This window comes from Arachis hypogaea, chromosome 4 (genome assembly GCF_003086295.3).
Source record: "Arachis hypogaea cultivar Tifrunner chromosome 4, arahy.Tifrunner.gnm2.J5K5, whole genome shotgun sequence".
Lineage (NCBI taxonomy): Eukaryota > Viridiplantae > Streptophyta > Magnoliopsida > Fabales > Fabaceae > Arachis > Arachis hypogaea.
The window spans coordinates 104108223-104180311 of NC_092039.1; the positions used below are offsets into that span (position 1 = coordinate 104108223).

The 72089-nt window shown below is 33.6% G+C and overlaps 2 protein-coding genes across 4 annotated transcripts; one reads left to right on the plus strand and one right to left on the minus strand.

The window, feature by feature from the left end:
• The first annotated feature begins 19554 nt into the window (after positions 1 to 19554).
• Positions 19555 to 20910, plus strand: LOC112795111 (putative F-box protein At4g29970). Its single transcript, XM_025837068.1, has 4 exons — positions 19555 to 19837; positions 20154 to 20427; positions 20536 to 20690; positions 20888 to 20910. Exons 1-4 carry the CDS (start codon positions 19555 to 19557, stop codon positions 20908 to 20910), a joined length of 735 nt encoding a protein of 244 aa, XP_025692853.1.
• A 3258-nt stretch (positions 20911 to 24168) lies between these two features.
• On the minus strand, positions 24169 to 31558 carry LOC112797117 (protein SCAR2). 3 transcript variants are annotated; one of them, XM_025839891.3, is made up of 9 exons: positions 31024 to 31558; positions 29602 to 29765; positions 29371 to 29494; positions 29138 to 29258; positions 28964 to 29025; positions 25172 to 28844; positions 25002 to 25088; positions 24800 to 24904; positions 24169 to 24656 (listed from the first exon to the last, which is right to left on the minus strand). In XM_025839891.3, the coding sequence occupies exons 1-9, from the start codon at positions 31176 to 31178 to the stop codon at positions 24603 to 24605; spliced, it is 4545 nt and encodes a 1514-aa protein (XP_025695676.1). In that variant the 5' UTR covers positions 31179 to 31558; the 3' UTR covers positions 24169 to 24602. The 3 variants fall into 3 exon arrangements, with proteins under 3 accessions (XP_025695676.1, XP_025695677.1, XP_029153755.1); XM_025839892.3 differs by having other exon boundaries at positions 28964 to 29022; positions 31024 to 31444; XM_029297922.2 differs by having other exon boundaries at positions 28964 to 29022; positions 29144 to 29258; positions 31024 to 31434.
• Between the last annotated feature and the right edge of the window lie 40531 nt (positions 31559 to 72089).

The following is a 72089-nucleotide window of genomic DNA, read 5'->3' on the forward strand; positions in this document are numbered from 1 at the left end:
GGTTTGAGGAGTTGAAGTGTGGAATTTGGTAATTTTGGGTGAATTTGTATAGATGAGGTATGTTTAGTTTTGGTTGAGGTATGTTATGTGGTCATATATGTGATCATTATTATTGATGCCTTGATGGTATGATGATGCATGAGAGATATGTATGTTGTGATATATGCTTGAGAAATGATTAAGGTTGATTTGTGGGTGAAACCATGTGATAGTGAGTATGATATTGATTATGTATAATGATGATTGATTGGAAATAGTATTGTTGGAAATTGGGATGAGGAAGGATGTATGATATGTTAATGTGTTTGTAATTTAGCCATTTGTTTGAAATGGGTAAAAATGGTTATATTGCGGTTTTGTGAATTGTGGTAATGTGTTAGTGTATGAGTTGGAGAGGTTTAATGTCGATTTTGATATACTTTGATTTATTTCAAAGAAAAGGGATGAAATTGGCATGTTTTGGTTGATTTTGAAAAGAGTTGGAAATGGCTTGTTTTGAAAATAGCACTTTGCGGTTTTGAGTGAAAACATAGTTTTTGGGCATACTTTGATGGGACATAACTTCGATTGCGGATTTCTGTTTTGTGCCAAACTTATTTAAAAGTGAAATTGGATCCAGGATGTCCATGCCGTTCGAAGAACGGGCGAAAAATGATTTAAAATGAGAAAGTTATGTCCGTCGGAAGATTGGGGGTTGAATTTGTGAATTCTGCAGCTTTTAACTTAGAAAATTTTTAGCAGAATAACCCTCTACGCGTAGGCGCACTTGGCGCGTACACGTCATTCTTCAAGAAGGCACCATCCACGCGTGCGCGTGGTGTGCGCGTGCGCGTCGATGCGCTGCACACAATGTCCATCTATTTTCCCGAGAGTTGTGCCAGAGTTGTGCTAGTTTTGTGCCTGGGGCGCAAATGCACCCACGCGTACGCGTGGCTGACGCGTACGCGTCGTCTGGCTGTGTTTCAATCCGCACGTCGACGTGTATGACGCATACGCATCGATGAGCTTTGTGGCCATCCACGCGTGCACGTGAAGTACGCGTGCGCATGGCCCTGTTTTCATGCCAAAGTTGATTTTTGAGTTTTAAAAGCCAAATCTCATACTTCTAAGCCTCCGATCTCACCCCTTATGTATTAAGTCTTTATGATATGCCTAGTAATGAGGAAGGAGTTAGGGGATGTGGTAACTTGCGAATGAAGCACGGGGAAAAATTGTGATCAATGATGATCAAAGATGATTATATGAGATATGGAGGATGACGGTGAAAGTACCGTGTGTGCCATGAGCCGAAGGGCTATATTTATTGATAAATGGCTGATTCTTGATTGAACCATGAGCCGGATGGCTGAGTTATTGCCGGGTTACGGCAAAGCCATTATTGATTATGGCTGAGTATAAATGTATATATGATTAATGAATGAATGTGTTAAATGGATAAAAATAGAAAATGTTGAAATGTGATGTGTGAACCCGGGTAGTAGGCAGTGGCGTTGTCCACTTGCTCCGGATATGAGAATGTTTATGATAAATGAGTTTAATTATGGAGTTTTGAATGAACGTATTTGTGATACATGGGTAGTAGTAAGGGGTAGTGGTTCCTCCCGTTTACTCCAGGTTAATGTTTGAGATTTGATATGAGGATTGCTTTTAAACTAAACGAATGTATATTCTGAGATCCTGGGCAGTAGCAAGGGTTGTGGTTCGTCCCACTTGCTCCAGGACAGAGATTGTGACGCCTGGGTAGTAGCGGCAGTAGTGGTGAATCCACTCGCTTCAGGTTGAGCTTTTGAACACCCGCCTGGGTAGTAGCCGCAGTAGTGGTTATTCCACTGGCTCTGGGTTGAGCGGGTAGTAGCAAGGGGGTTGTAGCTCAAGCCTACTTGCTCCGCAAGGGGTGTTTCTGTCCAATGGTTAGCTACCAGGACATGTCGGGTTGGCTATATAACCGACTGATGATATCATCAGCCATAGGGCAGGCATACATCATTTGCATATGTTTGAATTGTTTGGGTTTGCCTATTTGTTTTGGATTTCTACATCATATATGCTATGTTAACTGATTATGTGCTACTTGTTCTACTTGTACCTTATTTGTGTATTACTTGCCTGTATTGCTTGTGCTTGTACAACTGAGAGGCCCCTCATGCTGGTGTCGGTGGATGTTGAGGGCTGTTCTTGATGAGATAATTTGAGCTCCCCGTGTAGACGCAGTGATGTGGTTTCACTAGCTCCAGGCGAGGGTATGATATATTGATACAGAATTGCTGAGGTAGAATAACTGGTGATGGTTTTGTTTATGATTCTGAGTCTGATTCGTGGAAGAGTCAGCGAGTTGAGAAACATGTGAAACATGAATTAGTTTTAGCACTTCTTTATGACAGTTGCCTATTCATGGATTAGCGAGAATCTAGGATGGATAATTGTTGAAGAAGTTTAGGATGCTTGGTGAGTTTTTATTGCAGTGCATTGTATTTATTTGGCACTTTTACCGTACTGGGAACCCATGGGCCCGGGGTTCTCATTCCGTATATATCTCTTATTTTTTAGATACAGGTCCAGGTGCTCAGAAGTGAGCTGTGGTTCGTCTGAGAGACGGCGAAGATCTTTATTTTCTCTACTTTGTGTTTTGCTTAGAATCTCTCCACCTTTGTTTTGAAAAGATTATATTATGTATTGAACTCTTTTGAACTTGCCTATAGAGGCTCTCATGTTTCCTTTGGGAGAGATTTGGATATACTATTGTCAACTACTTTCATACTGTACCCTAGCCGGCCTAAACTTCGCGGGTCGCGACTAGTGGCTATTTACTTATGTTATATATATCTATCTGTTATCTATCTCTTAATCTCCTTTATGCCTTGTCCATATATCGCTTTTGGCTTCACGTTTTATCTTTTTGTTGTCGAAACGTGAGTGATACGTCTTCGCGATTTTATTTCTACTCTTTTCAGGCTTCTCGATTAATACTCCTTTCGAATTTACCTATATTTATATATTAAAAATTCACCTGAGAGTCGTACCACCGTAATATCATTGACTTATAACTCGAGCATAAGGATTTGAATATTAGGATGTTACATCTATTTTGAGTTTTTTTAGATTTCTTGAATCAATATAATTTAGTTTGTTTGTTCATGATTAATAATTTAATTGTAGATTGACTTTTATTATTGATGATAAATAATGAACATTATTAAATATTATCGAGTTGTTCTTATTATGAGTAATGATTTTTTTAGGTTTCTCTGTTATAAATAATTTAAATTATTTTTTTTGTTTACCCAAACAGTATTTCCCAACTCGACAGGTTAAAAACTAATCCGTCGCGGATCTGAGCTCCATTTAAGGGTCTGCCGTTGGCCAATGGGTTGCTGCATGCACAAGGCGGGGTTTGAACTCCCGACACTTGTTTAAGCGGACGAGTGAGTTGACCACTCCAATAATTATGAAAATAACATAATATTATATTTCAAAGTTCACTTTTTTTTATAGGAGTTATGAAAATTGGGTTGGACCACTCCAATTTGGATCCAAAATCAGGTAGGCTCATTCTGATTGTTTTTTTTTAATTATTATTTCTTTTAAATTTATTATATATAAATTTTAGTAATAAAATTTTAATAGTTAGTAGAATTAAATTTTTATTGTTTAATTTAATTTGATTATTTTTATAATTTAATTATTTTTTTGTGTCTTTTATAATTTAATTATATTAATAATTAATTATTTAATATTATTTAATTTAGTCTAATAAATACGAATTAACAAATTCAAATAATATTTTAAATTTTAAATAAATTTTAAATAAATTTTAAATTAAATACGGTTATGATTTGAATTTAATATGATTTTAAATGTTACGATACTAAACATTGACAAATAACTAAGTACTATGATTTCATTTGATTCAATTAGGATTATATTTAGATTTTGAGTAAATTTTTCTAATGATTCTTGAGATTTATACAATTATCTTAAATGTTTTCGAAATCCAAATTTTTTTTATAGCGGTTTCCTATAAAGTACGGACACTTCGTTGAGTTGTCGTGTCCGCGTATCAGACATATTTTGGACACGATACTTATCGACACTCGTCCGACACATGTGTCTGTCGTGTCCAACCGTGTCTTAATAAAAAATAAAAAAATTTTCTTCGGACACTGGACACACCTAAATACTATTACGTGTCGGCGTGTCCAGCCTTATTCTTAACATATATCGTTGAAATGAGTTTAGAAATAATATATATTATTATTTATTAAAACAAAAAATATTTTAAATACGTTTATATAGTTAAAAAAGAACATTAAAAATAGTTAAAAAATTATTTTATATTTTAACAGCAACAAAATTTTAAAAATTCATTGTAATTTATCTAAAAAATACTTTATATTCTATATATATGCCGTGTCCCCGTGTTTTATAAGATTTTAAAATTCGTATATCTGCGTGTCCCGTATCGTATCGTATCCCGTATCTGTGTCAATATCCGTACATCATAGATGGTTCCTCAAATAAAACTCCAGACACCATAGTGGCTTTTGTATTAATTTCAGTACTAAGTCAGTTGTTAAAGTACTGATGTTGCTATCTTTTATCATATTGGACAGTTTTAATAACCAGGTAATGTAGATTTATTTCAATTTGAATCTAATTTAATCTCTCCCTCAATTTATAACCCTAATCCCATTATACAGAGCGTCTCTCCCGTGTATTTTTTTATTTCCTTTTTACTTCTTCGTCGTATCAACTTGTTTTAGGAATTTATAAATCTAATAGAATAGGAATATTTATACATACATATATATAAGATAAATATCTTTTGAAATACCCACCTTGCTTAAAATTGTTTATCTATTGAAAATAGAGAAACTTTTCTTATAACATATAAAAAAAAGAAAAATATTTATAATCTAAAAAAAATAATAGTATTTAGGTTAAGTTTAAGTTTGTGACCTGTAAAGAGTAAGAAAATAAATTTATAGAATTCAGTCCCTTGTTAGAGACGTTGCAACTAAGAAAGTATCAATTCTTAAACATTTTTGTCGACCATACTAAGTATAATTGTTTCTGCCATATATTACTACATATTGGAAATGGCAAAAAATAACGAGTTAGATTTGTACAGAATATAATGGTTTATGTAACAGCCCAGACCACCTATTAGTACGATATTGTTCGTTTTGGCATACATGGCCTCACGGTTTTATCTTTGACGATAGGGATGATAGCCGGAGTCCCCCACACTCACTCATCAAAACGCGTCATGCTAGGGAGAGGTATCCACACCCTTATAAGGCATGCTTCGTCCCCTCTCCAACCGATGTGGGCCTTACAATCCACCCCCCTAAGGGAGCCCAGCGCCCTCCCTGGCACATCGATCCGGACTCCGACTCTGATACCATCTGTAACAGCCCAGACCACCCGCTAGCACGATATTGTCCGCTTTGGCACACATGGCCTCATGGTTTTGCCTTTGACGATAGGGATGATAGCCGAAGCCCCCCACACTCACTCATCAAAATGCGTCATGTTAGGGAGAGGTATCCACACCCTTATAAGGCATGCTTCGTTTCCCTCTCCAACCGATGTGGGCCTTACAATATAAAAATTTGGGCAGCATCTCCTCTAAAATTCGGACTATGCCACCCTTGCGGGTCCCATCAAAACCACATTTTTCAACCATTCTCAAGTAGTTTTCAATATCAAATCCTTTCTAAATCAAACCAAATTCCAACATTATACATCTTCCAGTAATTCAAGAAAAATCAATTCAATAACAACCAACTTAACAAACCAAAATAGCAAATCAAAATAACTAGCTTCCTCAATAATTCAGTAAACCAGTCACATATATAATCACAGCCATCCAAATAGTTCAATTCAATTCATAAAACTCAGGGCAAAAACAGAATTAAGCCAAGGGAGCAAACAAATTACCTGAATCAACCAAATTGAAAATTGCTTCACGAATCAGCCAAAGCACATTACTATGTAATTCGAACTAGCTGGGTTCGAACTACAATAACATATAATTCAAACCTACATGGTTCGAACTACCAATAGCATAATTCGAACTAGTTTAGTTTGAATTACACACATGAACCATTCCCCAACTAATTCGAACCGAGTTGGTTCGAATTACTCACAATTTGCCTCAAATAGTAATTCGAACGGGACTGGTTTGAATTACTGTGCATGGGATTATAACTAATGAATATGTTTTGTTTCCGGATTTTCAAACGAAATGTCTGTTGAATGCACACGGCAATAAATAAATCTACAAATTAAATTAATACATGATGCAGAAATTAAATAAGATCAAAATGCAAAGTACAGATATTTTCATAGTAACTGATAGACGATAAAGCAATAAGTAACACACACATACATCAACTGATAAAGTAAAGGTGGCTACGAAGCGACATTGATAACAAAATACATAGACGAAGATAGGTAACATACAATATGGCACACAAATCATCTAAATAGGTGCGACCCCGTGAAGCAACGACGTGAAACTCGTGTCCTCTGACCTCTCCGGATAAGGGGCTCCACATCATCGATCTCATCCTCCTCGTCCTGCGGGGCTGCCTGTGCAGGCGTCCTAGGCTGGACATGTAACGGTCGGGATGAAGATGGCCCGGCAACTAAATGTGACCCAGCAGTATGTGCCGAAGCTGGGGTACCACCCAAAGCGAAATAGTCAGGAGGAGGCACAGAGGGAGGCTCATTCAGATCGACATCTAACGGTCCCTGTGTCCCCGTCGTCTGACTCCACCCACGAGCAGCCTCATCCTCTTGCATGATGGCACTGATCTCATCGAGGAAGTGTAGTCCACCAAAATCCGCATCAAGACCAACACTGGCAAGGAAGTCTGAAAATGTGCTGCCCGGACTCACCCATGGCGTACTCCCCTGAAGTGTCTGGTCGTCACTGGGAACACCAACGAAGTAATCTTGGAGCGGCCCCTCCCCAAGTCCAACCTCACCATGGGCAGAGGGATCTCCGATAACGTACCCCTCTCCACCCTGCCCGCCATGATGGGGACTAACAACCCCGACTGCAGCCCCTCCCCCACTGGCTACGTCACCAAGATCACCATCGTCGTGCCTCGCAACAGGCACCCTCCGTCTGCCTCCACGCCCTCATCCTCGACCACCACCCCTACATGCCTCATCAGCCTCTTGCATAGCCTGGTCTAGCCACCTCCACTCACGCTAGCTCCGTCGTGTCCCGACTCGAGCTCTCCTCTCAATCCGATGCCTATCAGGGACGTCATCAACTCGATCCATGTCAGGAACTAGCCCAGGACCCCTCCGTGATGCCTCCACGGGAATAGGAACGCCCCTCGAATCCCCCAAATACATCTCTGGTGACAAGGACCTCTTTCCATGCTGACTCCACCAATCTAGGTATGTGTGCGACGGTCCAGGGTCCGCAACAACATCGAACCGGAGGACGTGGTCCGCATGGCTCTCCCAATGAAGATGCAAATGCTGCAAAGCAGACGGGAACCAACGATCACCACCTCTCCCGTCCTTCGACATCAGAAAGTCAATGTTCAAGGCGGGACGCGGTCCGGGCTAGACACCGCCGAACTGTAGTAGAACCCTATCTATCTGATGCCACTCTATAACAGCAAAGTATATCAGTGACGTCACAGATCGCCACAGCGCCGTGTGTCGAGGCTCCAACGCCTCCAGATGCACAACCTGTAGTACCTCGGTGGAGCTATACGGCATCCAGATAAACTACACAAAAGTTACAACATTGTCATGCCAACTTCTTCTACAAAATCTTAAAGTCTAGTTATTTAAATAAAAGTAACCGAAAGTATACTCACATACCTGGGCTGTAACATGTCTATCTGCAGTTTCCACATCTGCACTCTAGGACCCTTCTCGCTAATGGAAGGGTTGTAACCTGACCACCTGTATCGGACATGGGTGTTATTTCTAATTAAAAGTATGATAGATTTGTAAAACAGTACAAGCATACATGAACATTAGCTATTTTAACTTGAAATAGAATAGTAGATTACCTCGATGCCAAAGGCCAGCTGCACGTATCATACCCAGCAGGCCTAAACCTAGGAAAGCGCCAGAAGATCCAGGACCAAAGTAGCTAAAGTGGGCCCGCTAACTTCACCACATGTCGGTTCGCCACTCGGCACATGCACCGGTACAGCCATGCCAATACTGCAGACCCCCAACTGTAGGAACCCATCTTCTCAAGTCTAGCTACGTAGGGAAGCCATCTGATGTGAATTCGGTTGCCAGACTTGTCGGAAAATAGCTGAGTGCCCAACAACATCATGATATAGGCATGAGCAAAGCGTCGCACAGTCTCCTCATCGGCTCCCTCGGGGCACTCTCCAAATGTCTCCTAGAACCAGCTACAGTTTACTGTGAACTTCTGAACCTGGCTTAGAGGAGGAATCACTCCAAGCAACTCCTCAAACCACACCCAAGCTGGACGTCCACCCTCGATATATATATATATGGAAATCTGTAAGGCAACCGCTGACATAACGCCCGTCCACTACTAACCCCAACTGGTACGCTACGTCCTGAAGCGTGATCGTGCACTCTCCGAAGGACATATGGAAAGTGTGCGTCTCAGGACGCCACCGCTCCACAAAGGCACTGACAAGGGGCTCATCTATCCGGAACCATCTATCGTTTAGCCTCGCTAGATGGTATAACCCGGCCATCTACAAGTACGGCACATACCGCTCATCGAGTCGCATGCCCTGTTGCCGCCGCATGCTCCTGATGCATCTCTGTGGCTGGGCATTACATGGACCGCATTATTAGAACCACATAGAAAACAGTAACAAAAATAACTAATAACAGAAACCACTTATTGAAACCAATAACACAAAAAACATACGAAACCAATATAACAAACCGCTTACAAAGGCATATAGTAAACCACTAATAAAAACTACTAAACTGAACCGTCAACAAAATCACATGCTTAAACCGCTAACATAAACTGGAAGCTAATCCACTTACGAAAACTACATGCAAATCCACTATTATAAACCGCACATAAAACCACATGATAAACCACTTCCAATACCACCAAAAGTAATCCGCCAACATAAACCATCATCAAAACCACTTAAAAAAACCACTAATATAAACCACTAACTAAAACCACATACAAAACCTCTAAAATAAACCACTTGCAATACCACTACGATAAACCACTAACATAGACCGCCACTAAAACCACATGCAAAACCACTAACTCAGATAAACTGATCGCAAAAATGTGTTCTATCCACTAACCTCGTCTTTGATGACCCCGGCTATATGAGCGACTCCGTCCAACCGATACAGCTTTGTCGAATCGTCCCCCATCGGCAGAGTTTTCTGTTCGAGTCTTTGTCGGATGGAATCTGGGTCGTTTTCTCTGAGATTTGGTGGGTTATGGGAATGGAGCAGTCGTTCGAATGAGGGTGATTCGAACTCCTTATATAGCCAAAAACTTAGTAATTCGAACCAGCCCCGTTCGAATTAGTACTTGCATCAACGTCTGAGTAATTCGAACCAACCAGGTTCGAATTACTTGGGGAACCGTTCACATGTGTAATTCGAACCAATGCAGTTCGAATTATGCTCTTGCTAGTTCGAACCAAGTAGGTTCGAATTATGTGCATGAGGTCTTCTTTAATAATTCGGGTTAGGTTAGTTCGAATTACATGTAAATGTAGTTCGAACCAAGCTAGTTCAAATTACATAGGAACATGCTTTGGCTGATTTGTGAAGCTATTTTCGGTTTGGCTTATTCTTGTAACTACTTCCCTCTCTTGGTTTAATTGTGTTTTTTGCCCTAAAACTCATGTAATTATAAAAATATATTTTTCATACTATTATCGACTTATAACAACTCTTAAAAGTAAAATGAATTTAAGAAAACACCCTTACCTCAAGAAGTCGAATCCCATAACCCAATGCATCACAGAAAAGTCCTTTCTCTCTACCCGTGGTCAGCGAAAGCCACAAATCTTAGCTCAAACAATTCTCGTAGAAACCAAAGCAACATTTATGCAACATACAATATTCAGAACTCGAACCTACGTTACCAAACCTCAGAGTCTATAACCAAACATAAAAGAAAACAAACGCAAGGGTTTCCGAAACTTAATTACTTACTAAAATAGCAAAACGAAGCAATCGAAAACTCCGAGCACGACATGCAAGCAACGATACTCAACCCTATGATAGACAACATCGCAACACCCCAGCATAAGATAACAGAACAGCGAGAAAAAAGGCTTCTCGAATAAAAAATGCTTACCAAGCCAGAGGATTTAGGGGCGCTCTCCGGCGGAAGAGGCAAGGCACGGCGACACCCAACTCCTCCTCCTTTCACGCGACCCTGACAGCGACCGTAGCAATATGCAGTGACTATAGTGTTCCCAGAATTCAAAAAGGACAAAATCTAATAACAATACCCTTACCGGTAGTAGATCCCGGTGACGCAGCGGCATTCTCCGACGGCAGGAGCTTGGCGGCGCACCTCCAGCAGCGGCGACGAGGCTCGCGACCGCGGTTGGGCGCGGTCGCAGAGGCAGCTCCGCGATGGCTCTCCTTCCCCGACGCAGCTCTCTCTTTCTCGTGGCGACGTTGGCGGCATGCAGACTAGCGGCGACTCCCCACGGATGGCAACTGGGCAGCGCGGTTCCTTCCTCCATTGCGGTCCTCTATCTCACCTCAGATCTGACCTGGGATGGCGATGGCTTTATGGACAGTAACGGCGGCCTTCCTCCTCCCTTGGATGGCGATGCAGCATGGTGGCGAGGAGCTGGCGCAGTGGCAGGGAGCGGCTGGCCGGCGAGCTCCTCCTTCCCTCTTCCCTTCTCTGCGATCCCTTTCCCCCTATTTCCCTTCTTTCTTTTCTTTCTTTCTTACTTCAGTGAGTGTGGGTGCATTGGTCTGTGACGGTGGGTAGGGGTGAGTGAGTGAGTGTATAGTTTAGTTAGGGTTAAGGTAGAGTAAAGTTAGGGTTTGGGTTAGATTAGGAGATTTTATTAAAAATAGAGGGTAATGATGTAATTTTATAAAATAAATAAAAGATAGAATAATAATTAAATACCCCAATTAAATATAAAATATCCATCTTTAAAATATCTTTCAGATACAATTTGTAATTCATTTTCATTCAAATGCTAATTTAATAAAAATTAGAGATAAGTAAATTAATTTTTCTTTATTTATAAAGTACGGTTCAAATCTGAATATTTAAAATTAAGGCATATAAGATATTCACTATTATTTTTTTTCAATTATAAAAGCTCTAAATAATAAATAAGAATTTACCCGACTTTTATATAAAATTTTCTAAAAATATCATCTTAAATAAATGTAATACAGCATAAATAATTTATTAATAATTTTTTAAAATCCGGGGTTTTACAGTTTAATTTAAAATAGATTCTCTCTCGACGTTTTTCTGCAGATTTTATTTTCTACTTTGATTTTTTTTGCGATTCTTTAAATTTTTCTGCGTTCTCTTCCAATTTTGGCTCTTTTTTTCAACAGATTTTTACTTTTAGGATGAATGTTGTTTGATCTGAGCTCGTTTTCAATCAAATAGTGAAATCAAGCAATGAAATCAAATGTATATAGTTTTTTCATGTTCGAAAAATGAATGATGTAAGTTTAGATCAGTTTAATCAGGGCAAATTGAATTATTATTTTAAATTGAATTAAGTGGACGAGATTTGGTTCATTTCTAGTTAATGTAACTTAGTAGTTGATGCTGGTGTAATTGTTTTGTCTAAGAGTTGAATAATTTTATTTTTCTTTATAAGAATCGGTGTTCATGGTTGAAGGTTTGAATTTGAATGGAATGTAGGAGTTTTGAATTATTTTTTTCGATGAATCTATTTATGTTATGTTTAATGGTAGTTTTGATGCATTTTAAAACACAGTTTGATGTAATATAGAATTATTTTCAGTGTGGTGCTTATAAGTTTTCTTATTTTTTGTGTCTGTTTGTCCTAAAAGTTGGGGATTTTTAACACATTTGAAGAAGAAGCTGTTGCTACTTTTTCTTCTGCTTCTCTTTTTTTTTCATTTTTTTCTTTCATTATCGTTATTGTCATCGTCGTTGTCTTTTTTTATATGTATAACAGTTCAAATCTAGAATGCATCGAAATTATTTAATGATGATGATACATAAACAAACTCAATTTAAAATAAGTTCAGACTAAAAATACACCTTATTTAAATCTAGAATGTACTACAATTACTTAATGATGACGAAACAAAAACAAACTCAGTTCAAAACAAATTTAGACCAAAAATGCACCTTATTTAAATCTAGAATGTACCGAAATTCAAAACTAGAATGTACCGAAATTGCTTAATAATGACGACACACAAACAAACTCAATTCAAAACAAACACAAACCAAAAGTTCACCTTATTTAAATCTAGAATGCACCAAAATTACTTAATGATAACTCAAAATTCCTCATCTTCCTTCTTTTTCTTCATCATTATCATCATCTTTTTTTTCTTGTTTATTTTTTTATTTTACCTTCTATTTACTCTTTCAACAAGAATAAAAAAAATCAAATAAAAAAGAAAAAGAAACGTATAGTGATGCAAAATTACTAGGAAGAGGAAGAGGAAAAGAAAAAAATACAGCAATAACAATAAAAGAACGATGATGAGAAGGAAACATGTGAAAAAGAAGAAGAAATCCGAAGAAGAATGAGGAGTAATGCAATGAAGAAGGAGGAGGAGAAATGCGAAGAAAAAGGAGGAGAAGAAGGAGGAGAGGAATGTGAAAACATTCACGTAGTTAGAGAATGTATTCACGCTCCACTAATAAAACTTATTTTTATTGAACTTGGACCAACTTAGCTACCAAAAAAATTTGAATATCAAACATAACTGTTACTAATATATGGTACTAATTGAACTATTATATTTAATATTATTTCATTTTAAATAATATAAAATTCAAATCATAACAATATTTTAGTTAAAAATTATAATTTAAATTCAAACACTATTTAACTTAAAATATAAGATGAAAAATATTTAAAAAATAACTGAATTTCAAACGAAAAATTAAATTCAAAAAATTAAATTTTGATATATCCACAAATTTTATATTTTCCATAATTGTTATTTCATCTCTATTTTTATATTTGTTGTTCTTTTCTTTTCAAATAAGGTGATCTTATTTATATATTAGGGGTGTTCGCGGTGCAGTTTGGATCAATTTTGAGTCAAAAACTCATCCGATCCGAACACTAATTTTATTTACGGTGCGGTTTGGATTGGATGATCTTTTAAAAAAAATCCAATACGATCCGATCCAATTTCAAGCGGTTTGGATTGGATTGGATTTGTGGTTTTGTACATTAAAAAAATTAAATGCATATAACAAGAACAAGTCTCAACATCAAATTTTAAATAATCAACAATGACATAAGAAGTCTCAACAATATTTTAAAAAGTCAACGATAACATAACAATAGAAATAAAATTATAGGTTAGTTAAAATAAATAAATACATAATATTTTGAACATAAAATATTTATTAAATTATAATAATACATAAATAATATAAAAATATATAACAGATTGAACATGTTATAAGTATAATTGTAAATATAATAATAAAATAATAATACTATAGCACATTGTGCGGTTTGAATTGGATTGGATCGGATATGAAAAGTAGATCCGAAATTCGATTCGATCCAACGGTTACAAAAAATAGAATCCAATCAAATCCGAATTAATGTGATTTTAATCGGTTTTCGATTTAGATTAGATTGGATGAGCGATTTAATTTGGATCAATTTGGATTTAAACACCTTATATATTTTTTAAATTTCAAACATATTGAAAACCAAAATACAAATTATAAAATTCTAAAATGTATGCAACTCAAATTACTCTACTACTTAACTAAATAAAATATGAAATGAAAAATTGATGTTATTTATAATTTTACTAAAAATACAACTTAAAGAAGAAAAGTGATTTTTTTTGTGACTAAAGAGGAAAAGTGATTGAATGCATAGTGCTAGTATATATGGAAATAGATTTCCTTAAATTTTTTTCGGTAAGACGTAATTTTGTATCGTTTAATATTATTTTTTTCAATTCTACTTAAAAAATATAACACGAGATCAAATCTTATTTTTAGAAGATTGATTATCGAAAGGAAAAGTACAAGTAGAAAATGAAAATATTAAATAATGTGAATAATAAATATATCGAATATTCAATTCACTAGATATACAAATAGTTATTTTAATATTAAGATTTAGATTAGTAATTTAGAGTGTAGTATATTTTACTTGAATTAAACTAATTTTAGAGCTTGTTGTTTTTAAAAAAGTCATTGTTACCTAGCATCATCTTTACCGAAATATATATGAATGGTCACAAGTCACAAGTCATAACCCTAACCACAAAACAAAAAGAGAAGGAGCATGAAGAGGAAGCAGATGGGCATGAATGACATCTTTCTTCTGGAGCTCATTCACCGAATCTTTCTAAGGGTACCCGCCAAAGACTTGTTTCGCCTCAGATTCGTTTCAAAACTTTGGCACTCTCTCATATTCGATCGACATTTTTGCGGAATTGCATTACAACCTCTACTCTGTCGCATCTTTTCATCCGTACTTCTTCTTGGTACATGACTATACTAAAGCTTGCTTTGTTCAGCTCCAAACGTTATTTGATGTTCCAGCAGCACCAACAACACTCAAAGAGGTATCTCTCCCTCCCAAGAAGAACCCATTTTCTCGTTCTTGTCTCATGGGATCCTGCAGAGGCTTTCTTCTCTTCAACGAGCAACCACATTTTCTTGTTATATGGAACCCACTTACTGGATCCAGCAAAATAATATCCTACTCTCATATCGTTTCTCGTATTAAGACCCCTCGTTCTATTAATCCCGATCATAAAGTTCCATATGGATTTGGTTTCGATGCATCACGTGATGACTATTTAGTAGTTCTATCTTGGCCTGATAACTACAACAAACACCACTTAGATTGCTTTTCATTGAGAACCAATTCATGGATTCATCTCGATGCAGCGGTCCCCAAATCCATGGGCACGTGGAAGCAGCAATTTTATGGGTTGTTCTTACATGGCGCTATTCATTGGTTGTGTTACTCTAGTAAAGATTACATTGATGATGGTATTCTTATCTTTGATTTGAAGGAAAGGAGTTTCTCAAAGATATCTATGCCAAAACAACTCGTAGGGTGTTCTCCTATCAATCTCACCATATTAGGAGGGTGCCTAGCCCTGTATTGGTATCACGACCATATAACTGAGATATGGGTTATGAAAGAATATAAAGTGCCGTCATCTTGGATTTTAATATGTGAGATTGATAAACCATTATTTTATAATTTATATTGTGTTTAATTGAGTGGTTTTATCAAGTCTTTCACCAACTTATTCAAATGATTAGCATGATATCACAAGTCCTTCCTAAAATTATTCTATGATTGAAAACTTACTTCCTAAAGATTTTTTAATTGTATATTTTTATTCTCCTTTATACCATTCGATACCGTGATCTGTGTGTTAAGTGTTTTAGGCTTCATAGGGCAGGAATGGCTTAGAGAATGGAGAGGAAGCTTGCAAAAATGGAAAGAACACAAGAAATTGAGGAGATGACCAGCGAGAAGCGACACGGACGTGACTCACGCGTCCACGCGAAATGTAGAAAATCACAGCGACGCGAATGCGTGCTTGACGCGAGCGCGTGGATTGGAATCTGCACGAGTGACGTGAATGCATGGACGATACGCACGCGTGGCAAGAAAAAAATGCTGGATGACGTGAACGCGTGGACGACACGGTCGCGTGACGTGCACGATCTGTAGAATTTACAGAAATTGCTGGCGTGGATTTTGGGCCGCGTTTTAACCCAGTTTTCGGCCTAGAAATGCATATTAGAGTCAGAGAACATGCAGAGACTAGAGACGACTCTCATTCCGCATAATTTTAGTTTTAGTTTTTGAATCTAGAGAGAGAATTCTACCTCTTCCTCTAGGTTTTTCTTTTACACTCATAGTTTAGAATTTGATTGTTTTGCTTTAGTTATTGAGTAGAGTCTACCTCCGGAACTGATTATTCTAGTTTGTTTTCTTTACCTTATTTACTCCTTTATATTTTTAATCCTTATTCAGGGATTACAATTAGGAAGCTTTTATGACTTGTTGAGATTTATTAATGCAAGAACTATTTTATTTTTAATTGATCTTTTGATTATTATTTATCATGTCTTCTTTTTATTCTCTCTTTAATTTTGTGAAGTCTATATTTATAATAATGGAGTAGTTTCCTAACTTGATTGGGAGCAGATTAAAAGGAGAACCTTGAGTTGGGACATTACTCAAGAGTTCAATTGTAATTGGTTCGTTGTTGGTTGGCTGGTTAGTCACTAACTCTAATCCTTTCCAAGGGATAGGATTAGGACTTGTGAATAGAAGTTGACTCTCAACTACTTGACTTTTTCCCAAATCAGTGAGGGTGAACTAAGTAGAAACAACTACTAATTATTAATTGATCTTGAGAAAATTTCAATAAGGATAGAACTTCCGATTAATCTTCTCCCGATCAAGGTTTTTATTTGAATTACATAAATTCTCTGATTTAATTTTCTGTTTATCAAACTCAAAAATAAGTAAATAAATTGTAGGGTTCACAAGTTGAGCATGAGGAAGATCGAAGAAACTTCAATTTTATTTTGCTTTGGAAATATGATTTTCTTCCAAATTTCGCATTGTTAGCTATTTGTGTACCCTAATAACAATTTTGTGTCGCTGTTTCTTTCCCTGTTTCTCCTTGGCTTCTATCCAAGTATCATTACAAAAAAGACTACTTAACTTACTAGCTCCTATTTTCTTTTTCATTTGGTTGTTTAATAGCTAGAGATGAGATAATAAATGCTTAAATGTTGAAGAACAATCATACGTCAGAATCTGTTGCCTCCGCATTGCTATTGATCCTTGTATTTGAGGCCTTTTCACAGAACCATTTTTTATTATATATATATATCATAAAAACTAGTCATAACTCATACGTTTGTACGAGAAGGTTCTAGGTCAGTTTTATACTATTTGGTGTGAGGTGCTGCAAGGTGCATTGGCTTTTGGGATTTTTAGCACACTGAGCATCAAGTTAATTTTGCTAAGATCTTTAGTTAAAATTTTTTGAAGTTCAAGTTCTTAAAAAACACTAAACTTTCTTTTTTCCTCTCCTTGGGCGTAGGGAGAAAATAAATGTCTTTGGAACACTTTGTTATATATAGTTCTTCAACCTTTGAAACAAATTGTTTATCAACAACACACCTGAACTGTAAAATAAACCAAAAATATTTTCATAACAAGACCATTATATAATAACCAATGAACTGAAATATGTGCATTCTGTAAATTCAATAATCCTGCAAACTATCCAAAGTCTATTCATTATTGTTAGAAACAAGAGATTAAATTGGAGAAAGGATGGTATATTATTGAGTGTGCTCAAAAGTACAATGTACAATAGGTATATATAGGTGCTAGAAGAATCAAAGTAATAAAAGTATAGAGTCCTACAATTAAATATAAATGATACTAACTTATCTAAATTGATTCTAATGATTCTCTAACATCCCCCCTCAAACTCAAGTGGGAGCTAAGGATACTATCTTGAGTTTGGATAACAAAGTCCGGAAACGAGTCGGGTAATGAACTTTTGTGAAGATATCAGCAGTTTGATCTAGTGTTCCAACAGCAATGAGACAAATAACATCAATAAGGATACATTGCCAAATAAAGTGACAATGAATCTCAATGTGTTTGGTGCGTTCATGAAATACATCATTATGGGCAATCTGAATAGCACTGCGGTTGTCACAAAAAACATCAGTAGGGGACAACTGAGGAGCACCCAAATCTTTGAGAAGTCAATGAATCGAGATAATCTCAGCAGTAGTATCAGGGAGGGCATGGTACCCAACTTCTATGCTTGAGTAAGCAGTGAATGTTTGCTTCTTAGCACGCCAAAAAATGAGAGCGTCGCCAAGAAACAAATAGTAACCAGTAGTAGAACGACGATCAGTGGGATCACCAGCCCAATCAACATCGGAGTATGCCTGAAGGGACAAAGAGAAATGAGCAGAAAAATAAAGGCCATGAAATAGAGTGACTTTGATGTAGTGAAGAATGCGAAGAACTGCCGCATAGTGAGTAGTACGAGGAGCTGACAAGAACTGGCTAAGTACATGAACTGGATAGGCAATGTCTGATCGGGTGACAGTCAAGTAGACGAGACCTCCAACTAACTGTCGATAGAGAGTCAGATTATCTAAAACAGTGCCATCCAGAGGGGTAAATCGAACATTAGGCTTAAGAGGAGTAAACTTTGTGCGACTATCTGTAATCCCAGCGCGAGCAAGAAGATCTGAAGCATACTTAGCCTAAGAGAGATAGATGCTATCATCTGTGGAGATGACCTTGAAACCAAGAAAACAGCTGAGAGAACCAAGACATACAAAAGCAGAAGAACAACTCCACGTGCACTTTAACGAATAAAAATCGCATTCTCATGAGGACTGCAAGTGAAACCGAGATTGCAGATAGTGGTGCTGAACTTGTCAAACCATTCACGAGGAGCTTGCTTAAGACCATAAAGTGCCTTACGAAGAAGACAGACTTTGTTAGAAGGACAAGGATAACCTGGAAGTGGTTTCATATAGACATTCTTTTTCAAATCTCCATTAAAAAATGCATTCTTCACGTCCATCTGATTGAGAGACCATTTTTTTACCGCAACAATGGCAAGAAGAGCTCTAACAGATGTGAGACGAGCAATAGGAGCAAAAGTCTCTTCATAGTCAATACCATACTCTTGTGTACAACCTTGAGCAACCAAGCATGTTTTATAACGATCAATAGAGCCATCAGAGCGAGTCTTTATCTTGTATATCTATCTGCTGCCCACAACTTTCTGATTAGAAGGAGGATCAACCAAATCCCAAGTGTGTGCTTTTTCAAGTGCCTGTATTTCTTCCTGCATTGTTTGTTGCCAATTTGGATTTGTGGAGACTTCTCTGAATGACTTAGGTTCATGTTGATGAAGAATAGTAGAAAAACAATGATAATAAAAAAGATGAAGAGGTGGATTTCTTACCCTAGAAGAATGAGTGGGAGGAGGAGGTATGACGATAGGAGTGGGATTGCCGTTCGGTCTGGAATCATCGGGAGATGGAGAAGGAGAAAGAGTAGGAGGCTGTAGATGATGACCCGAGATAGAACCTGTAGAATCATCAGCAGGAAAAATGTCAACATTGGGGTTAATGAAGAAAGATGACTGAGTGGGAGAAATCTTATTTGTATCATTTAATATCAATTATTTTTTAATTCTACTTAAAAAATATAAGACGAGATCAAATCTTATTTTTAGAGTTAGAGGATTGATTACCGAAATATATAACTCAGCATGGGCATATGAATTGTCACAAGTCACAACCCTAACCACAAAAAAAAAAAGAGAACGAGCATGGAAGGGAAGCAGATGGGCATGAATGACATCCTCCCTCCGGAGCTCATTCACCGAATCTTTCTAAGGGTACCTGCCAAAGACTTGTTTCACCTCAGATTCGTTTCAAAACTTTGGCACTCTCTCATTTCCGATCGAGACTTTGTAGAATCGCATTACAACCTCTACTCTGCCGCATCTTCCCATTCGTACTTCTTCTTGGTAAAAGACACTACTAAAAGTGCTTGCTTTGTTGAGTTCGACACGCTATTTGATGTTGCAGCAGCACCAACGACACTCAGAGGTATCTCTCCCTTCCAGGAAGAAGCCAGATTCTCGTTCTCGTCTCATGGGATCCTGCAGAGGCTTTCTTCTTTTAAACGAACAACCACATTTTCTTGTTATATGGAACCCACTAACTGGATCCAGCAAAATAATATCTTACTCTCATATCGTTTCTCGTATTAACATCTTGCCCGATGATGCAATTTGATATGGATTTGGTTTCAATGCATCACGTGATGACTATTTAATAGTTCTATCTTGGCCTTATAACTACAACCAACACCACTTAGATTGCTTTTCATTGAGAACTAATTCATGGATTAATCTCGATGCAGCGCTCCCCAAATCCATGGGCACGTGGAAGCAGCAATTTTATGGGTTATTCTTACATGGCGCTATTCATTGGTTGTGTTACTCTAGTAAAGATTACATTGATGATGGTATTCTTATCTTTGATTTGAAGGAAAAGAGTTTCTCAAAGATATCTATGCCAAAACAACTCGTAGGGTGTTCTCCCATCGATCTCACCATATTAGGAGGGCGCCTTGCCATGTATTCGTATCACAACCATATAACTGAGATATGGGTTATGAAAGAATATAAAGTGCGGTCATCTTAGATTTTAATATATGAGATTCCTTCTTATTGGCCTCTATGTGTATCCATTGGAAGTGACATTATTGCGCTAAATCTTAAATTGGGGTATTCCAATTTAAGGTTTGGCAAATATGTTGTCAGTGAAAGGGTTCTAAATTATTCTCCTTTTTCTCTTTCTCATTATCATTATTACTATGAAAGTTACTGTGTACATGAAGATAGTCTCTTGCCATTGCCCGGTGACATTAAGGATAAGGATAAAAAGAAGAAAACTGGTATGTAAATTATTCTCCTATGCTTTGTACCATGTTATACCTATTTCTTTCTATTGCTTTGTGATTAATTAAAAAGTACCAAGCAAGATGCATCATTTATAAAGTTGCATTCAGACATGAGATTTGACTATTGATTGTATGAAATTAGAATTTATCAATGCTTAGAAAATCATTAATCACTTTCTTGCTTCTTACAGTCCAGTCTTATGGTGAGGATTAAGGTTTAGCTATGTTTTCATGTCTAAAGCTGTGGCCTTTACCCACTGATCTTCTTTGCAGACCATTAAACTCGCCAATAATGTTTCGAACAACTTGATGAAAGAAAGAGTATCAGGAGCGAGCGTATAGGTGAACCGGTTAAGAGTTATAAATAAAGTGTAGGGTTCACAAATTGAGCATGAAGAAGTTTGAAGAAACTTCAATTTTATTTTGCTTTGAATTATGATTTTCTTTCCAAATTTTGCATTGTAAGTTAGTTTTATACTATTTGGTGTAAGTTTGGTGCATTGGCCTTCTGAATTGATAGCAGACTGAGCATCAAGTTAACTTTGTTGAGATTGAAGGATTACCATGTGTTCATAACACGCAGTGGAAGAAAATAAAAGTAATCATAAAGATCTATTTTGTGCTTAAACTTTATTCCAATAATAATATATAGATCAGATCTAAATACCTGTGTACGCTAGTAAAAATCACTTTCTCCTTCGATGGTACGAAGACGCTATGCGTATCCACACCAAGACCAATCTTTGTTGTCAACTCCTTGACCAATGAACATCTGATCTAAATTGAGAAATCTCTTACAACTCTTTACACACCATAAAATTCTTCTCCAAGAATTAGGCTCACATATATTTATGTGCGTAGAGGTAAAGGAATAAAACCCTTGTGTTTTATTCTCGTGTGACTTTCCTGTACTCTTGATGTACATATATATAGTATGAGATTTGTTACTGATTTTAAATTTGATTCTCAATTCAAATTTAAATCATATCTTGAAATTCTAAATCTTGAATCATTCAAATTTTATGAATCATATCATAACAATTTAAAACATAATCGATTTGGATCTCATCCAAATTTATAATTCAAATTCAGAAATAGAATAACTAATTATTCTCAAATCTCATTTAATATTCTCAATTATCATATTATTATTATATTCTTGGTGCTAGCAAAGAATATAATAATATTCCATTTGAATTAATATAATTATTTATTTGATCAAATCAAAATAATAATTAAATAATTCTACAGCAAAGATTAGAACACTCCTTAGTGTGTGACCCCATAGGTTCAATACTAAGCGGGTAGTAAATTAGTCATACTAAATTTACTAATCAAGGTTGGCGTCTAGCAACGCTCCTCAACGACCCGATAGTATGAAGTAATATATTTTTACTAAGAATCTCAAAAGAACAAAGTATGATTCCTTCCATCTTTCCAGCTCTTGGTTAACCCTTAGAGTATGGTTTAATTGTCAAATTCTAACATGTTACCATTATTATAATGAACTGTGAATGACTTAAGAAACTCATTTCTTCATTCATTCAATTTCCTTGGCCAAGGTTTCATTCATCTCAGTCATTATAATCATAGAGCTCAAACTCTTTACTGAGAGTTGACGGATTCCTTATTGACTAATCATTAATTCTACAAGTATTTAAATCATACCCAATGTCCATTCAACTAGCACCCTGGGGTATTAGGTGTCCGGAATCAAAGTATAATAAATACATTGTTAATTACTATGACAGTCGCAGGTCAAAGAAAACTCTATTACTATATTCATCTTGAGAATATCCTATTGACAAATATGCGGTAATTGTAACCATTAGAAATTCTCAAAGTGAGTCAGTTCAATGGTCATATCCCTATATGCACCATCTATATATATAATTTAATAAATGAGATCTATTAATCTTCATCCAATGAAGACCATTATATATATATTGATCTTTCCGGATTATTAATGTCTTTTTTAATAATCCTATGATCAAGAATAATTTAGATTAAATTATAAAAGATTTATCTCTCAATATTGTGATCACTATCACAATGATAAATTTCTAAATTTAATCAAGGGCGTTATTATATTAACATTTTAATATAATAATAATAACAAATTATTTGACACGTGATTGATTGGATTGTGGTCATACTACTTATTCCCAACAGAGATCTGTAGTAGAAATTTTTTGAAGTTAAAGTTCTTTAAAAAACACTAAACTTTACAATAAAGGAATAGAATCTTGAGCAAGCATATTAGTGAAAAACGAACATACAAGCGAACAATTTAGAGTTGTAAATAAATTGTAGGGTTCACAAGTTGAGCATGAAGAAGATTGAATAAACTTCAATTTTATTTTGCTTTGGAAGTATGATTTTCTTCCAAATTTCGCATTGTTAGCTATTTTGTGGACACTAATAACAGTTTTGTGTCGCTGTTTCTTTCCCTGTTTCTCCTTGGCTTCTATCCAAGTATCATTACAAAAAAGACTACTTAACTTACTAGCTCCTTCCATTTTCTTTTTCATTTGGTAGTTTGATAGCTAGGGATGAGATAATGAAAGCTTAAATGTTAAAGAACAATTATATGTCAGAATCTGCTGCTTCCGCATTGCTATTGATCCTTGTATTTAAGGCCTTTTCACAGAACCATTTTTAAATTATATATCATAAAAACTAGTTATAACTCATACGTTTGTATGACAAGGTTCTAAGTTAGTTTTATACTATTTGGTGTGAGGTGGTGCAAGGTGTATTGGCTTTTGGGATTTATAGCACACTGAGCATCAAGTTAACTTTGTTGAGATCTTTAGTTAAAATTTTTTGAAAAGTTCTTAAAAAAACACTAAACTTTCTTTTTTCCTCTCCCTGGGTGTAGGGAGAAAATAAATGTCTTTTTTATATGATCTTGTTTGGGGAAATTTACGTAGATGCTTTTCTTCAATTTTCTTCTTGTCCTACTAAGATATATGAATCAATATCTTGATTAAATGGCTGCATATTTTGATGCCAGAGTCGAGCATTTTATTTGTGGTTTAAGAGCTATAGATGAGGTGGTGAATTCTAAAATGTTACACAAAAACTATTTTAGTGTGTGAACGGTAAAATTGGACCTGCCCTTGACTGAAAAAACTCCAGAGAAAATGCAATGTTCAAGATTCCACCTTATGATTATCATTTGTCAGCTTACTTTCACAACTCTTTAATTTTGTCTGCTGTTGCATGAAGAAACTGGCATTTTGCTCATGACTTCTCAATCAATTTGGAAATTTTCTTTTTCTTTTTATATTTTTTAAGCGAACTCAACTAGATTTTTATTGATTTGTTTGAACTGGCTTAAGCACTTTTTTAATAGATAAAATTCCTCTATTTAGTTGTAAGTTATCTTGTTTCTATATAATTGCAAGGGAGAAGTAAAAAATATATCAATAGACAAAGGCAACGATGGGACCGACTACAAGTAATCAAGTATACATTCAAAGCAATTTTACTCGCGTGTAAAAATATACTATGGTATTGGACACAAGCATATTAGCTACATGATGATACATGTTCATGATGCAATTACGAGAAACCACTATATTACAAAATTGGGTAATCATGAAGCACAACACATCAACACAAATATACACGTACTTTTTTTTTTTCTAAAAAAAAGAAGGAGATGTGGATGATTTGTCTAAGATTGGTCAGCGATAACGGGCTGAGCCTTTGACTGAATCGGTATTCACCACCGAAAAAATGGATGAGTTTTGAAGTGATACTAAACGCACTGCATGCTTGTTCCTAAGTTCATGCACCTATATGTGTGTGATTAAGCGAACTCTGGAAGGGACTTAAGTTGTCCCGAGTGAACTATGAACATGGAGTAAGATAAAGAATTATATGTATTGTGTTTCCCGCTCAAGAATCACTCCAACTATCTGTATCATCATCTTCATCACTTCCAGCCAATGCCTATTTCAATTAAGAAAAGAATTTAATCAGAAAACGGAGAATTATTTGTTCAATTTCAGCACACATGCTGTTGCGATATATATGTGCATATGATATGTGTGTCTGCGCGCGTACGTGCGTGAAAGAGAGAGAGAGAGAGAGACCTGGCGAATTGAATTTGCTTTCTCCAAGATGGCAGCAACCCTCAAATTTGTTTTTGGACCCTGCATGATGGGTCGTGTAGCTGCAGCAGGTCTCAAGTTGAAGGACTGAAAAAAAAAATTGCATTTTAAAGATAAGCAGAATTTGTAATACATAATGGTACAAACATCATGCAGAAGAAAGATAGAAGTTGGTATGGCTAACCTTTGATCTTATCTGCTCTAACAATGAATCTCTTTCATCTAACTTGGGTGGTTTTGGAGGAATAATCCGTTCGGAAACTTTTCTCAGCTGCAGCAATCAAAGGCAGCAGATTATACAAGAATAAATATCACATAAATGCACATCTATTAGAACCTATAAACTGTCATTACCTTGCTTCTGTCAAGAGCAGCAGCAATATCAATTATAGGACTCTCAGGACGAACAATCTTATTCTTCGGCTTTCCATTTGGCATTTTATTATCAAACTCTGGTGTTCGGGAAGATTTATCCAATGGCGATGCCGTTCCCCCCTTTGAAGGCAACAGACTGTCATTGGGCTGCCCAACTTCTATGCCTGGTGGTGCCATTGGTGAGATAGAGGGATCTCCCTGTTTCCTTTCTGAGTAAATCGAAGACTGCTCAAATGTTTTAACTTCTAAGCTACTAGTCTCTTCTGTTAATTGTCTTGGGGTGATATGTTCTCTTGCTGAGGTGAGATCATTTCCAGAAGCAGCAAGTTCAGTAGGTGGCATCAAATGCGATTCTCCAGATTCATCCTTGACCTCCAAACTAGTCCTTTCTGTTAATTCACTTGAAGACGCACTCGGTTTGTCTTGTGGAGAGATTGGATAAGATCCAGAAACACAACGTTCAGCAGGTGGAATTGATGTGCATGGACTTGCACTCTGTACCGTTTCTCCCTCTGAAGCAATGACATATCCATGTGGAGGCCTGCTCGTAGATACCACAGGTAGTGTTAAAAATGAGTTCTGATGTTGGCTTTTATCCATAACCAGGTAACTATATTGACTATTTGATTTATTTATCATGATAGGAAATTGCAAGGGAATAGCAACTGAATGCTCTGGTAAACCAGCTAAAAACCCAGGAGAACGCTGGAGTTTACTGCTTTCCACAGCCATGACAGGCAAAAATGGATTTTGATACAGTATAGTGTCTCTATCAGAGGTTGATAAACCAAACTGAGACTTATCATCAGGTTTAACTGGCTGTATTGGTTGCAATGATGCATGAGTTGCTTCTATTTCTTCCCTCTGTGAAACTAGGGAAGAATGTTGAACCTTGCTCGTTCTCCACTGCATTGGTGGTAAAGGGGGCATAGGAGGTACCTCCTCATGATTATTGGTTAACTCCGGAATCATGGGATGCAATGAATGCATGACATGCTTGGTGGGACTGGTCTCCTGCAAAAATGACTTAGACGAGAAATCAAATGATGACTGTTCCTCTGGATGGATTCTTAGTTGTTCCAACTGACTTGAAGATTGGTGATGAAATTGAAATTTCTCAAGGGAATGGTATCCATCATTTCTGAGCTGAACTTCTGCATCCCGTTGATTAACCGGTGATTCCACAATCAGCTCTGAATGTGTTTCTGGCTTCAGCTGGTTAAAGGAAGGTGATGAGAAACTCTCTTTGTTGTTCTGTACATCATTCTGAGAAAGACATACAGATTCTGACCTCTCAGACTCTAGCTCTGAACTTGAGTCCACCACTTTCATTTCACTGACAGCAGAAAGATTTTGAATTCTCTCCTCTTGGATATTGTTACATATTTCAGAATGACATGGATCACAGGGTACAGATCTGTTCGGATTTGACTGTATGTCAGCAGAACCAATTTCAAGTTGATCCACCACCCTTGGTGCCACTAAGGCTGTCAAATATTTGTGAGGAACTACCTCGTTGACTTCCATCTCTTTCTCATGAGAATCTGCAAATGTAGATTCTTCCAAATCTGTAAGCCTTTTAGCTGGAGAAGATATGATGTCTGAAGACGATTCCAATTTATTTACCCTCTTCTCTGAATTCAATCCTACATAAACTTTTGTCAAATCGGCCTCATTGTATTTTATTTCATTCCGATGGGAACTAAAAGAACTCAAATCTGAAGCATTCCTTGATGGGGAAGAAACAAAACCCGAGGACAGAGAATTAAAAGTACTTGCACCATTTTCAGCACTATCAACCAAATGAAGAGCAGAAAAAGCCTGATCTGAATGAACCTTTTCAGTGGACATGTCATTTACAAAGACAAGATTGTCCTGCTTATTGTTATCAAGAGAAGACAGATATTTAATATGAACATCATCTTCAACTTTGGATCCACCTTTTTCATCAGCAAGCAGCATCCTTTGTATGTCTTCAAAAGTTGATTGCTGCTCAGAACAGAAAACTTCAGATTCTGCGGAATGTGGCTCATCCGGTTGATTTAGAGTAAAATCCGATAGTTCCTCTGTAATGTTACTTATTTGTGGAGTCTCCAAAGCAGGAGACAAATCCTCTGAGATGTGTTGGATTTCATTTACACCATTCTCAGAATTAAAGTCTCGGCCACCAAGTGCCAACTTGGTACCCAAATTCAAGTCTGTTTTCATGGATGGGAAAATTGGATTCTCTCCTTGAAAACCCATATCACCGCAATTCGAAATTGCAGAAGAGTATTTATTAGCAGATTCTTCCTGCAATACTGTTATTGTAGAATGATTACCATATTCATCTTCCTGTGCCAAGTTCAAATCATTAAAATCTTCTAAAGCATTGGAACTAACACATGGATCACAAACATCCAAGCTATCCAGAGATTTGTTATTGGAAGAAACAATAGAGCAAGCATCATCTTTCATCACAGATTCAACAAGTGACTTCCTGTCTTCATCATCTTCTAAGCTTTGATGAGTTTCAACAGGGCCAGATTGTGTTTCACCAGATTGAGTCCTTATAGGGAGGCACATTGAGGAGAGGGGTCCAGGATCTAAAGATAACAATGAATGTCCTGAATCCATTAGACATGAAACAGAAGCAGCTGGTCCAAAACCAGAGATATCTTCTCCATAAACATGTCCTTTGTCATGCATGACAAACCCACCACAATGAGTATTTTGCAACTTAACATTTTGGTCAAGCTGGTTGGATGGCATATATTCAATCTCTGATATGGAGGAGTTTCCAATAGATTGAGAATCTGAAAACGGAGTTTTCAGTTGGGTGCGTTCAGCAATTCTGACTCTTCTGGATGATCTGCTATCATCTGATGCATTGGAGCTTCGTGTTGATTGAGAATCTGACAGCTGAGCTTGCACTTCGGTACATTCATCATTTCGATCTTGATCAACTGAATCAATTTCTTCAGATGTCAAGGAGTCCCCAAATGATTGAGAATCTGAAAATTGAGCTTGCAGTTGATGTTCTTCTTTGCCATTTGAATCACTTGTCTTTTGAATATGGAATAAGCTTTTCTTTGGTCTACACTCAATTTCTGTTTCCAGTTCTTCGATGGAAGCTAAGGCATCCATGTAATCGTCAACCTCGCTAGTCACGTCATCAGAATGGTAACCATCCAAGATGCATTCTCTGTTCTTTTGTTCATCAACTACCAATCGTCTCTCATCAGGTACCTTGGGATGATTTAAAGGCGTCTTATGTGTCACGCCTCCTAAGACATCTTCATGCACTTGCACAAAATCTCCATTCCTCACTTCAGAGTATGGTTTCAGTTCTAATTCCTGCTCATTGAGTGGTGATGATCTTTTGCTTTCATATCCTGGTGACCTTTTCACAGAGCTAAGACTACTGATTTCAAGTACTGTAATCCCATTGTCATCAGCATCAAACATTGATTTCAGTGGGTGTGGAGTGATTGAGGCTTCACAAACCATTTTATGATCTGGTGAGGAATTCTCAAAAATCTTCTCCATGTAACTTTTCCCAGTCTTTAAATCTACTGCCGATCCATTCAACTGTTTTTTCTTCAACTTCACAAGACGTGCAGGATCATTGCAAGCATTCTCAATGCGCTCCTCAAGGAATAACTGGTGCAGTCTGCAATATTTGAAAATTTGGAATGAACTGAGTCATAAATAAACCATTTAAAAACCTACTTGCATTATAGGAACCAGAAGGATAAAATAATTCAACACAGATAAATGATCGGAGCTCACTTGGCATGGGATGAGACAACTTCAGGTTTTGTACCATTCCTTGATTGTGATACTTTCTTCTGCTGGAAAAAAGAAAATTTATATATTCATTTTTCTATTGTAAGTGTCATTTATGCCAAAAAGAAAAAAACCAATAAAAAAACAATGTAATCAGTAAAATTGCCACTAAAGTACCTTGACCTTACGAATCCTTTTTTCCCTGTGAACTTCTACTGTTGTTACAGAGGACTCCACTTTAAAGAATGATGGATCAGTATACCGCTTCAGACATGCCCCAGCCCCAGCCACATCAAACCTTTTAGAGGAAAAAAACCCAAATAAAATAAATTATAGTAAAAATTCTGTTACATAGCAACAAGCTGTTACTAGTGTTGAATTTTTTTTTCCTATGAATCTGGTCACCATACTTGTCTAGAAGGAACAGCCTTGGGGGAGCACGACATTCTTCATACGAATCCATTATAAATCGAGGTAAGTCTCCGCGAGTAACAAGATTCTGTTCAGATTGGAGATTAGGATGCCATTCAATCCCTGCAATGCAAGAAGCATGTTAAATTTGCCAAAAGAATTTTATATTCTTACAGATACATTCTCACAAATGCAAATCATAAAAAATAAGACTCAAATGAGTGAACAACCTCCATTTGTAAAGAATGAATGATGATGAGTTTGTGACAAAAAAGCTTTCTCGAGTGCAGGAACTTCAGCTTCAAGTTGCTGAACACGAGAAATAAGACTGTGGCCTCTCGCGGCAGTGGCCATTACTTCTTCATGCAAGTCATGGAAGATCTCGGCAGCAAACCTAACAAAAATCAAATAGTTAAATGCAGATAACCAGCACCACTTGTTAACTACAAAAACTAAAGACCATAATCCAAAAAGGATTAAATGTTGATGCTCAGCATCAAAACTAAACTATCTATCTAATTATTAATACCAGGGAACAAAATGTCAAAATTATTGCAACTGTTGCAAGATACATAAAAATGACTTTACAGAAGCATTTGGATGAAAATTACGAGACTATCCAATCAAACAAACAAACAACAAAAAATCACGGAACTAAGACCACCCAATGCATAGCTCAGGTGAATAATAAAGTGTTTGTGGATAGCACATCCTAAGATTGGCCCTTAAACTTAATACCTATTTCGTGCAATAAATGAAAAATAACAGTATATGCAATATAATGCAGCTCAGTAATAACAAGGCATAGTTGATTTTGAAAATCAAATAATCCAATGAATACGGAAAAACATTTTAAACAAATTTCATCAAATGTAAACTGATGTTTAAGTTAAATGACCCCGCCTATACAAACAAAAAATATAGGAATCAGCTAGTTCAAGAACTGTCGTGTACGCATCACTCAGTGGAATTGAGGGTTCAGACCAACCAATAAAATATTCGTGTCCATAGTCCATACAAAGAAAAATGAACTATCTCGTAAACCCCAGAATTTAGACCAATCTATCACTAATTGCCCACTTTCATCTTTTTATATTTGTTTTGGTTCAAAATTCCTTTTAACAGATCAACTTAAAAAAGAAAAAAAAAATCTGACCATCGAGAGAAGAATTAATAATACTATTAAAAGAAACTACATTAAGATATTAAGATTTAACGAGTGATCCTCGTAAATTGGTTTTTCAAAATTGAGTTCTAGGTACTACAAAAACTAAAAAAATAGTACTCGTAACAGAGTACAGCTTAATTCAGGCACCTAATCCAACCACCAAATTTAGAAAGCCGTATTTCCTGCAAACTCCGAACTCAACCAAACAACTCCGATATCCACAACAAATTCTACCTGAATCAAAAGCTCACTCCATTCAGTATAGCAGCTAAAAATATAACAAACAACACAACAACACAAAAAGTTTTCAAACACTGCATTAAAAACTATTTTGTCATTCTTAAAGTTTTTCAAACTCAACACTCATTTCGACTAAGCATAATCACGGAAACTGCAAAACCACCAAAACAGCAGCATCGACGGTGAAGTGAGAGAGAGAGAGAGAGGCAGAGTGAGTGAGTGAGAGAGAGAGTGCGAACTGAACTGAGCAAGGTCGCCGAGCTGGCGAAGGACTCCGACGAGTCCAGCCATGGCGACGGCTTCGAGGAGAGCCTCGGGATCATCCTTATCGGCGGCGCGGTGGAGCTCCGGATCGGCCAAGCTGTGCTCGGTCCGAATGTGGAACCTCGAAATTGGCATTCTTCGAGTTTCAGACAGTATCGGAACCCTGATTCTGCTCCGATCACCGTTTTCTGCTGGCTCTGTTCTCTGATCTTTTCTCCGGAGACGCTGTGTGTTCTGGCCGTTGCACCATGGAAATGGAAGAGAGAGAAAGAAGAGAGGGAAACACGGGGGAAGAGAGAGAGAGTGCGCTTTTTCTTTTTCTTTTTCTTCTATCTTAAAAAAAATCCTTTCCTTTTTGTTTTTGGTTTATATTTAAAACTTTCAAGAACGTATTGGAAAATGTGGAAAGGGAGAAGGATGAGTAGCATATAAAGGATGGTGTCACTGTGCGTGTGAATCGGAGAAGATACATTCTACCACTTCGAGTCAAGGAGTGACTGACGTTGCTTTTCCCTAATTTCCAATTTTTCTTTTAACATTTTAGCTTAACACGGTCTTAAAATATTAATTAAAAGAGTTAAAAATAACTTTTACTTTTGTATTGTATTAAATATATAAAAATTTTGAAATTAACATTTATTTTATATTTTTATAAGAATTTTCTTATTATGATATCTTTTATTAATAATTTAAAACACTTAATAGCAAGATTATTTTTTAAGATCTATAACAGTACAATATACAATATAACTAGATGTGAGATTTTTTGGTTTTTAATAACATTTAAAACACATATGAGCCAATTTTTTCCTGTTAATAATTAGTTAAGTTTTTGTTCTTTAAATTTATCTTTCCTCCTCTTAATTTTACTCTTTCACTACGTTATTGCAAAAAAAAAAAATGGTTCTTTAACCAAATGAAAAGATTAAATTATTGTCTCTAGTCTTAAAAAGTTTAAACGTAATATAAATATAAGATTTAGCTTCTAAAATTTTAATACATTGAAAATGTGCCTTAAAAAATATATCTATTATACAAGTAAACATTTTTATTTAAATATTTTACTTATAATATTCTTAAAGTAATGTTTACAGAGCAGTAATTTCTTATTGTGTAAGAAAATACTATACTGTATTTGATTTGCGCGCATTATGGCGCTTGTCATGTGGTGGGGCGGTATTGGATCATGTTACTTTTGAATTCGGCAATACCGCAATAACAATTGAATAATTTATATAAAGTGAAAAATAAAACTATGTTTTAATTTCAAAATTCATGTAAATATTAGAAGAGAGATAATAATAATAATAATAATAATAATAATAATAATAATAATAATAATAATAATAATAATAATAATAAACATGAGAAAGGTGAAACGGACTTTCTTTAACAAATATGAAATAAAATATTCATATTTTTTAAAATAATAAATAATTTTTTAAAAAATTTTATCAAAATAAATCTTATAAATTTATAATATACAGGTCCGACATTAATTCTTTCCTACTAGGGAACCTTTTTTTATGCTAAATGCCCTAATCTTAAGCCTAACCTAATAATAATAATAATAATAATAATAATAATAATAATTCACTGTGTTTATCCTATACTAATAAAATAACCATTAATTTTAACAGTATTTAAATAACTAAATTATTTTTGTTTTAGAATAAAATTATAAATATTTTTTATTGAAAAAAATAGGATAAATATTCCCCATAAGATTATATGCTTTGATGGTTTTCACGTATGCATTGACTATATAATTGAGGTGTGAATAGCAATGGAAAGACAATACTGGGGTGTAGCTGATGCTGACCATACTTCATTATTCTGGACATAACCTTGTCAATGTCTCAACTTCTAAGATACAGTGGTATTTATCAACTAAAAAAATGTCTCGGATTTTTCTTAAAAAAATAATCAAAATGTCGTTTATCTTATTTGTAATTTATCTAATTGCGATTTGTTTTCACATATACGTCTATATCATTGAACATAATTGGTATAATTGCACATACTCGAGTAGAGAGATATAATATTGCCTTGGATTGGGGAAGCTTCGCAACAAATTAGCACTATTTCCCCAGAGAGCATTGATATTGTTGAAATTGATAATTATTGGGTTTATGAAAAATATAATGAAAAGTAAGGAGAGAGGAGAGAATGCAGGTTGAAGCTAAATGGAGGCGCATCACTGATTTACTGGATGCGAGAAAAATGTGCAGTTAGTTTGCAGATAATTTTGACTTCTAATGATAAAAAGTAATATGAAATTAATTTATTATATAATTTTTAAAAAGAAAAAAAATAAATAATTACTATAGATATAAATTTCTTTAATTTTTTAATTGAATTGAATACATTTTAATTTTACTCATTTATATAATTTTTTAACTTCTATAAATAAGAAGAAAGCATATTATAAAATAGTTTCTTATAAATGTTCCTTATAAAATAATTTTCTATAAAAATTTTTTAACTATTCATTATTTTCTCTCTTCCATTTTTTGTCTGCTTCCCTTTATTTTCTCTCTGTCTTTCTTTTATTCTCACAATTCTCCACCTCGTTCACAATTTGAAATCTACTACTCAAATTTTGGACGATCAAAGTGTGGTATTCATATTCGTTTGCATCATTTTACAATGACTGTCTACGTACCCTTATTTAGGATTAAACCAATCATAGTTCCTTTATTTCTTCATGTAATGCCTAATATAAAGGAATATTGAGCAATTCTAAACAGTGTTGGAATTTGTTTCCTAATACTACTTTAGTCAACATATCAGTAGGATTTTCATTTGTGTGTACTTTTATAAGAGAAATGTTACCTTTCTCTATAACATCGCGCACGAAGTGATATCTTACATCAATATGCTTGGTACGAGCATGATGAACCTGATTTTTAACCAAATGAATTGCACTTTGACTATCACAACTCAAATTCATGCAATCTTGCTCCAACCCCAAATCATCTAGAAGACCCCTTAGCCACAATGCTTCTTTCACCCCTTCTGCTACTGTCATGTACTCAGCCTCTATAGTAGATACTACCACTGTAGCTTGTAACATCGATCGCCAACTAACTGGAGTACCTTGTATTTTATATACATAACCAGTCGTCGAACGTCTTCTATCTAGATCACCAGCATAATCAGAATCAACAAAGCCGCTGATTTGACATGATTTTCACTAAAGCATAAAACTTTGTTAATGGTACCCTTCAAGTATCTTAATATCCACTTGACTGCTTCCCAATGTGCCTTACCTGGGTTTGCCATGAACCTGCTAACAACACTGACTACCTGTGAAATATCTGGGCGTGTACACACCATAGCATACATTAGGCTACCGACTGCACTAGCATAAGGTACATTTTCCATATAAGCCTTATCCTCTGCTGTTGTGGGAGGTTGTTTACCAGAGAGGCTAAAATGTGGAGCCAACAGCGTTACCACCGATTTAGCATTTTTCATTTTAAACCTTTCAATGACGCGCTCAATGTATCCTCTTTGGCTCAAGAACAATTTTTGGTTTGATCTCTCTCTTTTAATTTCCATGCCTAATATTTTTCGTGCAGCACCTAAGTCTTTTGTTTCAAATTCTTTACCAAGTTGAACCTTTAACATATCTATCTCTACCTTGCTCTTAGAGGCAATAAGCATGTCATCCATATACAATAGAAGATAGATATAATCACCTCCAAGAAGCTTACGAATGTATACACAACAATGATAATTATTTCTGGAAAAATCTTGTTTTAACATAAAGGAGTCAAATCGCTTATACCATTGCCGAGGAGATTGTTTCAATCCATATAGTGATTTTCTCAAGCGACATACCTAACTTTCTTTACCCTCAACCTTGAAACCCTCGGGTTGATATATGTAGATTTCTTCTTCTAAGTCACCGTGCAAGAATGCAGTCTTCACGTCTAGTTGTTCCAACTCAAGATCACCATGAGCGACAAGACTTAAAAGCACCCGTATGAAAGTGTGTTTCACCACAGGAAAAAATATCTCATTGTAATCAACACCTTATTTCTGTGCAAATCCCTTTGCTACTAACCTAGTTTTGAATCTTGTACCATCTGACTTAGTAGGATCTTCTTTTCCTTTATACACCCACTTACAATCAATTGTAGTCTTTTCCACGGGCAATGGGACCACATCCCATGTCTTATTCTTATGAAGAGATTGCATCTCTTCCTCCATAACGACCAACCAACTCTCTCTATCTTTGTCTTTGATAGTATGTTTGAAGGTGACCGGCTCATCATCCTCCACTGAGAGTGCATAATCTACCAAGTTTACCTGCCCATAATGTCTCAAAGACTTGTTTGACCCAAACTTCTGAACAAATTTATAATTCCTCTTTGGCCTAGTAGATGCCAAAGAATCCTACTGCTGCTGTTGTAATGCATGTGCATTTTCTCGCTGAATTTCCTCATGATAAAGTTCATCCTCTGCGTCATCTCGAGTAACATTAGGATGCTCCACCTGAACATTACTAGAGTCTATTTGTTGGTATTTAGACTCTATCTCCACCACTTGAGTATTTGAAGTTTTTCCAACATCACCATCATCTTGCACCATATCTTTAGACAAAGCTACCATAGATCGTTCATCAAAGGTAATATCCCTGCTAATTACAAACTTAGAATCATTTACACTCCAAAGGCGATAGCCTTGAACCCCTCTTGGATACCCCAAAAAGATTGCCTTCTTAACTCTATCATCAAGCTTATTATCTTTGATATGATAAAAAGTTGTGCATCCAAAGACTCGGAGTTTTTCGTAATCTGCATGTTCTCCTGACCACACCTTATAAGGTGTGTCTCCATCTATAGAAGAATGTGGGGATCGATTCACTATGTAGCAAGTTGTAGCAACCGATTCTGCCCACCATTCTCTGCCTAACCCGGAATTAGAGCGAATACACCTTGCCTTCTCAAGTAGCGTACGATTCAGTCGTTCGACGACTCCATTCTATTGTGGTGTTTCTCTAACTGTCCAGTGTCTTTCAATGCCTTCTCGATCACAAAACTCCTTGAAAGCCCCATCCGTGTACTCTGTGCCATTATCAGATCGTAGAGTTTTCAACTTCCTACCTGTTCGGTTTTCAACCATTGCTCTTCGCCGCTTAAAAGTATTGAATACCTTATTCTTATGTTTGAGGAAGTACATCCAAACATACCTGGAATAATCATCAACAAAAGTAACAAAATACCTGGAACCACCCTTGGAAGTAACTTTAGCCGGGCCCCAAACATTAGTATGCAACCCTCTGCTTTTATGCTTGCTTATAGAAAACTTCACCCTATGTGCCTTTTCATACACACAATTCTCACAAAATTTCATTTGTGGTTTCTTCATATTCTTCAGCAAACCTTGTCCACAAAGCAATAATAGACCCTTCTCTGACATATGTCCAAGCTGCATGTGCCATATTCTTGTACAATTTGTTTGATCTCTACTTTCACCGATTCCAACTGCTAACTCACCTGTTACTGTTGTCCCCAAAAGAGAATAAAGATTACCTCCTCATCATTTGAGATGTAGCTTGCTTCTTGCGTTTCTTTTGGGTTGTCGTTGTTCTGTTTCTTGAAAGTTATCTTCTTATTTGGACAATTTGCTTTCAAATGTCCAGTCTCACCACATTTAAAGCATGTTCTCTCCGTGTGAGGTCTAGATTTTGGCCTAGACTTTCCACGCTTATTACCTTTTCCTCCTTCATTAGTCATTCCTCTAGCTGCGAACAATCCTTGTGCTTGATCATTATACTCTCTTCCATTGGAAGATGACATTACACTTGTAGCAACCTTACGTAGATTATCCGCTAAAAGTGATGCCCTTATCTCATCCATGGTCAGAGTGTCACCCACCAGCATCAATGTCTACACTAGATTTTCAAAGGACTTCGGTAATAAAAATAACAATATGATCTTATTGATATGATCTTCATCATCAACCTTCACATCTATATCCTTTAAGTTTGATATGATCCTATCAAACTTATTGATATATTGTCGGATTGAGATGCCTTCCACCATGTTGCATGTATAAAATTTGGATGTTAAGTAGATCCTGTTAATTAGAGTCTTTGTCATGAAGTTACTCTCTAACTTTGTCCAGACGCCTACTGCAGTTGTTTCTTCGTTCACCAAGAAAGCAACATCCCTCTCAAGGCATAAGATTATTGCAGCCCGTGCCTCAAGATCTAATTCTTCCCAATCCTCATCTTTCATTCCTTCCGGCTTTTTCTCTTTTTCCGCTAGTGCCTTGTGTAACTTTTGTGATATAAGCAGATTTTTCATCTGCATCCTCCAATAGGAAAAATCATTTTTTCATTGAACTTCTCGATTTCATATTTGCCTACTTTGACATTACTACTAGTAGAAGCCATTATATTCAAAATTGAATTTTATCACTCAAATAAGGAATAATCTAACGTTGGCTCTTGATACCAATTGTCGAGTCTGCAATGGAATTTTGACTTCTAATAGATAGAAAATAATATGAAATTAAACATTACTCACAATAATACACTCGCTATATAATTATTAAAGAGAAAAAAGAAAGAAAATGAATAATTGCTATGGATGTGAATTCCTTTAATTTTTTAATTGAATTGAATACATTTTTATTTCACTCATTTATATAGTTTCCTAACTTATATAAATAACAAGAGAGCATACTATAAAATAGTTTCCTATAAAAGCTCCTTATAAAATAGCTTCCTATAAAAGCTCCTTAACTATCCACTATTTTCTCTATTCCATCCTTTGTCTGACTCCCTTTGTTTTCTCTCTACCTTTCTTTTATTCTCACGGTTACAAAGAAAGAAAAAATATAAAAGAAGGGGGGAAAAGTTTCACTTCATTCACGCTACATATCCTACTATATCTCTTCTAACTTTGACTAATTTTCTAACTACTATTTCTGAGTCTGCTATGTAAATAAATGACAGGCTAAGTACGTATTATGTAAAGCATATCCTCTAATATTCCCTTTAGACAATAGGAAACTTATTTCGGTCTTTATTTATGCCCACCTGTCATAAAAAATAACTCTATATCATCATAAACAGTAAATAGGAACTCAAAGCATATCTCTCTTCTTCATTAGGAGGAAGTAACTTTAGTCCCTATTGTAAACCCACTTAATTAATTAATTAAAATATTTAAAATTATTGTAATTATTTTTTAATAATATTATTTAAATTTATAAATTTAAAAATAATTTATTATTAAAAGATATTAATATTAAAAAAATTCATATGTAACAATAATACACAATATATAATTCGGGATTACACTAATTTGTAAAATTACTTAATACAAAGAAAAACATAATTAAGCTCTATAGTTGACGACAAGCATTGTGAAATTACGATATGTGTTTAATCAAGTCCTCTTTCAATTGTCTATGATGCTACCTATTTCGAAGTTGGGCATTTCTTTGGAGAAATTGATGGTACAGTGCAAAATCTTCTTCTCCCAACTGAGGTTGTGATAAGCCATTTTCGACATCGTCATACTCTAAGCCTTGAGCAAAATTTCCTGCATAAGTGTCTCTTTTATCCTCAACAATCATATTATGCAATATAATACAAGCTCTCATTATGTTGGCAAGCTTCTTCTTTTCCCAAAAGCGAGCTGGACCACGTATAATTGCAAAGTGTGCTTGCAACACTCTGAATGCTCGCTCCACATCTTTTCTTTGCTCTTCTTGGTATTGTGCAAATAACTTGCATTTCTCTCCTTGTGGCTTTGAGATTGATTTGACAAATGTGGCCCATTCAGGATAAATACCATCTGCTAAATAGTATTCCATAGTATAATTATTACCATTAATCATATAATTTACCTCCGGAGCACAATCATTTAGAATATCATCGAACACTGGAGAATGATCTAACACGTTGATATCGTTATTTGAACCAGAAACTCCAAAGAACGCATGCTATATCCATAGGTCTAAAGATGCTACAACCTCAAGTATTATGGTTGCAACCCCACGATAACCACTCATGTACATACCTTTCCATGTCTTTGGACAATTTTTCCATTGCCAATGCATGTAGTCACTGCTACCCAACATGCCAGGAAAGCCATGACCCTCCGCCGTTTGTAACAGGCGTTGTACATCATTTGGATTTGGTTTTTGCAAGTATTCATCCTCGAATACTGAAATGACACCTTCAACAAATTATTCCAAGCATTCTATTGTAGTGCTTTCGCCTATGTGCACATAATCATCAACAACATCAGTTGCTACACCAAATGCTAACATCCGTATCGCAGCGGTGCATTTTTGGAGTGGTGACAAGCCTCATTTTTCAGTTGCATCAACCCTTTTGTTGGAAATACGGATAGACATTTGAGAGAGCGTCTACTATCCGAAGGAACACATGTCTTCTCATTCAAAATCTCCGTCTGAAAATATCAGCATTATACATCGGTTCATCTGCAAAGTAATCTTGGAAAAGGCGATCATGTCCTACTTCTTGATCTCTATTGGTCCATGTACGAGGAGTTGGGATAGAGCTTCTAACAATATCTTCTTCTTCTGAATCTTTGAATAAACACTCATCGATCCAATGATCTATGAGTGTGTTATCTTGCCGTCTTCTTTTGCCATACAAAGCCTCATTAAACATAGCCATATCTTGAAATATAATTTTTAGTACTCTTTCGATGTGAGAAACAATAGTTGAAATGGAGTTGCAGAGTCATTGATAGTTGATATTTATAAGTTTGTCTGCAATAAGTACCTACTTCTCAACCGCTAGTTTTACAACGGATACTTAACGGATAGTTTTGCAACGGCTACTTAACGGCTAGTTTTGCAACGGCTACTTAACGAATAGTTTTGTCTTGTCTAAATTTAAAACGGCTAGTTTTGCAACGGTCACTTTCATGAACAATAACGGCACAATAATATTGACTATTTTGAAAAGTTACATCAGAAATGTATAAAACAGACTACATCTACCACTAATACGCAATAAAAATAAGAACATACTATGTAATTCTACGAATATAAGGAACCATTAAGTAAATCACTTAGCAATTATTTTCTCACATGCAATCTCATGATGAGCTCGTCGTTTTTCACTCATTGTAGAGGTGTCAGCATTAAGTATTTACATATCCATTTCCCTTTCCCTTTCCTTAGCCATCCTTTTTATTTCCCTTTCTTTTGCATTTATCTCCATTTCTTTAATATACCTCTGAGTTTATAATTCTTATTTTTTCATTGCCGCTTGAGTTTTTAATTCTTGTTCTTTCATTGCCTCTTGAATTCATAACTCTTTCTCCTTTATTGCCATAATCATTTCTCTATATTCCCTCTCCTCTTCTCTTTCTTTTTTCCTATCCATTAGTTCCTTTTCTCTAACATTCTTAATATCTTCCATGAGAGATAGTTTTTCAACAACCGATGATTTCTTTTCGCTAAGATCTTCAGATATTTGTTCTTTTCTCTTACTTTTTTGCTTGCTTTTCTTTGATCCTTGTGGGTGAACGGGAGAGTTCACACTGGGTTCGTTAGCCAATGGTATTTCTGGGTTTGATGAGGATGAGTATGCTCCAATTGCACTAACCTTGGTTCTCTTTGAGCCTCCACTAAAAGGTCTTCTTTGTTGTTCTTCTAAATAAACCTCCCGATCACTGAGAAGCACTAGGATCTATATCTGACCTTTGCCTCAGTACCGGACCTTGCCACTACACTTTGCTTCTTAGAGCTCCAAGAGGCCAGATTCTTACCAAGCAAAACACAAAAACCCCCAATGGACTTTCTATTGTCTAGGTCCCCTCCCCAGTCAGAATCACAATAGGCTACTATACTGGTAACACTAGTTTTGCACAAGTGCAGGCCAAAAGTGGATGTGCCTTTCACATACCCCAGCTTCCACTTTACCAATTTCTAGTGTTTATCAAGATGATTTTGGAAAAACTTGGATACTTTACCCACATAGTATGATAGTTTAGGTCTACTGATTGTAAGGTACTAAAGACTCCCAATAACAAACCTGCACATCTTGAGATTGTTAAATGAGAAACCACCAAAAGCTGAGAACTTGACTGAAGAAGGTAGTAGTGTGTGACAAGGTTTGCAACTCTCCATATTAGCCTTCTTTAATAGGTCTTTCACATACTTTTCTTGGGATAGAATAAAACCATTAGCACCTGTCTTAGTAACTTGAATTTCAAAAAAGTAGTGTAAGTCACTCATATATTTTAATGCAAACCTGACATTAAGCTGCTGAATTACATAAGAAATTAGTGCATCAGAATCTCTTGTGATGATAATCATCTACATACACCAGTATTATGACATTAGAATCACCTCTAAACCTGCTAGGTACAAGCACATCAGATTTAATGGGATTAAAGCTAAGATGCTGTAATGCTGTAGCGAGCTTACGGTACCAAGTCCTTAGAGCCTACTTTGGAATATAGAGGGCCTTTCTCAACTTACAAACCAAACTCCCATCACCAACTGCATAACCCTATAACTGCTTCAAATACACATTTTCAGCCAAGTCACCATGTAAGAAAGCGTTCTTCATAGCAAGCTGCCGCACACTCTAATCTTTGGAGAGAGCTAGTGTTAGAACAACTCGAATGGATATAGGTTTGACAATTAGATTGTAAGCCTTAGTAAAACCAAACCTTAGTCTTTGTGAGAATTCCTAAGCTACCAGTCTAGCTTTGTACTTTTCTAAGCTTCCATATGAGTTGTACTTCACTCGAAATACCCACCTGCTCCCTATAGATTCTCTGCCTTGTAGTAAAGGGACCAACTTCCAAGTTTAATTCTGAATTAAAGCATGATACTCTACATCCATTATAACTTTCCACTGAGGATGAACCTGTAAGAACTAGAGATTATTAACCGATTATTTAATATAAGAATAATAATTTAATTGTCTGAAATATGTTCAAAAATTTAAAAGTATTAATTAGAAAATTTAAAGGTGACATTTAGATTCAGTGAATTTTTTCGAGTGAAAAATGTAATTTTCTGCAAAAAATTGCGTAAAAATGCGAACTGATAAATTAGCCGACAGTACCAGCTTAAGTCTGTCCGATACTACATGAGAGAAAATAAAACTATAAAAATTCTTAGAAAAATATTTAGAATTAAAAATTGAGCACTAATTCTAAAGGTTTTGGCCCAAAGTTGGGCCAAACAAATAAAAAATGCTAAACGGTAGGATCGAAGCCAAGTTGGACCCAAGCCTAACTTATATAAGTATGTTAATGAAGCCAATTCAACCTCATTGACCACAATTCACTAACACAAACAGAAGCTGAGTTGAGAAGAGAGAAGAAGGGTTACTATTCACTCTTCTCTTTGATCGCTCATAACTTAAGCTACAGAGTTTCGATTTATGTGTCGTTTGCGGCCACGCATGCTCTTGCCAAGCTTGTCATTTGTATCTGAACAAAGTGGTAAGAAACTTTCAAAATCTTGTCCAGTTTTCTGTCCTAACAGTTTTAAAATTTTGGGTTTTATCATTAAGTAGATTTTTTATTTTGATTATTTAGGAGAAATCTAGCATTAGATTATTGTTGAATTTTACCCCTAATACCGTCGAATAAGGTAAGCCACTTCAAAATTCTTGTGGTTTGGTGTATTTGTGAGTCCTAATTATTAATTATGATAAATTGTATGTATATAGCTTGAATTCTTGTGATTGGCGTGAAGTTGGTGATATTGGAATTAAACTTTTGGTGGTTGAGCTTCGTTGAACCTGTTTAGAGGTAAATTTTGGTATTTTGAGTTGTGTAGAAATTGGCCAAGGTATGGTTTCGATTTTCTTTAGTTAATATGTAATATTTCGTGAAACTTAGCCTTGTAGACCTTAAGATAGGATTGAATTGAATAAATGGTTGATTGAATTGTGTTTGTGGTATATGGATTTGATGAAGATTGAATAATTTGTATGAGTTAGAGCATGATTATGATGGTATGTTGGTAAATAATGATTGTAATGGTGTAATCGTGGTATGATTGAGGTTTGGATTGATAATTGTAGAGATTTGTGATTTTAGGGAAGAATTGTTGAAAGAATTGAATGAGAATTGAATGATTTAGATAGTTATATGATTGAGAATAGTTGAAGACTGTTTACTATATATTTTGGGTTGTTTTGGTGTTATTTTGGGCTGTGAGTAAATTGATTTGGCATTACGAGTTTTGAAAGTTAGAAGTTTTACAAATTTTGGTAAAAATTAATTTTCAACCAACTTTAACAAGCCATAACTTGTGCTCTAGACCCTTAATTTTGATGAAACCTGATTTAAATGAAAGTTGGGTCCGAGAGGTTTAAGACGTTTGAAATATGAATGAAAAATATTTTAAAACGAAAAATTTATGCACGTTTGAAATTTGGTAGAAAAATATGAATTCTGCCGCAAATAACACTTTTAAGGATTTTTTAGGCATGCGTACGTGAACAGCGCACGCAATGCGAGGATTGGCCACTGTTAAGTACTCTTGCGTGAGAATGACATTTTTACTGGTATGCGTACGTGACTTGTAACACGCGTATGTGGAATTGTCAATTTTACAAGTGTATGTATGCGGCAAGTTGCACGTGATGCGAGCCACCCATTCAGTTTTAAGGACTGGCGTACGTGAATGGAGCACGCGTACGCGACTTTGTCACATTTTAACCCATGCATACACGAAAAGGGAGGCATGCGTATGCATGACCCCAATTTTGCTGAAAACATATGTTTTTGAAAATTTAACAATTTATCTAACTTTTTAAACTTCTTTAATTACTCTTTGAGACTCTTAGCTAGTAATTATACTTTGAGACTAGTGAGGATGGGTTAAGTAACTTAATTAGATATTTTCTGTTAATGAGTTAGAAGATGGTGACTTAGGCTTGAGAATTTCTATAGATGGAATGACTTGTAATGAATGATTGAGGTTGTTTGAAATTGATGAGATGAGTATTAAAGAAATTGTACTATATGAGCAGTGATTACTAAGACTGACTATATACTATTGATATGTTGAGATTTGGAAAGTCGTTATGCGTTTGGCAACGACGGTGGTTAATCCCGCTTATCGAGGTTGCGACACCGGTTTAATCTCATTTACATTGAGATGTGAGGTCTGAGGCTGCGTATCCTGCTCGCATCCTTTCGAATCGCGAGAGTGGGTCGGGCACTATATCCCTGAAGTATCAATTATTCGTGACCGAAAGGCAATATCCCAAGGGGATGTGTTCGGTTGGAGTAGAACTGACAAGTGATATCACGGCCAATAGGACAGGCATTCATCATGTGCATCTTCTATGTATTTGCTTGCTTTGTCTAATTGCATCCATTGCCTAAATGTATAACATGCTTACTTGCTTCTTGAATTTTCTGCTGTAAATGTATATTACATGTGCTTTACTTGAGTGCATTATCTGTGTTTTTTACTGGGATTGAAGAGGTTCGGTAGGCGGTGGCGATGGGATCGCATGGGGATAGGATGGCGAAGGCTGTGGGACAACGGTATTTCTGTTAGTTTAGAATTCCCTTAAGATAGATAACCCTTTTCTAGTTTAAGTTTTATCTTAAGTTGAATCTTTATATTTTGGTTTAGAGTTCTAGGATTGCCTTTGGCATCCCAAGACCTTATATCTTATCTATTAGGCACTATTACCATATTGAGGACTTCTGGTTCTCATATCACATGTTGTTGTTTTTCAGATGCAGGTCCTAACCCATCTCAGTGAGTTTGCGGATGGTGACAAAGTGGAGGATGGCTCGCTTTTGTATTTTGTTTATTCTGCTTTAGTATTCTCTCACTTTTGTATATTGCACTTGTTACCTAGAGGCTCAAATTTGAGAGACATGATGTATTTATTTTAATATTCAAAAATTCTGTTGTATTTGTTTTAACTGGTTAGTCTAAACTTCGCAGGCTATAACTAGCTCCCCTTTTGTTATTTTTGTGTGTGTGTGTGTGTGTGTGTGTGTGTGTTTGTATACCTTGTTTATCTTGTATCTATGATATCTTTTCCTACCTTTGCACTTTAGTTATCACGTGTGAACGTTTCGTACTTTTGTGTCTCTGTTTTCTGCGTCTTTGGATTCTTATTCCTTCATCGGGCTTCTAGTATATTATATTCTTTGATAAATATTATTGTATGAGTTTTAGAACTGTCGTGGAGCTTTGTCGCCATTTGCTTTATGGCTAGAGGTAAGGCTTAAGGTAATAAGGTGTTATAGAACCAGTGCGTCTTTAATAGTTATGGGCGCAACAACAGCTAAAAAGGCTCTGAGTCTAAAAATTCCATTCTTGCTCCTGGTAATCATGGGATGAGCATTCTGTGTGATTGAAGAAGGATATATATATATATATAGGGAAGGACTATTTTCAAATCTGCAATGGAAACCAAAATTGGTGTATTGGATGGAGCTGTTGGTGAAAAGGTTGGTAGAGTGGTAAAATTGTGAATTGGGAGTGATATTGACTGGAGACATATTGCATTGTGGAATGCTTGCTGGAGATGAAGATAATAAGACTTGTGTATGAGAAGGTGATAATTCTAATGGAATAGGTTGGAGAGAAGGCTGGAAAACAGAAAGAGAATGGCTAGAAGTAAAGGAAGTTAACAGAGGTGGTGAGAAGGGGAAGGATTATTTCTCAAGAGAGGAATAGAAGGAGCTAGCTGGAAAGGGAAGGCTAGAGCTAGAGAGGCTTGTTGAGACTGCAAGTTAAGAAAAATGTCACTCTCGAAAGGAAATTGTAGCTCATCAAAGATTACATTACTTGTTATTACTATTTTTTCTTGCTTAGTAAGGTATTTGTACTCTTTGTGTATTGAACTGTATCCCAAAAAGGACACAAGGAACAAACCTGAAATCTAGTTTGTGCTTGTTATATGACCTTAAATGAGAAAAGCATTGGCATCCAAACATCTTAAGTGTTCCATAATCAAACTTCTTCCCAAGCAACTTCTCAAAAGGTGATTGGCCTTTCAAGACTTCTATTGGCAATCAGTTAATTAGGTGCACTATTGTCATAAAAGGATCTTCCCAAAATTTGACTGCCATTCCTGCTCCTGCAAGCATTGCTAAGCCTTTTTCAACCATATACCTATATTTTTGTTCTGCACTCTTATTCTGCTGATGCTCATGTGGATAAGAGAACCTATGGGGAATACCTTGTACCTGCAAATCCTTTGCCAAACTTACATACTCAACAGTATTGTCAAATTGTACCATTTTTATTTTAGAATTCAATTGCAATTCAACCATTTGTTGGAAATTTTTAAAAATTGATTTGAGTTGTGAGCGAGTTTTGACGAGATATAACCAAGTGAATTTACTATACGTATCAATAAAAGAACAAAATAGAAGTTCCCATTCAAGTCAGGCATAGGGGCTGGTCCCCAGATATCTAAGTAGATTAACTTTAAGGGCAAATTGTACACAGTGTTTGAGACAGAATATGATAGTCTATGTGACTTACCTAGGCAACAAGCCTCCAAAGGACTTTATTGGAAGTAACAACAACATTACAAGACTTCAAAATAGTAGAAACAATATTATTAGTAGCATGACCTAACCTATTATGCCACAAGAGAAATTGATCAGAATTTGACACAGAAGAGATGTAAGCAGCTTTGCAATTTGATCGATTGAAGTTGAGAAACTTGTACATTTATCTTTCAAATTTTTTGTGGATCACAACTCCTTTAGTTTCCTGGGATTTGACACAACACTTATTAGAATGAAACTTAACAAAGATATTACTGTCACAAAAGAATTTGTACACACTGAGTAAATTTTTTGTGATATTAGGGACATGTAATAACTTGTGCAACAAAAATTCTTGATTACTCAAATCAGGTTTAAAATGACTTTTCAACAAGGTTAATATACAAACCTGAACCATTTTTCACTATGACTTGATTTGTACCTTTATAATTTTCCCTTTCAACCAGATTTTGTTGATCTGCTGTTAGTGATAAGTGGTACCAGAATTCGAATACCATGTTTGATATTGAAGTGTTGCTGGTGTGGCTAGCACATTACTCATATTCGCTTAAGCTCCTTGCAATTTCTATGAAGTTGAGCCTTTATACTGAGTCCTTAAACTTTCACCTTTTTCATATTGATACCAACAAGTCTTGGCAGTGTGCCCAATTTTGCTATAGACTTGACATACTAGCATTTCATAACTAGACATTCTTGAACCATTGTAGGCTTGCTGTTTTTCATGATTCATGTATTGCTACTATAAAATCTTGAGCCATCATTATTCTGAGACCTTCCACTATTATAGAACCGTCCTTCAGATCTTAGACTGTTACTATTATGCTACCCATTTTCTGCATAAAAGCTTCTGCCTCTTCTATTGAACATGCCTCCTCATTTACTATGATAGTCTCCTCTGTTGATTCCACCTCGAAAACCTCCTCTTGTATTATAATTATGTGAATAGTTTGATGCACTCTGAGCAATATTTGCTTCAATAAAGGATATCTGGTTTTCTAAATCTCTCTAGCATACTTTCATGAGACAATAGTAACACCTCTAGTTTTTCAACTATGATACCTCCTGGTCTTGCTACAACTGAAATGATTATTATTGCATACTCCTCTATTAAGCCATTTAATATTGCATTCACATGATCATTCTCATGCATAGGTTCTCCTATGGATGCTAATGCATCAATTGTTCCTTTTAATGTCAACACATATTCATTTACAGATGAACCTATCTTAATGCAACTCAATTTATGCTTTAATTACATAGTTTTAGCTTTAATTTGTGAAACAAAATGATCTTCTAATCTATTTCAGACTTCAAACGCAAAGGTACATCTTACCATGCGAGTAGTGAAAGACTTTGTCATTGAAGCTAAAAGCCAAGACTTTAATAATGCATCATGTCTCTTCCAAACTACATAATCTGGATTTAATTGCCCTATTTCATTGAATATTGATGGAAAGTTTGTCCATGTGATGTGATGAAGTAAATCATGCCCTTCGATAGTAGACTCTGCTTGATATTTTCATTGCAAGAAGTTGTCATCGTCCAATTGCATTGATATTAGTGTAGAAGTGAAGTTAGGTGTTGAATTTGTCAAATTGCTTGAGATTTTAGCTTATGGACGTGTAGCCATTGAAGAAGGAGAAGAAAGCTCTGATACCATGAAAGATAACAAGCTTAGACAAGAGAAGTGTAAGGAATTATGATACACGGATACTGACACAGACACTAGACACAACACGATACGGGATACACCGACATGCGAATTTTAAAATCTTATAAGACACAAGGACACACATATATATAAAATATAAAATATTTTTTAGATAAATTGTAATGATATTTTGATATTTTATTGATCTTAAAACATAAATTAATTTTTTAATTATTTTTAATGTCTTATTTTAAATATATAAAGTATTTAAAACATTTTTTATTTTAATAAATAATAATATATACTATTGTTAAATTTATTTTAAGAATACATGTTAAGAATAAGATTGGACACGCTGACACATGATGGTATTTAAGCGTGTCAGCGTGTCCAAGCATATCCGGAGAAGAATTTTTATTTTTTATTAAGACACAGTTGGACATAGCAGATACGTGTGTCGGATAAGTGTCGTGTCTGAAATGTGCCTGACATGCAGACACGACAACTCAGCAAAGTGTCCGTGCTTCATAGGTAAGGAAAGAGAGAAAAGAGAGAGTGAAAGAAAAAGAGCAGAGAGACAATAGTGTGATCTGATTTCATTCAATGATGAAATGACCTACAAGCTGAGCTATACAGTTGAGAAGTGACTATATATAGGAAGAAAGATGGCCAGCTGTCACACTGTAATTGGTTCATCAAAAACTAACTAACTGATTCTAACTAACTGACTCACGTGCATATATCTACTTTTAACAACCTAGCTTATACTCTAACTAATTCACTTTTTCTTATACGCTATCAAGGTGCACACTATTTATTTTTGATAACTTTCACTAATGATAACTTTTATAGTGAAATTAACATGCAGATATGATGTCTAATTCTGAAAACAACAACTTGAAAAAATGTCATACTATATAAAATGATTCATAGAAGTGATGTTATTATCATGAATTACGTAAAACTCGTAAAATTAATAAATAGTTGGACGATAAATTAATTATTATTTAAACAAATTAAAAAAATTAAATTTTATTAATCTAGAGATGTAGAAATATTAGAAATATGAATTTTGACATTAATTTTAAAGATTCTGGCCCAAATTAGGCCGTCGGTCCGAACTGGTTCAACTGGGCTCATAACGGGCCCAAGGCCCAACCCAATAACATTTTAATGAAAGAGCTCAGCTCTTCCTTCCCCAAACTGAAAGAAAGCATGATAAACCATAATTTTATGGTTTATTTTAGATTAAATTGAGTGAATTTTGTCAACTCTTGTCACACTTATTCACATAAATTGCATGTTTTTAAGATTTCTTCCTAATTGTGAGTTATGGCTCAAAACATGCTTCTTAGGCCTTAAAAATGCTAATTTTTAATCCTCTCTTATTATCATTCGATGCCGTGATACGTTTGTTAAGTGATTCAGGGTTTATAGCACAGGAATGACTTAGAGGATGGAAAGGAAGCATGCAAAGGTGGAAGGAACACAAGAAATAGAAGAATTGAGAAGCTAGTATTGACGTATACGCGTGGCTTACGTATACGCGTGACAAGCAGCACGTACCTCACAAAAGGGAACACACTGGAGGCAATTTTAGAGCTCCTGCTGGCCCAGTTTCAAGCCTATTCTGCAGATTAGAGATTGGGAGTGAAGGAGGATGGGAGATACATGCCATTAGTTTAGTTTTTTACATAGTTTTTGAATTCTAGAGAGAGAAACTCTTACTTCCCTCTAGGTTTTAGGATTCTTTGTCTATTTTTACTTGAATCCTTGGATTAGATCCTTGTTAATTTCAGTTCTTGTTGCTTTAATTGTAATTTCTACTCTTTAATTTTACTTAGCACTCTTACAACTTTAGTAATTTTGAGTTTTGAATTTGGATCTTGTTGGAATTAATTTCTATTAATGCATTGAGTTTTCTTTCATGTTCATTGGTGTTATTTGGTGTGTGTTATTATTAATTATTGTTAGTGGGTAGCTTTGATTTAGATCTATTTTTCAATTTTATAATGTCTTCTTTTAGTACACATAAGGTGTTTGTGAAAATGCATCTTATGATTATGGAGTAGATTTTTACTTTTGGCTTTGGGGTTGAGTATTGGAAACTCTTGAATTGTCAAATCCTAATGTGGATTGGTAATTGGAAGGTGCTAGTTAGCTTGAACTTCACTAAAGCTAGTCTTTCACTAGGAGTTGACTAGGACTTATGAATTCAAGTTAATTGTATTCACTTGACTTTTCTTCATTTGTTAGATGATAACTAAGTGAAAGCTATAGACAATTTCTATCACAATTGGTAATGATAATGAGGATAAGAACACCAATTCTCACCCCTAGCCAAGGTCTCTATATTGATTGATTGTCATTCACCTTTACTAGTCTTGGCTTCCTATTTTTCTCATTTTAATTCCATATCTCTTATTCATATATGTTTTTAGTTGTAGTTATCTTGATGCATGCTTGTTAGTTAAGAAATGCTTGATTGATATTTCTAGTTATCTCAATTTAATTGTTAGTTGTTTGTTGTTTCTATATACTTGTCATTTTACTTCTTTCGCAAGCAATCCAAAACCGAAAAAATTCCTAACCAATGATGTGCATCATGTTGCAAGTCCTAGGGAAGACGTCCCGAGATTTTACTCCCTGTTATTGATTTGATTGTTTGTTGTGACATTCTTCTAAACTTTGACTTGAGGATAATTTGTCGGTTGGAACTATACTTTGCGACATTGAATTAGAAAATCCTTTGGTCATTTCTTAACCGACATTTATCCTCTATCAAATCACGCTGAAACACAAAGGGGAGAAGGGGAAGAACATATCAAACACTTGGCTCCAAATTTTATTTCATCATAACTTTCAATCTAGAGCTCTGATTGTCACACTGTCTACGACCACGCGACCACCGCGTCGAGCTCTTTAAATCTAACTAAACAAAGTGTTAAGTAAATCTCATTCCCTGCCCAGTTGCTCACCCCCTTAATTTTGAAAATTTGGAGCAATAGTGTGGAGATTTTATTGAATTTTGGTGTTTAGGATCAAATTAACCTTGTGAGCTTGCTGGATCTTGTCCCTAACTTCTGTTGGTAAGGTGAGAAACCTCTAACTCTTGTGAAATTATTGGTATAGCAAATCCTATATTGATTTAGTAATATTTATATGGTATTAGATTGAATTAAAAGTTTTAGAGACAAATTGGTGGTGTTGAAAGCTTGATTTTGGACATTAGAGGCTGGGTTTTGTATTTGATGTACGTTTGGAATCTTGGACTTTTGTGGAATAGTGATTATTGTGGCATTTTAAGATTAGAGACGAATTGGCTAATGTATGATTTTAGTTTCTCGTAGATAATATATAATGTAATGTGAAAACTTAGGCTAGTTAACTGTAGGATAGGTTTAATGTTGTGAACTTGCTAATGTTAGTAGTTTTGGTGAAATCTTAAGTTTGTTATGAGTTTGTGATAATGATTGATAAGGATGATGATTATGAGTTGTGATGTTCATACATACATATACGAGTTATGTTGTTTGAAATGTGGAATGTTTGGAATGAAATTGATATAATGGAGTATTGGTGTGTTGTGGATGAGATAGATTGGTTATGGAGTTGTTTTGGTCATAAATGATGTTGTTTGAAGTGTGAAACTTTAGGTTGAATGAGGTTTTTGGTAAAAATAGAGGTTTGGTAATTATGGTAACAACTTGATTTTTGACCAAAATTCGGTGGGCCATAACTAGGCTTTCGGACCCTCAATTTTTATCAAACATTTTCAAATGAAAATTTGGTTCGTAAAGTTTATGTCGTTTGAAGAATGGACTAAAAAAGATTTTTAACGAAAAAGTTATGCGCATAAAAAATTTGGTGTACAAAAGTGATTTCTGCAGAATTTAATAGCTTTTTTACACTTCTGATGGGCATGCGTACGCAAACACACACGCGATGTGAACCCTGGGCTTTGCCCAGACGTGCCGCGTATGCGGGAGTGTGCATGCGTACGCGAAAATGATAGATTTACAGTCTCGCATACGCGGGCAGTACCACGCGACGCGGGACGGCCTCCCTCTCCAAGGGACTCGCATACACGGACAAGGGTCACGTACACGAGATGGCAAAAGATACCCCCGTATACACAAAACATGACATGCGTACGCAGAACCCCTATTTTTGGAAAAAGTGTGTTTTCAACCTATTTTCTAACTTCTAAACCTCTATAGTTATCTTCTAAAGTCCCAAATTTAATTCCTAATCATAGGAAAAAGGGTAAATTTAAAGAGAGAGGTAACTTGGGAGTGAAAAAGATTATGAAGTGATTATGTAAGTTTGAGAAGTACAGAAATGCTGATTATGAAATGAATGACGACCGTATGATGATGATTGAATGAATTTGAATAAATATATGGCTTATTGCACTTCTATTATCTGAGATATGAGTTTTTCTGGGTAGACACAGTGGCTAGCCACCACTCGCTCCAGATTGAGACTCGATACTTTGTTGACCCTAAATCGCAAGATGTGGTTGGGCACTTTAACTCCCCGAAAATTCCCCCAATGAGATGGAATTTGATGATTGATATAGATATATATGCATAGAATCTTGAGGATGCGAGCACGAAGGGACTGTATGTCCAGAGTTAGTTATCGGACATGTGGGGTTTAGCTATATAACCAACAGATGAGACTCATCAGCCATAGGATAGCTATACATCATATGCATTTTTCTATTTTGTTTGGGTGTGTATTACTTGGGTTTGCTTATTTGCTTAACCATGCCTATTTGCTATATGTTCTACCTGCTGTAACTGTATTCTATTTGTGTTTTCTTTGTATGTCTATGCAACTAAGAGATATTTTGTCTGGCAGAAGAGTGACGAAGGCAGTTCACTGGAGTTTCAAAGGGTTGGAGGAGAGTGAGATTGAAATGTTAAGTTATATTTGGATTAGAACCTGAGTACCTTAGATAGTTTACTTGATTTCTGGTTTAATTTTATAACTCTAATTTTTAAATCTGGGTGTCGAAATTCTAGGATTGCCTCTAACTTTTCCAGGACCTTATCTATTACCTGTGTTGGCACCATTACCATACTGAGAACCTCCGATTCTCATTCCATACAGATGTTATCATTTTTCAGATGCAGGTCAAGAGGCACCTCGTTGAGCGTCTAGAGTTTCTGAGCAAGCAAAGTTTAGCTTTAGGTTGTTATATTTTGAATGGTTAGTTATATATTTATATTTATAAACTCTCCTATGTATATATAACTTGTGTTTGTCTCTCTTAAAGGTCGACATGGAGAAACAGGTTTGCGTGTGTGTGTCCAGCCTTAGCTTCGTAGGTTGCGTTAGGAACTATTCTATTATTTTAGTACTCTATTCTTTATATATTCATGTTTTATCATTTTCTTTTTACCTGGTTTTATATTTTTTAGTGTGATGCGCTTTTTTTCTACGGGTTTTCCTTCAACTTTTCTTCAAGACTCCTAATTACAAATTCTTTTAATTATATTTATGTATATATTTTATTTTAAAGGTCATAATATCACATCACCTTTGTTTTACAGCTTAAATATAAAATTTATGTGATAGGGTGTTATAAATGAAGTATATGTATGATGAATTTTTTCTCTAATAAATTATTTTATGCAATTTTTTTTTTCACTTAACACGCAGATTATAACAAGGATATATATCAGCGGATTAGAACGGAATACGGAGTGTCTTCCTACTCTCCATCCTATCCTCGAATCTTTTTAGGAGGGGATTTTTATCTCTCTTTTCGCATAATAAAATTGCCAATGTTAGAATTATTATGTCTTAAAAAGTTTTATCATTCCTAAATTATACATACATAAAGACATTTTGAATTTTTTATTTTAATATGGAAGAGTGGAGAGAGTTTTACGTTAATGTTACAAAAAATAGAGATTTACAGTGTTATGGGGGCGCTGCTCTGTGCAAGCACAATACGCAGAACACGTATTGTATTGATAATACGCAAACTATGTATTTACAATACGCAGACTGTGTATTGTAATTTAATATTAAAATAATACAATACGCAGTTTGCGTATTGTAATTTAATATTAAAATAATACAATACACAGTCTGAATATTGTCTTTATAAATTAAAAAAATTAATCTGACAATTCGCACTCTGCAAATTCTATAGCCCCCAAAATTTTGTAAAATATTATAACTTCCAATATTAAAGGATTACACCAATTTTTATCCAATATCCAAAAAAATTAACCACATTTATACCTCGTGTTGAAATTATATTTATTTAAAAAAATGCAACAAGGATCAAATTTTAAATTTTTGTGTCATAAATATTTTTTTTCTAATATTATACTATGAACTATTTTTAATTTTAAATAATTATTTATTAAATAAATCTACATAATTGATTTTATATTTAACTAGTGTATTAATAGGCACTATTTGTTCATTCTTTTATCTATTAAATATATATAAAATAATAAAAGTTGAATTAGTTGAGATAATAAGTTGTTGATAATAACAAAAGTCTTGAATTCAAATCTTAAAAAATAACATCTTTTATGAATTATATATAATAAAAGGAATTTTAGAAAAAAAATAGACACCAATTCTTTTTGTATTTTTATTATTTACGGATAATATATTATGGATATATTAAAATCAAGTATTATGTATATGTATATAAATATATGTATTGTTTAACTCAATATATATTATATATTTTAATATATATATTTTATATTAATAAATAATTTTTATTGTTGATTTTAGTGAATATTTAGTAGTGTTGTATATATATAGTATAGAAGGATAGATAAATAATTATTTCTCCCCCAGCAACTTGGTTCTGGCAACAGAGAGAGGCTTTTTTTTTTCCCCTTTTCTTGACAAAATAATTCACCATCCTGTACCTTGCTGAGGGAGGTTAGTTAGTAGGTGTCTTAAGACTTATTATAAGGTTCCATTTAGCAAGAGTAGTTCATTTGGTGGGTCCAAAAATGAGAAATTAAACCCACTCCTCGACAGGTGAGGGAAATCATATTTGAAGACTACCAACCAAAAGATATGGCAGTTAAGTCTATAACCGAATCCATTAATAAACTAGCTATAGTGGAATTAATAAAAGTAACTCATACCAAATTCAGAGACTTACGCCCTTTACAAGCAAAACATACCAAAGCGTACTTAAGCGACAACCAAAATCTCTGGGATGGTCCCAATTCGAAAGCGACATATCCATCACATATATATGTATATATAACATGTCTTTTTATTCTTTTTTATTTTAAAATTTTATCAATTACCAATATAAGAAAACAAATTAAGCATATTGCACCTGTAAGAAATTTTTCATTTGTTAACTTAGCCTAAATAATGAAAGATCAACTTGTTATTTTAAAATAGAGAAAATTCCACTCTCATCTTCTACGAGATGTTAAAATAACACTTTCCTCCGCTTTATTTTATAAATGTATCTTTTTTATCTTTCTAATTTTTAAAAAACCTTATCTTTAATCCATTTTAAATTTTTTTGTGTTAATTAATATTAACTTTATCCATTTTTTAAGAAAAAATAAATTATTTTTTGAAAAAATACCTATTAACAAAAATTTTATTTTTTATTATTAAATTTTGCTTACTAAAATACCTTTTAATAAATTATTTTTTATTGATTAAATTTTATTTTTATAAAAATACTTTTAAAAAAATTAATAATTAAATTATTTTTTTCTAAGATATGTATTCTTTAATAATTTTTTAATTATTAAATTGTAATTTTACCAAAATTTTTATTAAAAATTATTTTTATATTTTACTATTAATTTTTCGATATCAATATATATTATTTTAATATTAAATAAAAAAATCTTACTACTATTAATATGTATAACAATTAATATATATTGATATTGAAAAATAATCTTACTAAATTTTTTATTTAATGTTAAAATAATATATATAGATATCGAAAAATTAATAGTAAAATATAAAAAAATTGTTAACGAAAATTTTGGTAAAATTATAATTTAATAATTAAAAAATTATTGAAAGATATTTTAGACAAAAATAATATAATTATTAATTTTTTTTAAAAATACAATTTAATCAATAAAAGAATAATTTATTAAAGAGTATTTTAGTAAGCAAAATTTAATGATAAAAAATAAAATTTTTACTAATGGATATTTTTTTAAAAAATGAATAAAGTTAACATTAGTTAACATAAAAAGTTTAAAATGGATTAAAGAGGAGTTTTTTTTAAAGTTAGAAGAAAAAAAAATGTATATTTATAAAATAAGAGAAAGAAAAATATCATTTTAGCATATCACGGTAGAGGAGAGTGAAATTTTCTCTTTAAATATGATAAATGACCTTTACTTTTTGTATTTTATTTTTATTAGACACAAATTAACTCTCTTCATATTTAAGATTTTGGATATGAAATCTATTAAAGAAAATCAATGTTAAGAGTTTATACATGTGACCCATTTTTAATCACATGTTTAATAGATTCTAAATACTGAAAAAATTAAATAGAACCAAAAAAAATAGTGTTAATAATATAAAATAAAGGTAAGACTTAAGAGTAGAGTTGACACCAATACAAATAGAATTATTCCACCACCATATATATAACATTAATAATCAACCAACATATATAGTTTGTTGAAAGTTGATCTTGTTAGTAATTGGAAAAAGATTCACAATGTATGTTACTCCCACTTTCAAAAGCAAAATCCCAAGGCTTTTAAGCAAAGTTTGCATCATTATTATATATGCACTTCTAATATACATGCTTAGATAAGTCATACCCACCACTCAACACTTGTGTATCATCATGGTAACTAGCTTTTACAATAATGTTTCATCCTCAAAAGTGAACATTTTATTTAAAAGGGTGCACTTTTTAAAAGTCACCACATATATATATATATATATATATATATATATATATATATATATATATATATATATATATATATATATATATATATATATATATAATTTAGGTTATTTAAATGTTACTAAAATCCGTTAGGTAAAATTACCATAATGCATGGGTATGAGCTCTTTACAAATAATTTGTCCATGTACTTAAAAAATGTTAATTATATAACGATACAAGTTTTTATACTACTATAACAAACAATACATTATATGTGTTCAGAAAAACATGGTAATATTAGAAAGATAAAAAAAATAAAACTTATCTTATTTAATATTTATTAATTCCTATAATAATTAATAAATATTAAATAAAATAAATTCTGATTAATGTTGACTAAATTTTTTTAGTTATTAAATATTTTTTTAAAAAAAAGGGTGGTTTGTTTGATGTTATTACCTAAGTATCCAAAGATAAAATAGATTGGTCCCTTTGATTCATTGATTGTGTTGAGTTTTAATTTAATGCTTAATTTATTTAAGTGGCGTAGCTTCCTTCTTCGTCCGTGATTAAAGCTACTCCTAAATTATATTATTAATATTAAAAGACCGAATATTTTGATAGAGTACTAAAAAAAGGTTACAGTTGAAAACGTTCTCCTAAAATAATAAAAGCGAGTATGGTAACTTGTGCATTTAAATTTCAGCGTAGAAGAAAACAAAACTTGATCTTGAATTGCACTACTAATCTAAATATTCATAATTTTTTTATGGACTTATCTAACTTGTGTTCTTAATATATATGTTAAGATTTTAAATTAAAAAATAAAAAATATAAAATTTTAATATATTTATTTTATATTTATTATAAAAAATTAATAACTTTTATTATTATTTTTCTTATCATGTGATACATATTTAAAATCTCTTTTTTTTATCATTTTTGTTTTAACTTTAAAAGTTACATATGCAATTTTTTTCCAACAACAAAACTACGAGAATATTCTACTTAAAATAATCTTATTTCGTCAACTAAAAGATCGTTGAAGTCTAATAAAAACAAATAGTGCTATATAGATATATTAATATAATGTAGTACTAAATTACTTTTCTCCTAAAATTTTAAACTATTAAAAAAATACATAAATAATGTTATATTTTATACACCACATAGGCACATACATATCTATATCTTCATTTGATTTTTTTGTTCTTTTGCAATATATAAGAAGTATCTAATCTAATAATTCGGAGAGTTTGAGTCAATAATTGAAATAATTTTCAAAATATTTAGTGTTTAAATTTAATTCCTAAAAAATATCAATGTGAATCAAATTAATAATTTAATAATTAATTTTTTGTTAACGTATCATACTGCTAAGATATTATATAAAAAAATGTCACATAACATTTAACGTTAATATACATTAACAAAAAATTAACAGAAAAATTAACTTAATTTTCGTTGGTATTTTTTGTGAACCAAATTTCGCTATTAACTTATGTGTGATGATGATTGATGACCAATTTAAACATTAATTGGGATATTTTCTTTCATTTTTCAATTTTTGGGAGACAAAGGCGTGAAAGTTGAAAAGGGGAAGGTGACCAGAAAGCAGGTCCACAGTCCATTTATAGTGTTGGATAGCTCTTCTCAATTTCAATCACATGAACCTAACAAAACCGAACCCTTTTAATTTGTACCTTTGGATCCTTTCATGTAAATTTCAAAAGTTCAGTGAGAATCTAAGAATCTTTAGAAAACATATAAAAAAACGAAAAGAAAAAGGCATGCAAGCATTTCCCAGAAATGCAAGGGATGCTTCTTAATAAGCTACATCCAAAAAGCATTATCATCATGTACAGTACCACACTGAAAAGTTTGAAACCCTTTCCTGAATTTGTATGAAATTAATTGCAATTTGCATCTCATTACTCATATATAATTAATAAGCCTTCATTACAAGTATAACAATATTATACACACATTATCAAATATCAAGTATCCATAAAGAATAAACACTTCGCACACACATTATCAACATTCAACAACCACATGTATCTTTTAGATAATTCTGCTCGAGTAGAGGGTATTATTATGTTGACTGTAAAGCTTTTCTTAATAAATTTTTTAACCCGTAATATATTATGAATAAAAATCTTTTTCAGTCTCTAATCATTTATCCAATGGACATTAGGCCTTTTAACAATTATAAAATTAGAAATTGATTCCTCATTCACTTTTGTATTTATTCAATCCAATTCCTGCAACCAGTTGATAGTAGGTCACACGCTAACATGTCAGATAATGTGTCACATAGCTTTGTCTCCTTCTTAATATGGACAAATCACTTCCTGAGTCCCTCGACCAACCAGCATAATCCTTCATCCGTTTCTCCCGCTCTCTCTCTACTGCCGCCTCCTCCCTCTCCCTCAAAAACTCTCTCTCCCTCATCCTTGATCTCCTCCCTCTTTCCCACCGCCTCCTTTAGCTCCAACACCCCCAATTCGCCTCATGTCCTCTCCGGAATCATCGTCAAAATCATCACCATTGCACTTACACTCCTCTTCATCCTCATCACAATCATCATCGTCATTAATAATATCATCATCAGAACTCAAAAATCTAAAGCTCCGCAACAAAACAACAAATATAGAACCATTTCTTGCATCGAGAGAGATGAAGGAATATCTCTGAAGACTTCCTTGTAATAAAAAAAATTCTCCCAGTGATAGAGACCATCGGACCAGTTGAAAGAGTGAGCTGAGAGAGCTTGGATCTTCTGCTTGACGCTGAGATATTGGTGGCGCATGTTATAAACCTTTATGGAGATGTTACGAACCTTTATGGAGATGTTACACCATGATCACGTGAAAGGGAAGGCGAAGGGATGGCAGTGGTGGTGGAGGGAGTTAACGTGGTCGGCAACGAGTTTAAACTTCTTTTCATGGGTGTTGAGCTTAACGAGAGTGCCAAAGCGGAGTAGTTATTCAGAGTACTTGGATAGGAGGGTTTGTTCCTCCTACTCCGACCACTTCTTGCGCTTTATTTTGGATCGGAGACGTAGGTTTTTAGCGCAGCGAGGAGTTAGGTGAAGGGAGAGAGAGAGTTTCAGAGGGAGAGGGAGGAGGCAGCAGTGCGAGAGAGCAGGAGAAGCGGTGGAGGAATCATGCTGGATGATTGAGAAATTGAGGGACTTAAGGGGGTGATTTGTCCCAATTACCAAGGACACAAAGCCACGAAGACATGTTACTTGACACGTCAAAGTGTGACCTACTGCTAATTGGTTGCAGGGGCTAAATTGAACAAATACAAAGGTGGGTGAGGACCGATTTGTGTTTTCATAATTGTTACGAGGCACAATATCCATCGAGTAAATGGTTAGGGATCGAAAAAGGGCTTTTACTACTCTAGTATTGTAGACCATAGTTATCAAACTCAACTCGATCCGACCGGTTCGACTAAAAATCCGGTCATCTGGCCAGACCAAGTCACTCATTGAATCGCTTAAGCATTGAACAGGGTAAAAACCGATTTGACCCGGACGGATTTTGTGAAAGCTGGTGACTTGGCCGGTTCATCTAACCCGGACCTGATCATGTTCAATTTAAAAAAAATTGGAAAACTGCGTCGTTTCAAGGACGCCCGTCATCCCAACCCTAATGCCCTAATTTGAACTCTTAAGAAACCCCTCACCCTCGCTCAAGCTCTCTCACTCACTTCTCTAAACTCTGAACAAAATCCTCTTGCCTCGCTCAAGCTTTCTCATGGTGTCACACTCAAGCTTTCTCATGACTCATCTCCAGTCTCTCACTTCTCTCTCAGTCTCGCACTCATTGTCTCAAAGAGGTCTTCTCGTTTTGTGTCGTCACCATCTCGCACTCATTCGTTGTCTTCCCTGTACTCGTCTTCGCCGATGGCAAAATCAGACGGAACTAGCATTTGGTCATTATCGTCTTCGGCCGTCAATTTGTGAGCTTCCTTTACCAGTAGTTGGTCTCTGGACAGGTGAGCTTTCTTCGGCCATATTCTTTTTTATTTTAATTTCATTGTTGTAAATCATAACTATGCCTTGAATTTGTTGATGAAAGTTGAATTTGTTGCTGAAAATATGACTAAGCTTTTTTTGCTAAAAATCATCACTTGTTGCTGATTATCATCATTGGTGGTTGAATTTATTGTTGTGTTATTGAAATAATGATTTAGCTAAATTTTCTGTTGCTGTAAATTATATTTGGAGGTAAAATTTTTGTTGCTAAAAATTATCAATGAGCTGAATTTGTTGGTTTTGTTCTCTCCAAATTCATTGGTCCAATATTTACAATTGTGATGAGTAACATGATTGAAATTTTTTACTATATTAATTATGTATCCATGGAAAAGAAAACCAAGGAGTATGTGTTTATATATAATGGAACTGGAAGAAAACCAAGGAGTATGTGTTTATATATAATGGAACTGGATTCTATACAATTGTTACATATTTAATTTAACATTACTTTTTTCAGTATGGATGAGAAGCTTACCACTAAGGTTAGAAGAATGCTTGCATGGACTTAAATTAAGTGACTAATACTAATTAATTGATGTTAAAACAAACATGTAATGTTAATATGAATTTGATTTGTTTATGGTAGGTATATTGAGGAATAAAGTAAGATGGTTCAATGAAAAGGAACATAATTCAAGTGTGGTGACAACAAGGCTTGCAACAAATGTAGTTAATTTAAGTCTGTTATTGTTAAGAGAATTTCAGTCATTTTATAGAATATGATTTTGTTGCTGTAAATCATACATCAGCTTTGTAGTTAAATTTTTTGTTGTCATAAATTATCATTGAACTTTAATTTACTTATTGTGTTATATTTTTCTTTTTTATTTAAATTGAAAAAATATTTTATATTAGTGATCAATTTGTTATATATTTTTGTAATATTAGTTATGTTTAATAACTAATACTTAATTTTTGTTGGTATGTTTGTGAAGACATACTTTTAAACTTTTAATTTTAAGCTTATTTGTTATAATTTTATATTTATATTTAATTAGATCGGATAAATTGGTTTAATTAGTGATTCACCGGTTGAATCAGTGATCCAATATATAATCTGGTCGTGTGACCAGATTGATATAATATTTTAAAATACATTTTTTTATAAACAAATAGATATAATATTTAAACATTTTTTTAATTTTAAAATACAAATTAAAAAAATACTAAAAATCAGATCATTTAAATTTAATTCAAAAATAAAAAATAAAACTAAAATACATCTCAATACACATTAACAACATCAAAACAAAATTCTAATTTTATTGGATTAAATTATTCCTTATTAAAACAATTAATATATATTATCAATGTCTTTATGCTAACGTGTACTAATCATTATCATACTTTCAAAGAATGTATTCCTTTCTTCAAAATTTTTTTCAATGTTTATTGTACAATCATGTTTATTTTTTATGTGTTAAAAAATTATTTAATGTGTAATTTTATAATTATAGATATGTTAAAAATTTTAATATATGTTAAGTACTATTTCAGTATTTTTAAAGCACCGATTCATATATATATATATATATATATATATATATATATATATATATATAAGTATTATTATTTTTTGTTGGACATTTCAAATTGTAAAACAATTTATCAAAATCGATGGCTAAATAACTTCCTCTACTGTGTATTTGGTTTTTTTTCCCTTATATATGAGTTGACGTGTTCAAAAAATATTGTGTACTGTTATATTATTTTAGATGTGTTATGATAAATTTTGGCTTAAAATAATATTATTAGCTCATTTATGTAATAATTTAATTCTACAAAAAGATTTTTAATTATATATATTCTTTCTCTGTTTTTTGTTTTTTTTTTGGGAGAGTTAAGGCAAAAAGAGATTGAATGAGGGTGAAGGAGAAGAGAGGTTTTTTTTATTTTTATTTTTTATTAAAGGGCAGTTTAGTCTAAAAAAAAATTTAAAACGATTTTTAACGTTAATGATGATATTAATAAAAGAAAAAGATAAAGACGATTTTAATTTTGACTAAAGACGTTAGGATAATAAAAAATACTTAATCCCATAAATAACAATAAATCTTTTTGATATACTAAAGTAATACATATTGTGCTAAATTTGTTACGTTATGATAATAAAATAAAACTATGCCGTTAGCATTTATGTGGCATCTCATTTTTTTAAAGATAAAAATTTTATTGAATGAAACTTAAAAGATTGGATCTATAGTGGACTCCATACAAAAATAAAGATGAGATATCCTATAATCTGAAATGATATCACTTAAAAAAAAGAAAAAATTTAAAAAAGTGAAAGAAAATAAACTTAATGAGAAAGATTGATGTAGTCTTCGAGGAGTTTCATCTTTCTCCTCTTGTTGGTGCTTAAAATTCATTTTTCAACTTAATTGTTGCCTCTAAAATTTGCTGATGGCTAATTCTTTCTCCTTAAAAAATTAATTTATTTCTTACTATCCACAATTGTCACAAGAGGTGATATATAAACTGAATTTTCTTCCTCTCATATATAAACTGAATTTTCTTCCTCTCATTTCTGCTCCCTTCCAAATTTTCATGGAGCTTAAGCCACCATTTCCACATTTCAGCATCAACGTCCACGTTGATGGGTGTCACACCAAAATTTTTTCAGGTTGTCGTCCCCCATGGGCAGGTCAGCCAACAATGCTGAAGTGATTCCTCCTCCTGGCCACATCTCAAATAGATTGAAAAAATCTCAGTAACCTCTCATGGAGTCTTCTTCCAACAGATAATCCATTGTGAAATACTCTCCATAAGAAAACTCTAATTTTTTGTGGGCATTTCAGATCCCACAAGAAAGATCAGAATTTTTTTGACTTACATTGATCTGGAAGCACCTCTAGTAGTGAATGATAAAACTGATGAGCTACCTTATACCTCGAAGATACAATGTACAAGCCTTTTCTCTCCAATGATCAGGTAAGTTTATCTTTCCCGTTGTAATTTCGGTTTGTAAGATTGCTTGAGTAATTTTTGGGCTGAATTATGCTATTACTGACTTACTGCTTGATGATTCTATTCTTTGTACTCTATCATTAATTGTTCAATCCATTCTACTTGTGGATAGCTGTTTGTTTGAGTAATTATAGCTAGTGATGAAAAAATTTTAATCCAAGTATCTGTCATAACCTTTATTGAGTTATTTCTTTCTATCTTTTAAATAAGTCCTTTTTCTATCATTTTCTTTCCCTCTAACAAGCTTCTCCATCCCAAAAGGGATTTTTACCTAAGTCAGCTTGTAGAAAGTTTGAATACCAGAAGTATGTGTTTCTGTATACTCTTGAAATTAGTAAATCAGGTCTGGTCAGTTGCCTCCAATTCTATTTCCCGAGCATAGCCATATTTCTTGAAATTTAAATCTCCCTAAAACTTTAGTCTACAAATTACAATCCATTTAATTCAGTGCATCTTTTTTTCTATTCCTTTTTGTCCCTACTAAAACTGCATGATCATCTTGTGAAGTTCTTTCAATAAGATCTCTAAAAATTTAAAACAACTTAAAATATAAATAGGAATATCAGTTGTGATCGCTTTGATAAGTACTTCTCTGCCACTAGTTGATAGCAAGGATCGTTTCCACTGCTGAAACTTCTTAGAAACTCTATCCTTAATATAATTAAAGGTAGCTTTCTTCGACTTGTTAATCACGGAAGGGAGACTCAAATATCTGTCTTGATTTTCTACATGAGGCACCTGTAATTCATCCGCTAGTTGATTCTTTATATTTTTTGGTGTGTTATAGCTGAAAAAAATTGATGATTTGTCCAAATTAATGACTTGACCACTAATCCGGGAATAGGTATATAGCACACTCAATATGTGTTGACAATTCTCTACTGTAGCTCTGCAAAACAGAATTGAGTCGTTTGCAAAGAATAGGTGACTAATAGCTAGGTATTTGCGATTAAGTCTCAAGCCAACAATTTCTTGCCTCTATTTTTCTCTGTAGAGTAGATGGGAAAGTCCCTTTGCACAAAAAATAAATAGAGAGAGAGAGAATCACATTTCTGCAATCCTCTATATGGTTTGAAAAAAATCATAAGGTTGTCCTTTCATAGTAACAGAATAAGAGATTGTCATCACACACTGCTTCATCTAGTCTACCCACTTTTTGCAAAATTCCATCTTCTCTATCATAACCCAGACAAAACTCTATTCTACCCTATCATATGCCTTACTCATATCTAATTTGAGAACCATCTCCCTCTCTCCAAACTATTTATTCTTTAGAAAGTGCATGAACTCATGAGAAATTAGCACATTATCACTAATAAGTCGACCTTTGATGAATGCACTATGGTTTGAGCTAATAATTTTATCCATGAAATTCTGTAATCTATGCACCAGAATCTTGAAAATAATTTTATAAAAAATACTTCTCAGACTAATAGGACGAATTTGCTTATAATGTCCAAAAAAAATTGATAAAATTTAACAATAAAACCATTATCTCTTGGGACAGAAAAAGAATTTATTGAAAAAAAAAAGCATCTCTTACCTCCTTTTTTGTAACTGTTCTAGTGAGTCTTCGATTGATGTTGGCTTCAATTTTCACTAGCACATCCTCTATTTCAGCCATAGTGTCTTTTGGATTAAAGGATTTGAATAAATTCTCAAAATAATTTTAAACAATGCCCGCTATTTCTTCTGGATCTGATCTGCTCCCCCTTCATCATTTGTCATTCTGCAGATTTTATTTTTCTATTTCTTGAGTGAAATTTGGAATGAAAGAACTTTATGTTGTTATCATCCCACTTGAGCCACTAGACCCTGGATTTTTTCTTCCAGTACCTTTCCTCCATTATGTAAGCCTTCTCTAGCTCCTCCTCCAATTGATGAATGACCAGCTCATTCGCCCCTATACCTCTGCCTTTCTCTTCCAACTTATCTAAGAGTAGAGCAATTTGAGTTTGTGAGTTTAAGATCGTTCTCCTCTACCAATTGATGATAGCATGCTTGCATTGTTTTAATTTTTGAAATAACTTATACATTGGAGATCCTTCTACTTCTATAGCCCATACTGCCTTCACTAGTCCAACCACTTCTTCCTTCTCGCACCATCGCTTGTAAAACCTAAATCTCCTCTCGGGTTTAAGCGACATTGCATCTGAATTTAGGAGTAAAGGAAAATGGCCTGATCCAACTTCACTTAGATGCGATATTAAGGCCCTTGCATAAGAATTTCTTCACTCAGTAGACACCAATGCTCGTTCTAGTCTCTCTTTGATCAGCGCACTATCGAACTGTCTATTAGACTAAGTATACTTCAGACCCTCATACCCAAGATCACATAGGCTTCCTCCATTAATAAATTCTATGAAGGTCTGTATTAAAATTGCTGATTTAACTCTTCCACCTTCTTTCTTATGTTGTGCCACTATTGCATTGAAATCTCTAATAATTAGATTAAGATTACTACACGAATCAAGCACCTCTAGTAAACTGTTAAACTGCTCACTCCGCAACCTATCATCTGTGCTCAAGTAAACTCCAATCACATTCCACACATTCTGTAGTTTAGAATCTTTCTATTTGTAGTGAATGTAGAAATTCTTGTGGTGGCAAATCTGCACTACCACCTCCTCCTTCCAAGCCACCACCAAACCTCCCGTCTGTCCTCTTGGTTCAACATAGAATAGATTAGAAAAATCAGCGGCTCTAACAATCTTCTCCACATTCATGGTGATATTTTTAGTCTCACTCAAAAATAATACCTCGAGAGAATGGATTTTACAAAACCCTTTCATGCTGTGAATTGTCAGGAATTTTTTCAAACCTTGACAATTTTATATGATCATCTTCATAGAACGTTGGGTGCCTCTTGTCGGGTGGTACCCTGTCCCATCTCCATAGATTGTTCTCCTGATTGACAAAGTTTCTTATTTCCAACTATTGTTTTCCTCTCCTCCATATCCTCTATGCTTCTTTTAGATCCGGCAAAGGAACTTTGTTTCTGATTTTTTTTTGCCATTTGTTTCAATTTTTGCCTCCCTCCAGTTTTTACATTATCCTTATTTCTTACACTAGTAAAATAAAATTGATTTTGCTGTTGGAACTCTTGATTCTTTTGCACTTCTGACGCATTTTCCAGCAAAAAAATATCTGAAACATTCTCATTTACAACGATTTTCTTTAGCACCTGAATTTCCGCTTTTCTCCTTGTATCTTCAGCTGACTTTGGATCTCTTTATCCTCCTTACTCTCTATTAGCTTTTTCTTTCACTGATAAGTTTGATAGGCCTTTAAGCAGGTTAACTGGAGTAGGATTCTGGTTTCGGGATACTCCTTTTGTCTCCTCCCTACTGTTATAGTATTTGTTGCTTTGCTTTGTTGTCCTTATCTTTCTTTTACTCTGTTCAGCTTGCAGCCATGCTCCCCACATATCTTCCTCCACTTCTCTGTTCACAGCATCCTTCAATTGCTCATGGCAGCTACATACCTCCTCATGTCCCACATGTCTGCAGCAAGCCAATAATTACAAAATTTGCCAATTCGTTCATATCTCAGCTTTAATTCAATTACTCTCCCATCCGAACCTGCTATCATTAGAATTCTTCTCAGTGGCTTGGTTACATCTAAATTGATCTACATTTTTATTTTATACTCCTCCTTTTCTTTTATATTAAAAAAAGTTCACATCTAAAACTTTTCTCAAAATACCACCCATTTTTCGTGCTAATTCTTTGGTTTTGTAATATTCTAGCAAACCCCACAACTAGATCTATATTGGAACATATGTAAACTCCTTCTCTTCAATTGATACTCCTTACCTCCATCACTTTAAATATAATGTGTTAATTTTCAAAAGCATATTCAATATTTAGAAGTATATTTAACATTTAAAAATGTTTATAAAATTTTAATTTTTGTTCAGGGATAAAAATAATTGCTTAATTTTTGAAAAAAAAGTTTGAGAAATTTTAGTTAGAGACACTAAATATGCTTATAATACGACTAGATATCTTTTAAATTTATTCTTTAATTAGTTTTTTATTACATAAATTTAAAAAATTTAAAATAATTTAAAAAACACATATAATAAATATGATGTTTCGTACTTTTTTTTAATTTTAAAATACAAATTTAAAAATACAAAAAAGTAGGTAATTTAAATTTAATTCAAGAATAAAAAATAAAATTCAAACAAATCCCAAAAACACATGTTGCTATCTTAATTTTTTTTGTTTTCATTTTTTATTTGTTTTCTTATAGATAAATTTTGAATGTGTAGAGCGTAACAATGTACCTTTATTTAGTTTTCTCCCTGTTGAATGTTTTTTTCCTCTTCTTTATTTTAGACTTCCAGAAAAATGTGATTTAATTCAGTTACAGGAATATCAACAATTTAACAATGTATAACATATTGATTTATTAAATTTGAGATTATTAAAAAATAAATGTACAGAAATCGTAAGCTTATTAGATTAAAGTATTCCTTACTAGAAAATTTATTATATGTCATCGATGTCTTTTTAAACCAATGTGTACTTAGAAACGTAATTCTATTTTTTTTCCAAATGAAAACATCTTTATCTTCAAAGAATGTATTCCTTCAAATTTTTCTTTCAAGGCATATAGTAACTTTTTCTTTTTCTTTTTTCTTTTTGAATTTTAAATGTGTTAAAAAAATTATTTAGTATTCAATCTTTTAATTTTGTATGTGTTAAGAAAATATACTACATAAATTATTTATTGAAAATACATTAATTTCAATTAGTTTTAGTATAAATCATTTTTTTATCTTACATTTTGAATATGAATTCAGGGACAGACCAAGGAACAACATGAGGGGCACTTGCCCTCACTTTGTTTTTTATTTTTTTAATATATATATATATATATATATATATATATATATATATATATAATATAGTTCACTTTAAATTTTAAATGATTCTACAATAAATAAGTTAAACTTAATCGGCCAAAGTTTCAAATTCATTTTTTTATTTTTCTATTATTTTAACTATTATTTAACTATCAAATTTAATTTTTGTGTCGTCACTCTTTTATTCTCTTAAATCTTCTTCTTATTTTTTATATTTTTAACTTTCTTTTTCTATTTCTTGTCTAGTGATCATCTTCTCTTCATCAAAAGGTAAATTTCAAATTCTCTATGTTTTTTTATATAGCTTTCCATGATTTTATGTATCTTCAAATTTTATTGTTTCTCTTTTTGATAATTACAATTGCAAATTTTAATTCAAACAATTATAATTTAGGTATTAATCTAATATTTTATTCTCTTCATGATTTTATATATTTTATTTTATTCTCAGTTTATTCATCTTTATTACTTGTGTTTTATTTTTTATTCTATTATATGTATCTATGTTGCATATAAAATTTTAAAATAAATTGATTAATTTATTAATTTAGAATATATTTTTTATTTTTAAAAATAATAATAAAAAATATGTTAATTACAATACATAATTAAACATATGAATAAAATCTTTCATTTAACATTATATCAAAATTAAATTAAAAAAATATATAACAAATTTAATTATTTTGAAAAGAAAGAAAGAAAAAAATTGTAAATTAAGTTTTTTTTTTATTTTATATAAACATACTTTTCATATACAGATTTAATTTTTTTTAGTATTTATATATAATTTTAGTTTCAAATTATAAATATTAATGTATCATTAGACGCTAATATGCCAATTGATTCAGTCTTTTATTATTAAATATGCATAAAAAAATTAGTTAGAATAATAAGTTATATATAATTTAATTAAAATATTTTTAAGTTCAAGTTTTAGAAATAAAAAATTATGTTTTTATAAATTATATATAATGAATAGTATTTTAAGAAAAAAAATGTTCATTAACTATTTTTAATTTTTATATCTCTATATAATTAATAATATTCAACAAAATTTATTTTAGTATATATATTATTGTCCTCACTTCTAAAATTTTTTGGGTCCGTCACTATATGATAAATACTATAATCGATCATCATAGTTTGATTTAAAAATTCAATTTAATGAAAGTTATGTATGTTTTTTTTAATTTATGTTTTATAAGACACTAGAAATATAAGTTTACAATACATCCAAAATTATAAAATATCACATAAAATACTTTATGAACACCACTAACTCATTTAAATGTATGGCTATATTTTTCATTAACACGATGTAATAAGAATTTTGCACGGTATATATTACTTGAACCTAACAAAAGATCTTCCCTTTGTTTATGTAAATAATAGCTGTGTAAAAATTTTTTGTGATATTATATAGAACACTAAAAGAGAATAATAATTTTCATAATACATAAAAAGAGAAACAAAAAACAAAACACAATTAGTTAAGAGCCTTATGACCAATAAGTAGCAATTGCAACAATCTTTAGGATGAATTCTTTTTCGTAAATTGGTTATAATTCTTGATATATAAATGAGAAAACATGTGTTAAACAAACAAACTAAAAGAATACTATATTTAATTTTTGCAGCACATCCAAAATAATATAATAACGTAAAAAATGTTTTAGAACACAATCGAAACTCACCCAAATTTATTCAAAAAATAATACGTAACAATAAGGTTTTTATAAATTATAAATATAATGTGTTAATTTTCAAAAGAATCTTCAAAATTTAAAAGTATATTTGATTTTTAAAACTGATTACAAAATCTTAATTGTAAACAAACTAATATTTTTAATAGCTTGTAATAAAAAAAATAGGAAAAATAAAAATAAAACACCCTATATAGCAATGTTGAATTCATAGTTATCAGAATTGGACTGGATTGGTCGATTCGACCGAAAAATCAATAAATCAGTGGTCTGATCGGTTCGATTTACAATACAGATTGTTTATGCAATTAACTCGTTCAATAATAATTAAATCCGTTGAAAATCAGACGAGCCAACGCGAATCGGTGCGGTTCGAACGCATGAACTGCGTGTCTCCACAGTGCACCAGCACCTGGGATTCAAACAGGAACCTTGTGCAAAAGCTTCAGCTCTCTTGTCACTAAGCCAATCATTCTTCTTTAGTAAATATAGGCTAATAATAATATATATATATAATAAAAGAGTTCACATGAGAATTCTCTGAGCCAACAACCATACACTAGTTCATATGTCTAACATTAATTTTATTTATATGTAACTTTTTTTTAGATTAGACCTATTAAATTAAAGGCTAATAATTTATATAAATTATATATATATCATATTAAAGTAATAAGCTAATAAAATTTATATATAATTTATTTAAATTTAAATAATATGAAATATTAAACTCTAATTTTTATTTTTTAATAAATATTGTATTATAATTATATATATTTATTTAATTATTACCGGATTAAACGGTTTGACCATTAATCTATTGGTTGAACCACTAATCCAGTGACCCAATAATTTTATCGGGTCGATTGTCGATTTGGTTCTGATAACTATGATTGAATTTTGTTTTTTATTTGTGGAACGATTAAAGTATTAATTACCTAATAAAATGTATTGAAAATGTAAGTGATAATAAATGTATTTAATAAATACATAATAATTATATTAAAAGTAAAGATTTGTATTTGAATTGTTTTAAAATGGAAAATATTACTCTATGCGTGCTTCGACATGCTTCCAATTTGAAAATTAGAAAAAAAGAAAGAAATTGTAGTGCAAGTTAATTATTTGAATTGTTTTAAGGCAGAAACTCACCTACAGTCGACTGCAGGTGAAGTTGCTTCTGAATGGCTGACACGTGTTACTATATGGTTTAAAAAAATCGGTTTATCTTATATAAATGATTTATTTAAAAAAACCGGTTTGAATTGGACCAAGCAGTTACTTTTATTCCCTTCTTCGTTTCGCACGTAAAATTCGTTCTCTTTCAATCCCTTTTTCAGAACTAATATAAAACTTTCAATTAGGTATGTTCCTTTTATTTATATTT

Coding starts and splice junctions, on each gene's coding strand:
- LOC112795111 (XM_025837068.1), top strand. CDS start 19,555: ATGGAAGGGAAGCAGATGGGCATGAATGACATCCTCCCTCCGGAGCTC. Junction 19,838..20,153: donor AGCACCAACGACACTCAGAG/GTATCTCTCCCT, acceptor ATCTCGATGCAG/CGCTCCCCAAATCCATGGGC. Junction 20,691..20,887: donor GGATAAAAAGAAGAAAACTG/GTATGTAAATTA, acceptor TGCTTCTTACAG/TCCAGTCTTATGGTGAGGAT.
- LOC112797117 (XM_025839891.3), bottom strand. CDS start 31,178: ATGCCAATTTCGAGGTTCCACATTCGGACCGAGCACAGCTTGGCCGAT. Junction 29,766..31,023: donor CAGCTCGGCGACCTTGCTCA/GTTCAGTTCGCA, acceptor GATTTTTGTTAG/GTTTGCTGCCGAGATCTTCC. Junction 28,845..28,963: donor GTTGTCTCATCCCATGCCAA/GTGAGCTCCGAT, acceptor CAAATATTGCAG/ACTGCACCAGTTATTCCTTG.